Consider the following 72,089-nt stretch of genomic DNA (forward strand, 5'->3'; position numbering starts at 1 on the left):
CGTGACCGCCCTTGTCTGATCTGTTGGGATTTATAGCCTTGCCTGTGGAGGGTTAAAGATTGTAGAAAAACACATCATTGGTGTCGACCATTATCGGTACATTACCAATGAAAAAAATGCAACCCGTATGTGTGTAAATTAATCAGTCTCGGTCGTATCTATAACACGATTATTTCGAGTTAAAATATTAAAATACCACATCTTACTATGTACAAAACAAAAATATTTCTATGAAAAATAATTATTTGATTACAACAAAATCCAAAATTTAAATAAAACGTTCAGTTATTTGAAATACAGGACTTTTTCTTAGAACCAATAAGAACTTTAAAAGAACCGGAAAACTTATTGTACATTAAATTGTGGTTCCGGTTCTAATTCCGGTTCTAAGCATTGTAAAATATGGATTCCGGTTCCGTTTCAGGTTCTTAGATTTTATCCAAGAACCGGTTCCAGTCCCTGCTGTCTTGTGTATAATCTATGTAAGATCATAATATTATAAGTTTTCTAATATTTCTTATACTATTAATTAAACCAGCATTCCAGATTGGTATTTAAAATTATTATACTTTTTGGTACTGAAATTATTTGCTACCGGTGTCTTTATTTTTTTTCATCAAAGAACCAGAACAGAACTGGAATCATTATTATATTTTTGGAGAATTGGTACTGGAACTGATATCGATAAATCCAAAAGGTTCCAGTCCCTGAACCAAATATTTAAAAAAAATTAAATGATTTGGATACAATTTAGCCCACAAAAACAAGGATGATGAAAAATAACGTGAATAATAATATAAACCATGGTTCCTTAATTACTACGATACAGAATATTTATATATTTGATAGTATCATGCAGTTTTTAAAATATCTAAAACTAAATAATATAATGTTATAACTAGTAAACAAATCTGGTGAATATGAATAGAAAATATTAAAGAACAAGATATCATATTATTTGGATACAATTTAGCCCACAAAAACAAGGATGATGAAAAATAACGTGAATAATAATATAAACCATGGTTCCTTAATTACTACGATACAGAATATTTATATATTTGATAGTATCATGCAGTTTTTAAAATATCTAAAACTAAATAATATAATGTTATAACTAGTAAACAAATCTGGTGAATATGAATAGAAAATATTAAAGAACAAGATATCATATTATTATGGAAAATAAATTTGCTTGGTATATAATATACATTACTTGTTTTTTTTTTATTTATTCTAATTCATCATTGTCTTGGAGTATAAATAGCTCAAAATCAATCAAAATATTTTAAGATTGCATCATGTATGAAAAATAGTCATATGAATATTTGGTGAGAATTTGAAGTTTTTACGGTAAGTAATTACTTTTTGAGTTACACTAAATATGTATAAAAAATCAATTTTTGTCAATTTTTGTTTTTTTAAATTTTTTTTTAACTTAACCACATTAGGCGAAAAATTACTAAAGTATAACTTTAAAGATACGTCGAAAAATTTGATAGCTATGGCCTATCACTCAGATAAGAGTAAATTATATTGTTTTAAATAACATTGTACAATAAATTCACTATCCAAGTATAATATTTCTAGTTGGTGCGCCGTGATTATCTGTAGTACTCGTCCTCTGTAATTATTTGTATAATATTATTTTTAATTGTATTTTTCGTCAGCCTACTTAAATGGAACAAACTTGACAATTATAAATGTCTAAAATAAACTATATTTTAATGATTATGACGTTATATTAAAAATTAAACAATGGAAAATTGATTCTTAAGAAGAACTTTAAAAAAGTAACATAAAAAGAAAAAAAAATTATTCTGACAATAATTGTAATGTACTACTCGAATTATTACTATTTTAAACGTTGAGAAACATGATATCTAGAGAAAAAATCGTTTAAACATAATCATGCATCAGAGGTGGGCAGATAATGACCAAATGGTTGTTGCAATAGCCACAGTTATATATTTATATAAGAAGATAAAGCTTGATTAATTTGAGTAAAACAATCTCAAATTATTTAAGGGATAGGTACAAGGTACTTGGTAGGTACACTGTAAAATTCCAAATCATCGACCAAACGGCAAACACTACCAATTTCATGTAGAATTAGTAACGGGAAATATAATTTCGAGAGCAAGAAAAAAAAATTACTTCCAGAGCTAAGTAGTTTAGAAGAAAAACACTTCTGATAGTTAAAATTAAATAACAGTTAAAAAAATATTGGTATTTTCTGCAAAAAATTAAATTAATGGATTGATTGAAGATACATAAATTTGATGAAACATTAATTAAACAGTTTAAAATATTTTTTTACAACACTATAGATTAAACAACACGCTCACAAATTAAAATATGCTATAAGTAAAAAAAAGTTGTTTTTTGTTTAATTGACATCTAACAGAGAAATATCAAATATTTAATGATCGATTTTTTGAAGATCTAAATTGTATTCTGATAATAATGGCTAAAAATTATAACATAAAATACAAAATGGCGTCAGTTCTTTGGTACTATTAATCGTCAGTTTTTATCTATAGTTGTATTTAGTCGTCCAAGTCATGTAAATTAAACTTATAACATACAAATATCACTATGCTTATTTACATTGATGAATTTAAGTGCACCATGCCGATGAGATATCGTAAAAATGGCTTCTCGACATAACTGTACCTAAATGGCCTACTCAAGACGCCGTGTTATAACTAATACGTATTTTTTAATTAACTATTATTGAAATACCGCAACAAAATAATTAACTATATTTCACATAATATTTTTATCTATAGCAAAATTATTTTTAGATTTAAAAAATTCTAAATTAATGGGAAGTTATTAGAAAAACGTATTATATTATTATAATTTTTTTCCTGTAAGCTTCTATCTATTTTTCAAGATTTATTGTTACCTAATATTTTATAATTACTAACAAGTATAAAAAAACATGACCTACTTATTTCAGCCACCGTGAGTCAATATGAACAGTTTTTTTTGAATTCAATTTAAGTTTTAAAAATATAAAATAAATATGTTTTATATACAGCTGCCAGTTGGTTATCAATTTTTTAATGGCGTGATGTTGTATCCTACGTAATGTAAATTAAAAAAGAAACCTGTTACCTATTTAAATACTCAATTGAAAAAATAAAAAATTGGTATATCAATGAATCGTTATGTCCTTATAACAGTTTAACTAGGTATCAGTTTAAAAAAATATTGAATGTATAACTAAATATTAATTATATCAATACATGGCATATAAATTATGAATACCATAAATACAATGAATATACTATAAATATTAGATACGTAGTTATCGTAAATAAATCGAAAAGCTTTATCTTAGTCAGAATATTTGTCAATAAACACCAGTCATGTTATATAATACAGGGTGTTTCACGGTGAACTGACAATTGCAATAACATTTAATCGAATCTAGGTATAGTGTTAGAAAGTCATGTGTTATAAGGTCAGATATTATAATATTAAGTGTCATAAAAATCAAATGTTATAAAATATATTTCTCATAAAAATCATATGTCATAAAAGTTATGTACCTATTATAAAATTACAGTAGATATAAAAATTGAATTAACTATATATTATGTGTGAATTAAAATGTTAATGTTAAACAATTTAAAAAAAAGGAATAATTATTGTAAAAATGTTTAAAATTTAAAATTTGAAACAATTGCTTTAAGAAATTCTTTTATATCATACTCAGGGTTCTGTTCTAATCGTTTACATATATTTTGTATTCGGATATTTTGGTCGTTTGTATTTTTGGAAATAGACGTTGAGTTTGTTATTAAGCGTTCTATGGTTACTTCTGTTTCTTTTTGCTCTTTTTGTATTCCTCGGATAACAAATAAAGAAAACATTTAGCTAAAATGATTAAACGATAAGGAACATGTATGTATGTAGGTACTCTAATAATATTATATTATAACACATGATTTTTATGAGAAATCCGTTTTATAACTCATGACTCTTATGAGACTTAAATTTATAACACATGACTTTCGAACACTTGACATAGAACCCATTTAATCTATTTAAAATGTTTGACTTTTCATTTTTTTGAATTGTCAATTGTCTTTTACGCTACATGTAAAATATTTTTTGATTTTTTTTTTAACTTGTGTATGTTTTTGTAAAGTTTTTAATTTTTTATTTGGTATTTGAGATATTCAATAAATCAATAAATTTTAATATATTCTAAAAAGTATTTTATTTAATTTAGGTTGTGTATTGATTAATTAACATATCTGATATCTAGGGTGGTAGTAAGTAATTTAATTTGTAATTTAAATAGTGTTATTTTGAGGTATTCTTTTTTATTTTAATTTATATTGTTTTGTTTTTTTGCGAGTATTTGACTATATTTATTCAAAAAACTAAACAAAGATTAGTATTTACTTAACGGATTGCATAAGCCGAGTATTAGTGTAAATGTAAAATTCACTTTGAAATCAAATAAATAAAGCCATAACTCACAAAGTATAAAGTATATATATTACTTAAACTAAAATAGAAAACATATATTTTTATTGTACCTCAAAAATAACAGGGATAAATGAGGTATTTTTACAGCATTGTCATCACTGTTAAACATTAATGTATAAACACTCATTGCTTGGCATACAATACATTAAAAATGGTTTCATGTTCTCTCGAATTGTCTGTAAGGTTTTTTATTAAGAATACTTGAGTAGGTAATATAATTTACTTGCTGGATGAGTAACTGTCATAATTACATTAATATTGTAATATTGAAGTCCAGGTGTGGTGGTGATTACCGGTGGGTGGTCAGTCATTTTTGAATAATATTCAATGATTATGTTGTATTCTTATAATTGACATAGATACTATATGCATCACTTTTACCACACACTTAACATTTAACACCAAACATTGAAAAATGAATCACGTACATACGTTATATTGTGTTAATTGTATAATTTATTTATTATCATAATAGTACAATACAACTACAACTGTATCAGGCTTGTATTTACTTGATATTTGTTGATTATTCGTGATAACAAATTTCATTATTTCTTGGAAAAAAATAATTCAAAATCGATAATCGATCAATTGCTGTAACACTGATAAACAAGAAATAAATTTGAATTTAAACAAACTTTAAAAATTGTTTAAAAATTATTTACTTAACCTTAGTAAAAGTAGTTGACACCAACATTTTTCTAAAAATCGGATTTACAAAATAGCTATCTTATTTTTTTTTAAATATCAAATAGAAAATTTTAAAATTTTGAAATTTTACATACAAAATGTTTAAAAAAAATCAAAAAATATTTAAATTGTACCGCAGACGAAAATTGACAATTAAAAAAAAAAAAAGGTGGGCAAGTGGATGTCACTCTGCTGTACTGTAGGTTACAAGTGGGTCACTGTATAATGGATGGTATTAAATTTGAATTCAATGATATATCATTGTATAAGAAAAACGATTCTGAGTGGAGACGATATGTCAGTCTAGGTATAAGACATATTATACACTTATCTATGGTATTAAAAAAAAAATTGACCTATAATAAATTCCAAATTAATCATATCACAATATCCATTAGGTACATATAACGCGTTATACATCAACAACAAACCGTGATACTATCATCATAATATATCGATGAAAATATTACAAATTAGAAGTTTCAAGTGCCCACGAATAATATTATACAATCACAACAAAATAACTAAAATAGTTATTCTAGGTTTTTATGTAATTTCGTCCAAATTTGAACTTAAAATGACTATACAAATAAACTGTGCTTGTGTATTTTTTAGATTTTTTGGTAACCGAATTATCTATTTACATGGAATCTTGTTTTAAATTTTCAATCCTTAGCTATAAAAACTGAACATTTTATAATTTATTAATTACAATGGTTGATAATTTTCGAGATTTTGATAAATGTTGTCAAAATTTGAACTTTAAATGCTTATAAAAAAAAATTGTCCTATGTATTTTTAATATTTTTCAACTGCTATTAGAACGATATATCAGGAGCCTTATATTAAATTTTCACGCTTTTTTACCCAACAAATAAAAATTAATTGATATTTATAGAAAAAAAAACTAAAAAAATTGAAAACTGACAATGTCCGTAAACAGCTCAAAAAGAGTCAAAATATTTTCAACATTTTATGGTGTATAGAAAATGCTAATATAAACATTCAGTGAAATTTTCAAGTATCTACAGTCATTCGTTTTTTAATTACAATAAAATAAGAAAATTGTTACATGAGAAATCGAGTAAATATCAAATGTTGTAAAAATATAAATTTCAGACGCTCATAAAAATTTAATTTAAGTTTCTTCTAGACATTTTTTTTTTGATAAAGGTAGACAAACTTATAAGTAATCTTATATTACATTTTCAAATCTTAGATTTAAAAAGAAAAATGTTTATTACGATTAGTTTTCAAAAACGACGTGAAAAACAAAAGAAAAATTAAGAAAAAACAAGAATTTTTACGCAAAATCTATTTTCTTAATTTTCTTTAAAAAAAATGACCGTAGGGAAATGAAATTTTGACTGAATGTTCATAATTGTATTTCCTATACACCATAACATTTTCCAAATATTTTGACTTATTTTTAGCGGTTTACGGACATTTCATAAACATTTTTCTTTTTAAATCTAAGATTTGAAAATGTAATATAAGATTACTTATAAGTTTGTCTACCTTTATCAAAAAAAAAATGTCTAGAAGAAACTTAAATTAAATTTTTATGAGCGTCTGAAATTTATATTTTTACAACATTTGATATTTACTCGATTTCTCATGTAACAATTTTCTTATTTTATTGTAATTAAAAAACGAATGACTGTAGATACTTGAAAATTTCACTGAATGTTTATATTAGCATTTTCTATACACCATAAAATGTTGAAAATATTTTGACTCTTTTTGAGCTGTTTACGGACATTGTCAGTTTTCAATTTTTTTAGTTTTTTTTTCTATAAATATCAATTAATTTTTATTTGTTGGGTAAAAAAGCGTGAAAATTTAATATAAGGCTCCTGATATATCGTTCTAATAGCAGTTGAAAAATATTAAAAATACATAGGACAATTTTTTTTTATAAGCATTTAAAGTTCAAATTTTGACAACATTTATCAAATTTATAATTTATTAATTATTTTGTGGTTAAAAATGTATAAAATGTTTAACTTTTATGGCTAAAGATTGAAAATTTAAAACAAGGCTCCACGTAAATAGGTTATATATAAATTACTTTATTCACAATAATATCATCAAATATACTTGGTAAAATCATAGGCTGACTGACCGTTTTCGCTCAGAATCTTTTTAAAACTTTTTTTTCTTAATTTGTATAGGTTTATTTTGAGTTTAATTTTTGTTACAGCATTTACTGTTGTTAAATAGTAGTTTTAATAAATAGCCATAAAGTTATCTAAATACCAAGTACCAGGGATGAGTTACTATTGATACTAGATATTTGATGCTTAAAATTTCTCTATACATTAAAAAAAAATTCAATCATTTCGATGATGATTATTTATGAAATGTATTTCTTTTTTATTATTATACAAGTGAATATAAAGGAACTTTATTTAAACAGTGCAAATAAAATGTAAATTAGTTCTTTTTCCGGGATATTTCAATGAAGTCCCGACAATATTTTGGTGTTAAAGTTTATTATTAACTTTAAAACATTGCAGAAACTAGTTAATATGAATAAAAAAAAAATGATGATCATACTATGAAAGAATGAAAAATAAGAGTTGGGAAAGTCGGTGTCTATCTGTTGTTTAGTAGGATACAAGTTGGTCACTGTAATGGATGGTGTTAAATTTGAATTTAATGATATAATATTATTGTATACGAAAAACTACAAAACCATTATTTTTATTAACTCTGATAAACGTTGCAAATTTCGAACTTATTTATACGATTATAAAAAAATGTGTGCCTATGTATTTTTAATAGTTTTCAACTGCTATTGTAATAATATATCAGGAGGCTTGTATTAATTTTTCACGCTTTTTTACCCATCAAATAAAATTTTATTGACATTTAAAGAAAAAAAAAACGAAAAAAATTGAAAATTGAAAACACATGTAAACAGCTCAAAACGAGTCAAAATATTTTCGAGTGTAGGAATTGATAAAATAAACATAATATGGTGTTTCATTTCAAGTATTTACAGTTATTCGTTTTCGAAATATAGCAAAACAGAAAATCGCTAGATACATGATAAATCGAGTGAATATTATAATATTATAATATTATGTTATTATAGATGTCGACAATTGAATGAAAAATATAAAGAAGAGTATCGAGATAAAGGATATACAAGATAATATATAATATTGTATCTAAGATACATCTAAAAGAAGAAGACTTTATCTTCGATTGCCCTTCTTTGTGTATGCAGCTTTGTTGGATAAAATCTCTTTTGGAAATCCCATGTATGAAATATTAGGTAGGTAGGTAGGTACCTATAATGTTACATAATAAACTCGAACACTGTCTCAGACCGTTCATAATAATATTATACTATGGTATTATATTGTGTTATTAATGTATCTACCTACGGTGTAACAACGCAGTGACATACAATTTTCGCATAGATAATTTATTAGATATTCGTACTGCACCTCACCTGACATAAACAATTACCTACATACTGCTACATTACTTTTGAACTTCGTGAAAACAATATAGGTGTATTATTAAATTTGTTATGCTTCAAGTTTAAGTAGACAAAAAAAAAAAAAAACTGAAAAAAAACTGAAAAAAAAACTATAAGAATTTGTATACATAGTTATATTACTGCTTATCTTTATATCCAGTACCTAACAATACAACGGTTAATACTAAATAGAAAAGTAGTCATTTTCTAAAATCTTATTTTTAAATTTCGAAAACATCAATCGGACGAAAATTATTGACTGATACAACTACTGTGGTGTTTATACATTATGGTTGACTATCAAAGTGTTATAATTCAGTAATGAGAAGCAGAATATTTTTCTTAGAAACCTATCTTATATAGTGTTATAGGTTAATGAATTAATATCACGTTTATTGTAAGTTGGGCCTGGATGATAATGCCCTAAAAATCCTATACAAATTCCTTAAAAATGGATTTATGATATAAAAAACACAAAAAAATGCCCTATCAAATAAAATATTACCTAACAAATTGTATATGTTAATGACATAAATACTTAAAAAAACTCTCTTAAAACTGGTTAATAAAATTATTTATTGATTTTCAAATTACAATTTACAATTTATAAACTTACGCGGTACTGATTTAAATTAGAATTTCAAAACTGGTTTTAACCTAGATAACAATTAAAATAATGTTTATGTTATTTTTCGTAATTAAGTATAGATAAATTTAAATTAAGTTTAATGGTAAGACTATTCATACCTGTAAACTTCTAAAAATATATTAAACATTTAAAAAATGCAAAAGTCATCAACATCCGGCCCTAATTATAAGCTTGTTTTTGTATTTAACTAAATAATTTAACTAATAACTAAATAAGCATTAAATGCTGATCTTTAAATTTCTAGTTTTAGACAAATGGCGTAAACAATTACAATTTGCAATACATAACAATTTTCGGTCGCCTATCCCCGCCATCAAATATCTAAATTAAATGCCTAAACAAAAACCAACTCACCCTGTAGTTATCCCCATAGTATAATAATATGAATATAGGTACTATATAGACACACTCAGAGGCCGGAGCCTACCCTTTTCGCAATAATTTGGTGTTCGGTGCCATATTTTTATGACGGTTTTATTTACAGGCAAAACTTATAACGATTGTACGCGAAATCCGGAAATACGTGTTATTTTCATTTTGGCGTTACCGTCATAATGAACGAAGCAATTTACTGACCGTGATCATATTGGATCACGAAAACACGTTATTACACTCAGTATTATGTGTAATGTAACGTGTGTAGCTGCTTGTAAGGATACAAAATGCGCACATTTTGACATGATAATAAAGTAGTAGGAAGATTGTATTTTCTTTCAAACTATAATATGTAAGTACCTATACAATAGTATGTAAGTAATACAATTAAGTATTTTTTTTTAAAACTCAGTTTCACAAATTTCAAATACAGCACGATACACATAAAAACCCGTTATATTTTTAATAGGTACGTAAACGGTTATCGCATTTTTTACTAATTAAAGGAAACATAGAGTCAAAACATCAAACATGAATAAACATATTTCATTAAAATATTAATTACAAAATTGTTTATGAATTATTTTTTTAAACATTTTTTTATTTTATATAAATACATTTTCAAACACAAACACAAACGTAATTAATTAACAACGCGTACTTCAAAAACTAATTACGTAGAAAATACCGTAGTTTAAATTAAAAATAAACATTACCCTTTTCTTCATATTTTTCTTTTTAAAGACATCTGTAGATTATTTTTCTTGGAAGAATGTTAAGTGCATTCATCAGTGTTTAAACAACAGTTTAATTTTGAGCATAATTTTTCATATTTTTATCATTGCTTAAATAAATACGAATTATATAGTACTGAAATCAACAATTGTTGAACTAGAAATGTGGTAAAAAATTATTTGTTTTTTAATGAGGATGCATTCATGGATTAAAAAAATAACTACATAATGTTGTACCCACTGAGCTGTAATTGGGTGTCATGCTGTTTTTCGTAAGAATATGTCATACTCGTACTATGTCTTACTAATATTACTAGTATTTGAAAGCAAATAATCAATAATAAATTAATGCATTCAACAAATATTTATGAACAGAATTCATTTTTATATGCTTGATTGTTATTTTTAAATTTTAAATTTTAGGATGAATCAAATTTAAATTTGTTGGTACTAGGTCTCAATTTTTTTCTCAACTTATAAAATTATATATATATATACAAAATTATAAATATAATAGCGGAACTTAGTTGTGTAAATTAACAGCGTTTAAATTAATCTGCACAGTTTCCATAAACACAATAACTAAAGTGCCAAAAAAATATCCGCTGGCTTGCGAAAACACATACACATCGAACACGAAAAATGTTGCCTACAGAGAAAATATATCAACATACCAATGCAACTAATTGGAGTCCCTGAAAATGGACAAATTAGTCCAATCAAAAGTCTAGAGCCAATAATATTAGAATTGAATATTAGAAACTTAATATAAACATTTAAATCGTCTTAGCTTTGCTGTGTATTAGGTAAGTTTCGAGTATACTTTATTAATTAGATTACTGTAAATTAGAGGTCAATGGCATACTATTCAAAATTTAAACACTCATCAAAAATACAATTTGAGGAGTATTTTGATATTTGTATACTGTTTAAAGAACAACTTATAAACTAGTACCCTTTCAGGTCTTAATACCGATAGTTAAAAATCTTATCAAACAAAGAACGAACATCTAAAACAAATGAAAATGTAATATGTTTAGAAATAGCTTATATTAATAAAAGTGAAAATATTTTTAAAAATATATAAAGTCTGTAGCAAATGATTTAATATACTAGTATTTAGTAAAAGTAGTTTCAAGTTTCTATTTTTATTTTTATATATGTCGTAAGCAAATAGTCAAATCAGGCATTTTATTAAATGCCTAGGTATATAGTCAAAGAATTTAATGTTTATGCAATTTCACTATCGGCCTAGACTTAGTTAAAACATTAAACATTAAATTATTTGACTATATGCCTAGGCACTTAATAAAATGCCTGATTTGACTATATCCTTCGACATAATATACAACATCAAAGTACCTACATACAACGTATTTGTTGAATGCTGGTGTAGTACTTGTGTAAATATTTTCGTTTCCTATGTTTTTATTGTTAGTTTTTCGCTATTATTAAGAAATGTACTGGGAATTTTACTTCCCCTAAACGAACCAACTAGATTGCAAATGCAGTCAGGGACGATCCTCAATGTTTAAGATCGGCAATTCCTTTGATCCAAAACGTGATGAGGAAAACAAACAAAAAACCTTTACATCATTGTAAAGCTAATACATTCTTTGCTAGACTCAGAATCCATAGTTTAAACGATTTACTCATTTACCGCAATATTAGAAAAAATGGGTACCTACCTACCAGTTAAAAAAAGCTCATCAATTATAATATGCTATTAAAAATAAAAATTAACAGCCGTTGAATTAGCACAAAAATGTTTTTTTTTTTTTATCAACGTGTGTTCAAATACGTAATCAATGATTCTTCAGTATAAGAATGGAGATGAAGTAAAAACATTTAATAATATTGAGTCTATGTAACAATTTATTATAGTCGTCAATAAGGATGTCATAGCTGCATGTGATTCCGTCTTACAAATGCACAACATGGTCAATTTTACTCAGTTAATTTTAATATTATAATGAATTGGATTTACCATCAATTTTAAAACTTAACTGCATATTATTCAAGGTTCCACGTAAGGTATTTTATATTCTTATTTTAAAAGAAATATGATGAGCATTTTGATTTATTTTTAGGGATTCTTCGTGTTGTATCTATATGTAAGAGGGTCCTGGGCCCGTTTTTGTAGAATAATCAGATTGTTGCATAGATCCCTACATAGTGAATTACCTTTGCCTTGATTACATTTTTTATTCTTATTTTATTTTAATATAACAATTATTATTTATATTAAAATCTATACCACGGTCCTTACAAACATGAACATTTGGTTACATCTTATATTCATATAATAACCTCCATGCTTTACGCATAAAATAAATAAAATAAAAACGTTTCTTTCATGAAATATTATTTTCGTAGAATTATAATCAGGTTGTTGCATATATCCCTGCATCATCTTTTCCATGACCGATAAACGCAGAGGCGTGACAAAAAATAGTATGTGTGGCTTGTGCGGGAAGGCAATTTCAGTCTTGAGCAAAATGCGGCACTCATCCACTACAGAAATAGCTCACATCTCGTCCCTGTCACACAATATACTATTTGAGTTGGACATTTATAAAAATGATTGTTTTCATACCTAAAATTTGAAAATTGAATAGAAGATTCCACATCATAGTTTTTCTACTTTTAAAGAAAAAAAAAGTTTAATGGAAACAATAATTAATTTTTCATGAGCATTTAAAATGTTAACGATATTGGATATAATTCACCTGTTAATAAACAATTAGATTAGTTATTCTGTTACCATTCATAAATTAATAACTGTAGATACTTTAAATTTTCACCAAACGTTATTAGCATTTCCTAAATATAATTAGATTTTCAAAATATTTTGACTCTTTTTGAGTTATTTATCTCAAAATAAAAAAATCTCTTAGATTTTTTCTATTTTTTTTATTTTAATTATCGACGATACTTATTATGTTTGACAAAACCCAAATGGAAAACACAAAATTTAAAAATCATTTATTAATACAAATATGGATGATATTTTACTAAATATTAAACAAAATAAAAGCGATACATGTAACAAGTGGATCTAAAATTCCAAATTGAAACCAGACAATTAAAAACACTGATCTCAAAACCAAAACCGTTTAAATTTGAAACTTTTTCGATCTCTGAGACAGCTATATTACGAGTTATGACTATCATTGATTACCAGCATAAACTAAAAAAACAACTTTCATCTGTAACTTTCAATAATAATAGCAGTAAAAATCATAAATATAAAAATACAAATATAAATGTGAAGAAAATAATTATCAGTACAAATTCTAAATAAATAAGTAGTTTTATACTTATAATAAATGCAAAATAATTTATTATTAGTTTGCCATCACCATTCTGAAGAAAGTCACTATCACTCTTGTTGTGGTACAGTTGCCGCATAATATAATATAATGATATATTAATACATTATACGGTACTTACCTCATGTTTTGATTATTGTATAGCTGCAGCCTGCAAGGGTAAAATAAATGTAATAATTAATATTATTACCTATCAAAAGGCAAAAACCAAATTGTTGAATAAAATAATATTATATATTAAAAATGATTTATAAATAATATATTGTTTCATATTTCGTTAATGTTACTAAAAATATCGATATATGATACAATAAGGCAATTAGGCATGGTCACTGTTGAAAAGTTTAGTTAATTTGCGTGTGCACCCCTATCGTCACCACCGAAATCACACGTCTTCGTCAGTGGCATCCGTCCCTGCCATCAGCTGCACCTTAATCTACAACACCATAACCGCGGTTACAGGTCAATGGTCATGGACCAAATTCGGTGATATTCTTATATTATTGAAACAAAATTATACTTATTATTTTTTGTAATATTGTGAATTATCAATTAGTTTTAATTGAATCTCTGTTTCTGACGTTAATCACTATAATTGTCACTGTTGATATAGTACAGGGGTAGAATAATCATTTCAATCATACTGTACCTATCTATCCTTTACTATACTTTTGTTTATTTCATACCTTCAAGAATTTAAAATTGACTAATTAATATTAGGTACCTATCAAAACATGTTAAATAAATAATATTGAATATAATTATTTATAAATTATATTTTTTTAATATATTATTGTTAAAGCTACTAAAAAAATGTAATATTAGATATAAAATGCTATAAATTGGCTATAATCTAGGTGATTAAATGCAGGTGCCAAATTTCTCAGCAGCACATCAAGTTTTTTAACTCAATAATCGTAAAAGTTGAACAATAATTACACTGTGTTAGTAAATTGTAGGTACTTAAATATTACAAAGTTAAATATTTTAATGTCATTATCAACTACCTACGTGTTAGGTTACAAACGTAACGTCAATATACATAAGTTTAATCACATTTTGTGTGCATAAAAAATATTTAATGCTTATAATAAAATTGAAACTCTAGACACTTTAAAAAAAAAGTATTTAAAGAGTGCTAGATAGTTGAAACTATCATAATATTATTGTCATTAGCTAGTTCCATCACATATCCAAGCAACGAAATCAGGTTATCAGGTAATATCAGAAATATTAGGTTTGTACTTATAATATATTATTTTAATTAACTTAATATTATTATTTTTAAATTAAAAGAACAATTATAAATATTGTAAGCATTAACATTAGATCATAAGTTGTACCAAATTAATATCATATTTCGTGATATGTAAAAAAATGGGTATCTATAATCTATATTATAGACCAGATAAATATCATAATATAAATAATTTCTGTATACATATTATATTCGTTTCACGAAAATAACGATTTCTCCGTAAATATACCTAGTGATGTATATTTTCATAATTTTAAATTTTAAATTTTATAATTTGTCATGTTAATTTCTTATCAAATAAATCTTTTGATATTTTATTGTTATAGTATATTCAACCTTCATAAATATATTTAAAACTATGTACTTTCCTTACCTTATACCCATTTTAATATTATTTTGGTATTCTATTGAACATAATATAGTAAATACAAAATACAAATCATTAAATATATATAATATACATTATACACCTATATCAATATATAATATTTATCTCCGTAATAAATGTTCAAGTTTAGTTATAATAAAAGGTAAAAAGAATACATTAAAAATAAAATTTTCAAAGAAAGTTGTAAATGTTCAGAAATTTCAATCAAAAAAAAATTTTTTAATCAAAAATTTTCAAGTTTACATCTTTAGGTATACTGATAGATGCAATACCTTCATAAAAGTTTTTTTTTTCTAAAGTACGCATATACTTTTTAAGCTAAAATTAAAAAATTACACTGTTCTTTGTTTTTAAATATAAGTATGTTTAAACTTTGATAATATTGTCAACATTTAATTAAGATTAAAAAATATTTCAGAAAGGTAAAATTAAAAATTACACAAAAAAATGTACAACTATAATTACATAGGTATGCTGTGCATTTGTAATGCTACAAATTATATAATCCTAATTATTTATATAATAAAATACATAAAAATATAATATGATAATAACTGTATTGTTTCAATGCGTGTACTATAGGCCCTATAGTAAGCTATATTTTAGAGTTTAACTTTTTAAAAATTTGCAATTTTTATTCTGGCGCAATACAGAAATATATATTATGATTCTTTAATGTGATATTGTTAATGATTTACGGGCTTGGCTGTAACCAAAAAGGTCCTTTAAATTTATTCTTATAAGAATTTCATCTCCAATGATAGTATTCAGAATTATCCAGTAGAATATGAATGTCGTTATAATTTGAATTGTTATTTCTGTGCATAATTTTTATTTTAAGTTATGTTTTATTTTATGTTTGTGTTTTTCACGTAGTGTGACGGTATTTATAGTGTTTGCTCTTTACAGAATACTGAATGTTGAAACGAAGTATCTTAAAAGATTTGATAAACTTATTTGTGAAAGATAAACGTATTTGACTGTAACAATAAAGGTCTATAATTGTGGTAAGAATAGCATCAGTAATTAATAATGATAGTATTCAGAGTTATTCAATTCCAACATAATTTAATATTGTTTATTTTTTTTAATAATAAGCATTGAAAGTTTTGTCGTATGGTTTCTAAACGACCGAACGATTCGCGGAGAATCCCGATGCAATTTTAATAATAATTTGCATATTATATTTTCAAACAGTTATAAATAAAAATAATTTTATTGGTACTTCAACGTTGTAATAAATATATTTTGCTATTTGATTATGAAATAAAAATATAGGTTATCTTTTATAGATCGTGATGAATGTCTATACATTAGTTTGACCAACAAACATTTTGGGTGAAAGTACCTAATATAGTCTTTATACAATGCTTTAAATGTTCTAATACTAACAAATTAAATTCAACTATTTTGTCGAACGTTATTTTTAGAACAAATATTGAAATATCCGTATTAATATTTTTAATAGTTTAATTTTAATTCAATGATACATTGATAACCGTATTGGCAAATGTGAAATGACAACGACAGGTTTCCTTATTTTTTTTTTCGAAATTGTTTTTTTTTACTTATTAATTTTTAATTATTTTAAGTTTAAAGCATAAATACAATTTTTTAATTTTCTAAAAATTTGGTTTTTTTTTTATTTTCCCAAACCTATATTCGGAAATGTATTATTTTAATATTCTCCAATTTATAACCCGATGGTCGGGTTTTCGTAAACACCGGGCTTCGTTCGGTCGCTAGTATTTTTACTGGATCGATGTGTCGTCGGAGTCTTATGTTCCTTCAATCTATCGGTTATGGCTGGTGGGTTCTTGTTGTAGGTTTGAATGTGGAAAGTAGACTGACTAATATTGCTTTTTATTATTGGAACGGCTTGGGGCCTATCATTCTATACCAAGCTCGTTGCCTTTTTTTTTGGTTGGAGTTGATTTCTTTCGTTACAGCCTAATCATTGGATGTGTTTGTAGATACATTGTTGGTTTGTGTGACATTGGTTATGAGTAACACTATTTCTGGATTGCATGAACAATCACTAAATATTTAACGAACCAATAGTGAGCTAATAGTTCGTTAAACATCATTTAGTCCAATAATAATATTGGTCCATTAGATTTTATTGAATTATTAAATTAATAAATTGACGTATGTATTTTATTCTATTAATTATGATAATATATATTTACATTGTTTTATAGACAAAATGTTTACGGTGCAATTATTGGTAGTTATATCAACGATGATTATTGTTAATCAGGCAGCAACATTGAACTACGAGAATCTAAAATCAGCCACACCAAGTTATATGGATTATAAAGAGGCGTATAAAATGTTAAACAACAAGACGTATTATAATTCAAATGATAACTCTGAAATTGAAGCTTCATATGATTTTAATACAACAGATGCATATGGAAGTATCATCAATTCAAATGAAACTGCTATACCCATGTTAAAAAGCTTCCCTTGGTTTATGGTTGCAGAAATTATTAGTGTTGTAGCGGATAAGATCATAAATAAAAAAGATTGAATTTATTATTACAATTTTATAATATATTATACATAATATATGCATTAAGTTGAATTGTTATTTTTGTCAAATTCATATATATAATCCTTTTCATATTTCTATTCCACAAATTAAAATATGATTCTCACCTGTAATATATACCTAGTTAATATATGATAATCATTACATTTTATACGCACATAGAAGTATTTGTATAAGGAATTAATCGGCATTTCAGCTCTGTTTTAGCAGGATATTGTCATAGGTTGAAATGTTAATAAATAAACAAACAGTCAGTATAGTTTGTATAAATGACTGCGCTATTTAAAATAATATACCTATATTATAATTAATACAATGAAAATAATAAGCAATTGAGACGTTTGGTTAATATTAATTACTAAAAATTTATTGTTACCGACGTAACGAAATAAAACTGGTAATGCTTGCATTTATCTACTCAACCCGGACCAGATACGTCGGTTATAAATAAGTTCCTATAGACAACAACTACCTATATTATATTGAACACATGGGTCATCTTGAAGTACAGTAATCAAAACTACTAATTCATAATTATAAATAAAATTGAGGTCAAGGTAACCAAATCAGGGACTGGAACCCAACCTAAAAGAACCGGTTCTGGAATCGAAACCTATAAAACTTTAAGAACCAGAACAGGATCCGAAACCTTTATTTTAATATATTAAGTACCGTTATCGAACAGGAATTTTTAATTTAAAAGGTACTTGTAGGTTTAAAAATAAAATAATTTTATTTATCATAATTTAAAGGTATTACTGTCTTGCAGGGACTGGAACCTTTAGGATTTTTCCGGTTCGGTTCTTATAAAAAAAATTATAATAGGTTCCGGTTCCGATTCCGGTTCTTAAAAGTACAAAATATGGGTTCCAGTTCCGGTTAATTCTGGTTCGTACCGGTTCTTAAAAATGATTTTTTTCAAAAATTACCTATTGCTTATTGGGTAGATTTTTTACTCATAAATGGCCCAGTCTTATAAAAGATACTTTTAAAATTTTATTTAAATACAAATACAAATACATCCATTCTAAAAGTATTTAAAATACATTCCAAATACTTTTTTAATTTTACTCAATTTATTTCAGCTTGCAATAGTGTAATCTTAGTTTGTTACATTCATCCAGATAATATTAGAACTTTTTGAACCTCCTTCTTAAATTTATACTGGAAAATTAAAACTAATAAAACTGGCTGTATAATAATTTTAAAATCATTTATTATTAAGTGGGTAGTTAAAGAATTAAACAGTTATTAATAAAATCAGAAATTAATTTAATAATTTTACTAGGTAAGAAATAATTAATTTAAGAAGTGTATTCAATTTTTCAAAATGATTTTAATTTATTAACAAGTGTACAGTACACTTAACCCTCTACAGGCAAGGCCCGGTCACGGGTGACCGGACTGAGATAAAACACTAATAACTAGATTATATCATTAACTACTATGCACCGGTTTATCCCATACTATTTTATAGATAAGCCCACCGCTCGCCTGATATATTTTTGATTATCTGCTATACCTCAGTGCGCTTCTAGCTTTCGAAGAAGTTAAGTCGTTCATGTCGTCGGTCACGGACGACCACTCTTGTCTATCACGTAAGTTTTTTTTAACCTATTCTGTTTGGTATTTTTGTAATATTTGTATTTTTTTTTTTGTATTCAGCATGGACATACTTCTTAAAAGCGTCGATGACATTACAGCAGAGCTTTACCGACAGTTGGATGAAGATGATATGTCCGATGTTTTTTTTTTTTGTAACAAGATACAAGTTGTTTTATGTTTTTGTTAGTTGTAGTTTTTTCAGTTAATTATGATAAGTAAAAATAAAGAGAATATATAAAAAAGTTTGATTATTTCTAATATAAAATTACATTGGTCACCCGTGACCGCCCTTGTCTGATCTGTTGGGATTTATAGCCTTGCCTGTGGAGGGTTAAAGATTGTAGAAAAACACATCATTGGTGTCGACCATTATCGGTACATTACCAATGAAAAAAATGCAACCCGTATGTGTGTAAATTAATCAGTCTCGGTCGTATCTATAACACGATTATTTCGAGTTAAAATATTAAAATACCACATCTTACTATGTACAAAACAAAAATATTTCTATGAAAAATAATTATTTGATTACAACAAAATCCAAAATTTAAATAAAACGTTCAGTTATTTGAAATACAGGACTTTTTCTTAGAACCAATAAGAACTTTAAAAGAACCGGAAAACTTATTGTACATTAAATTGTGGTTCCGGTTCTAATTCCGGTTCTAAGCATTGTAAAATATGGATTCCGGTTCCGTTTCAGGTTCTTAGATTTTATCCAAGAACCGGTTCCAGTCCCTGCTGTCTTGTGTATAATCTATGTAAGATCATAATATTATAAGTTTTCTAATATTTCTTATACTATTAATTAAACCAGCATTCCAGATTGGTATTTAAAATTATTATACTTTTTGGTACTGAAATTATTTGCTACCGGTGTCTTTATTTTTTTTCATCAAAGAACCAGAACAGAACTGGAATCATTATTATATTTTTGGAGAATTGGTACTGGAACTGATATCGATAAATCCAAAAGGTTCCAGTCCCTGAACCAAATATTTAAAAAAAATTAAATGATTTGGATACAATTTAGCCCACAAAAACAAGGATGATGAAAAATAACGTGAATAATAATATAAACCATGGTTCCTTAATTACTACGATACAGAATATTTATATATTTGATAGTATCATGCAGTTTTTAAAATATCTAAAACTAAATAATATAATGTTATAACTAGTAAACAAATCTGGTGAATATGAATAGAAAATATTAAAGAACAAGATATCATATTATTTGGATACAATTTAGCCCACAAAAACAAGGATGATGAAAAATAACGTGAATAATAATATAAACCATGGTTCCTTAATTACTACGATACAGAATATTTATATATTTGATAGTATCATGCAGTTTTTAAAATATCTAAAACTAAATAATATAATGTTATAACTAGTAAACAAATCTGGTGAATATGAATAGAAAATATTAAAGAACAAGATATCATATTATTATGGAAAATAAATTTGCTTGGTATATAATATACATTACTTGTTTTTTTTTTATTTATTCTAATTCATCATTGTCTTGGAGTATAAATAGCTCAAAATCAATCAAAATATTTTAAGATTGCATCATGTATGAAAAATAGTCATATGAATATTTGGTGAGAATTTGAAGTTTTTACGGTAAGTAATTACTTTTTGAGTTACACTAAATATGTATAAAAAATCAATTTTTGTCAATTTTTGTTTTTTTAAATTTTTTTTTAACTTAACCACATTAGGCGAAAAATTACTAAAGTATAACTTTAAAGATACGTCGAAAAATTTGATAGCTATGGCCTATCACTCAGATAAGAGTAAATTATATTGTTTTAAATAACATTGTACAATAAATTCACTATCCAAGTATAATATTTCTAGTTGGTGCGCCGTGATTATCTGTAGTACTCGTCCTCTGTAATTATTTGTATAATATTATTTTTAATTGTATTTTTCGTCAGCCTACTTAAATGGAACAAACTTGACAATTATAAATGTCTAAAATAAACTATATTTTAATGATTATGACGTTATATTAAAAATTAAACAATGGAAAATTGATTCTTAAGAAGAACTTTAAAAAAGTAACATAAAAAGAAAAAAAAATTATTCTGACAATAATTGTAATGTACTACTCGAATTATTACTATTTTAAACGTTGAGAAACATGATATCTAGAGAAAAAATCGTTTAAACATAATCATGCATCAGAGGTGGGCAGATAATGACCAAATGGTTGTTGCAATAGCCACAGTTATATATTTATATAAGAAGATAAAGCTTGATTAATTTGAGTAAAACAATCTCAAATTATTTAAGGGATAGGTACAAGGTACTTGGTAGGTACACTGTAAAATTCCAAATCATCGACCAAACGGCAAACACTACCAATTTCATGTAGAATTAGTAACGGGAAATATAATTTCGAGAGCAAGAAAAAAAAATTACTTCCAGAGCTAAGTAGTTTAGAAGAAAAACACTTCTGATAGTTAAAATTAAATAACAGTTAAAAAAATATTGGTATTTTCTGCAAAAAATTAAATTAATGGATTGATTGAAGATACATAAATTTGATGAAACATTAATTAAACAGTTTAAAATATTTTTTTACAACACTATAGATTAAACAACACGCTCACAAATTAAAATATGCTATAAGTAAAAAAAAGTTGTTTTTTGTTTAATTGACATCTAACAGAGAAATATCAAATATTTAATGATCGATTTTTTGAAGATCTAAATTGTATTCTGATAATAATGGCTAAAAATTATAACATAAAATACAAAATGGCGTCAGTTCTTTGGTACTATTAATCGTCAGTTTTTATCTATAGTTGTATTTAGTCGTCCAAGTCATGTAAATTAAACTTATAACATACAAATATCACTATGCTTATTTACATTGATGAATTTAAGTGCACCATGCCGATGAGATATCGTAAAAATGGCTTCTCGACATAACTGTACCTAAATGGCCTACTCAAGACGCCGTGTTATAACTAATACGTATTTTTTAATTAACTATTATTGAAATACCGCAACAAAATAATTAACTATATTTCACATAATATTTTTATCTATAGCAAAATTATTTTTAGATTTAAAAAATTCTAAATTAATGGGAAGTTATTAGAAAAACGTATTATATTATTATAATTTTTTTCCTGTAAGCTTCTATCTATTTTTCAAGATTTATTGTTACCTAATATTTTATAATTACTAACAAGTATAAAAAAACATGACCTACTTATTTCAGCCACCGTGAGTCAATATGAACAGTTTTTTTTGAATTCAATTTAAGTTTTAAAAATATAAAATAAATATGTTTTATATACAGCTGCCAGTTGGTTATCAATTTTTTAATGGCGTGATGTTGTATCCTACGTAATGTAAATTAAAAAAGAAACCTGTTACCTATTTAAATACTCAATTGAAAAAATAAAAAATTGGTATATCAATGAATCGTTATGTCCTTATAACAGTTTAACTAGGTATCAGTTTAAAAAAATATTGAATGTATAACTAAATATTAATTATATCAATACATGGCATATAAATTATGAATACCATAAATACAATGAATATACTATAAATATTAGATACGTAGTTATCGTAAATAAATCGAAAAGCTTTATCTTAGTCAGAATATTTGTCAATAAACACCAGTCATGTTATATAATACAGGGTGTTTCACGGTGAACTGACAATTGCAATAACATTTAATCGAATCTAGGTATAGTGTTAGAAAGTCATGTGTTATAAGGTCAGATATTATAATATTAAGTGTCATAAAAATCAAATGTTATAAAATATATTTCTCATAAAAATCATATGTCATAAAAGTTATGTACCTATTATAAAATTACAGTAGATATAAAAATTGAATTAACTATATATTATGTGTGAATTAAAATGTTAATGTTAAACAATTTAAAAAAAAGGAATAATTATTGTAAAAATGTTTAAAATTTAAAATTTGAAACAATTGCTTTAAGAAATTCTTTTATATCATACTCAGGGTTCTGTTCTAATCGTTTACATATATTTTGTATTCGGATATTTTGGTCGTTTGTATTTTTGGAAATAGACGTTGAGTTTGTTATTAAGCGTTCTATGGTTACTTCTGTTTCTTTTTGCTCTTTTTGTATTCCTCGGATAACAAATAAAGAAAACATTTAGCTAAAATGATTAAACGATAAGGAACATGTATGTATGTAGGTACTCTAATAATATTATATTATAACACATGATTTTTATGAGAAATCCGTTTTATAACTCATGACTCTTATGAGACTTAAATTTATAACACATGACTTTCGAACACTTGACATAGAACCCATTTAATCTATTTAAAATGTTTGACTTTTCATTTTTTTGAATTGTCAATTGTCTTTTACGCTACATGTAAAATATTTTTTGATTTTTTTTTTAACTTGTGTATGTTTTTGTAAAGTTTTTAATTTTTTATTTGGTATTTGAGATATTCAATAAATCAATAAATTTTAATATATTCTAAAAAGTATTTTATTTAATTTAGGTTGTGTATTGATTAATTAACATATCTGATATCTAGGGTGGTAGTAAGTAATTTAATTTGTAATTTAAATAGTGTTATTTTGAGGTATTCTTTTTTATTTTAATTTATATTGTTTTGTTTTTTTGCGAGTATTTGACTATATTTATTCAAAAAACTAAACAAAGATTAGTATTTACTTAACGGATTGCATAAGCCGAGTATTAGTGTAAATGTAAAATTCACTTTGAAATCAAATAAATAAAGCCATAACTCACAAAGTATAAAGTATATATATTACTTAAACTAAAATAGAAAACATATATTTTTATTGTACCTCAAAAATAACAGGGATAAATGAGGTATTTTTACAGCATTGTCATCACTGTTAAACATTAATGTATAAACACTCATTGCTTGGCATACAATACATTAAAAATGGTTTCATGTTCTCTCGAATTGTCTGTAAGGTTTTTTATTAAGAATACTTGAGTAGGTAATATAATTTACTTGCTGGATGAGTAACTGTCATAATTACATTAATATTGTAATATTGAAGTCCAGGTGTGGTGGTGATTACCGGTGGGTGGTCAGTCATTTTTGAATAATATTCAATGATTATGTTGTATTCTTATAATTGACATAGATACTATATGCATCACTTTTACCACACACTTAACATTTAACACCAAACATTGAAAAATGAATCACGTACATACGTTATATTGTGTTAATTGTATAATTTATTTATTATCATAATAGTACAATACAACTACAACTGTATCAGGCTTGTATTTACTTGATATTTGTTGATTATTCGTGATAACAAATTTCATTATTTCTTGGAAAAAAATAATTCAAAATCGATAATCGATCAATTGCTGTAACACTGATAAACAAGAAATAAATTTGAATTTAAACAAACTTTAAAAATTGTTTAAAAATTATTTACTTAACCTTAGTAAAAGTAGTTGACACCAACATTTTTCTAAAAATCGGATTTACAAAATAGCTATCTTATTTTTTTTTAAATATCAAATAGAAAATTTTAAAATTTTGAAATTTTACATACAAAATGTTTAAAAAAAATCAAAAAATATTTAAATTGTACCGCAGACGAAAATTGACAATTAAAAAAAAAAAAAGGTGGGCAAGTGGATGTCACTCTGCTGTACTGTAGGTTACAAGTGGGTCACTGTATAATGGATGGTATTAAATTTGAATTCAATGATATATCATTGTATAAGAAAAACGATTCTGAGTGGAGACGATATGTCAGTCTAGGTATAAGACATATTATACACTTATCTATGGTATTAAAAAAAAAATTGACCTATAATAAATTCCAAATTAATCATATCACAATATCCATTAGGTACATATAACGCGTTATACATCAACAACAAACCGTGATACTATCATCATAATATATCGATGAAAATATTACAAATTAGAAGTTTCAAGTGCCCACGAATAATATTATACAATCACAACAAAATAACTAAAATAGTTATTCTAGGTTTTTATGTAATTTCGTCCAAATTTGAACTTAAAATGACTATACAAATAAACTGTGCTTGTGTATTTTTTAGATTTTTTGGTAACCGAATTATCTATTTACATGGAATCTTGTTTTAAATTTTCAATCCTTAGCTATAAAAACTGAACATTTTATAATTTATTAATTACAATGGTTGATAATTTTCGAGATTTTGATAAATTCTGTCCAAATTTGATCTTTAAATGCTTATAAAAAAAAACTGTGCCTATGTATTTTCAATATTTTTCAACTGCTATTGTAAAAATATATCAGGAGTCTTGTATTAAATTTTTACACTTTTTGGCCCAACAGATAAAACTTTATTGATATTTATAGAAAAAAAAACTAAAAATATTGAAAACTGAAAATGCCCGTAAACAGCTCAAAAAGTGTCAAAATATTTTCAAAATTGTATGGTGTATAGGAAATGCTAATATAAACATTCAGTGAAATTTTCATGTATCTACAGTTATTCGTTTTTGAATTACAAGAAAATAAGGAAATCGGTACATGAGAAATCGAGTGAATATCTAATGTTGTAAAAATATGAATTTAAAACGCTCATAAAAATTTAATTTGACTTTCTTGTAGAAATTTTTTTTTTGATAAAGTTAGACAAACTTATGAGGAATCTTGTATTAGATTTTAAAATCTTAGATTTAAAAAGAAAATTTTTTATGAATTTCTAACTCAAAATAATTTGCAAATTTTCGTGATTTTTCCGTATTTTTTCAAGATTTGAACTTTAAACGTGTATAAAAAAAAACTGTGACTAAGGATTTTTAATTTTTTTCATCTGCCTTTGAAACAATAACCTAGGAGCCTTCTATTAAATTTTCAAGCTTTTTTACCCAACAAATAAAATTTTATTGATATTTATAGAAAAAAAATTTAAAAAAACTGAAAACTGACAATGTCCGTAAACAGTTCAAAAAAAGTCAAATTATTTTCAAAATTGTATTGTGTATAGAAAATGCAAATATAAACAACCAGTGAAAATTTCATGCATCTACGGTCATTTGTTTTAGAGTTACACCAATAACCAAAATCGATTTTGTTAAAAATCGATTTTGCGTAAAAATTCCCGTTTTTCCTTAATTTTTCTTTTGTTTTTCACATCGCTTTTGAAAACTACTGGGAAATTAAAATTTTGACCTCCCCAATGCACCAACGATATTCACTTTCCCATCGAACAAGATACTGAAGTCGAAAATCGAAGCATTATTTCGACTACTTATCGTGTACACAGACACAAAAATAAAAAAATAAAAAAAAAAACACACATCATTGTAAAATCAATACATTCATCGTTTCACTCAGAATCTAAAATATGTTGAACATTTTCAATGGAACAAAAGTAATTGCAAATGTCAGTTCATCGTGAAACACTGTAAATCTGTAAATAAAATCATATTATTATCTCAATCGTTAGTATTGATAGTATAAATATAATAATATGTGTGACATCGTTACATAATATACTGTAAAGTATAAGTTTAATCTTAAATAGTAATAAATAAGGAAGAAAGCTCATATACATAGCGTAGTTATACGGGTACACATATACACATACAATTGTTAGCATATTATATAAACTACACACCATGTTAAGTTCGTTAGTTCCGGGACAAGCAGCCCGCCACTCAGGAACTCCGGATGACCATACTGTTTGAAAGTCTTTCGTTTTACTAGAGGTAACTAATATTGTTGTAATTTATTGTGTAATAATAAAACATATCAACTAGAACTAAATATTTGATCCATCTTTCCTAATATAATTCAAAGGGCTCTGAAGACCCTCACTTAGTTATCTAAATATAACAGGTTCCCCAACTCCGTTACACAACAATACACCTAAATCTAACAAGGTAAGCTGAATTTAGTCACAGCTGGGACACTGTACGCGCAATCGTATTCATCATAATATGTTTGGAAAACCCTTCCAGCTTCTGAAAAAGTTAATTATTTGACGATATCTGTAGAATTTTATTGAAAACTATAACCTGGCTGTATACGATATGCAATTTTCGGTGACCATCGATACCGTCTTCGCTATTGAATTAATAACAGTTAAAAGATTTAACGCTTACCTAAGTACTTATCCAGCGTTGATACATCTATACGCGTAAACTAATCGACAGTTTTTACGTTTTCAACTCGTAAATTCGTTCAAATTTAACTATTATTTCACTACATATTACTTAAATTAATGTGTATATTTAGGAGTATTCAATATGAACTGATGTGTTCATGCACGAATATACATGAACATTGTTTGTAATTTTGTGTAATCAACACAAATAATTATTAATTGTATACTGTTTAGTAAGTAATTTATGATATATATTTAAATATATTATAAATTCTTTATATTTAAATAGTATAATATAATTTATTGTTATAAGGTAGATATTTCTACCAGATTCAAAAATCCTAACTTAATAAACCAAAATATGTATTATAGTACCTATAGGGTTAAAAGGTATTCATTTTATTACTACACATTACTATTACTTATTGTTCTAGCTCAATAAATACAATCATAATTATATAATATTAATATGTTTCTCATATAATATAATTTAATAGGTATTTAGATAACGTATAATTTAAAATACCTGCATAATGTGGATGGTTGTTCAATCATTGAAAGATAATTCTATTAAATATGTGCCTAAAACATGGTACAATAAAAAAAAAAAAATGTGTGCATGGCCAATTGCAAAAAATTATTCAAAAAGATTAATTGAGAAAATGATACCTCTACATTTGTTTGAATATTATTGGTTACCAGTAAGGAAAATAGGACGATTGTATGGTAAGATTCAAATAATTTGTAACACGTAGACAAACAATTAACATATATTTATAAATTCAGATATTTATATTGATATAATATAGTTAGTTATCATTTATCAATAAATATTGGTTTTAGGAAGTTTAGAAGAAGCTCGCACGAAGATGTATTATGCTAGAATTCTAACAACTTTATCAGTAAACCGTGAACATACAAGTACCAATATAACAAAAAAAACATCAGAAAATAAAATAATACAAAGTCTTCCCACTGTAAAATCTAGTAAGGCAATTTTATTATTTTTAAATATAATTGTCTATTGATATCAGTTCTAAATAATAAAAATTTGAATATAGATATGCAGAGTGTCCCGTGAGGATATTAGCCATAGAGAGGATCTCGTCACCCGGTAAAAACCGGTTTTTTGCCAATTTACCTATAAACTAAAAAACTTATTAAAAGTCATGAAATTAATGAAAATAAAATGTTGAAAAATCAAAATTTTATAAAAATAAACTCTATTAAATGTCCATCTTCGATTGCTTTAAAAAAACAAAAAAATATTTTTTTGAACTTCTTTACCAAAGAATTTATATAAATTAAAAATAAATTATGTGTAGTCCTTATCTCTGTGGGTCTAATAAAAAACAGGTTTATGATAAATTTAGTATCTCAGGAGATATCACGATGGGTAAATCCTTGCGAGACATCCTGTATATATTAAAATATTTAATTTAGGTACTTACCAATATTAATTATTTAAGTATTATTAATACTAATATTTCATTATAAAAAGTATATACATAGTTTTGATTAACTATTGATTTTAGGAAGTTTAGAAGAAACTCATTCTAAGATGTATTATGCTAATATCCTATCAAATTTATCAGTAAACCGTGAACATATAAGTACCAAAGTAACAAGAAAAACATTAGAAAATAAAATGATACAAACTCCTCCTATTGTAAAGTCTAGTAAGGCAATTTTATTATTTTTAAATAAAATGTTCTCTTGGTTTCATGTTTGAATCAGGGACTGGAACCTTACCGAAAAGAACCAGTCTTAGAACCGAAACCCTTTGAATATTGGGAACTGAAAATTCACCGGAACCCTTATTTAAATTAATTTAAACACCGAAACCGTACCGGACCGATACTTTTACTTTAATTTTTTTTACAAAAGTACAAACTCAAAACAGATAACAATTTTTATTTTTTAAAAACCAAAAAGTAACAGAAACCTAAATTTTAGTTTTTCTGGGAACCAAACAGGAACCGGAACCGTAAAAATAATCGTATGTTCTAGTCCCTGGTCTAAATAATAAAAAGTTAAAGTTCAAAAATTAAAATAATATACGTATATGTACATTTAGGTGCATATAACATTAGTACATAGTTTTTAATAAAGCTAATACTAAAGTAGTTATAAAAATAATACTTTTTCTGTTTTTTTACTACCACTACTTTTTTTGATTTTTAGTAGTGGTTCAGCACTGGTTGGTAGGCACCCCACTGTTTATTCCGTGATTTTATTTTGCCCTAAGTACTCTTAATGGTATTAGTGTGAGCCAAAGTGTCAGTACAAATACCACGTTAGTGATGCCCGCGCTGCCACTCGCTGCGGCCTGTGCTGCGCTTGGACAAAAAATTCGAAAATATCCCTCGACTTCCTATGCAACAACACCACAAGTTGGTCACAGGGTAACATTCGTATATCCACTCTTAATACGTATTATACGTGTTATACGTATACGACTATTTAAATTGAATTGTCGGTATAAAATTAAGGTCGTTATTAGGAGTGGATATACGGCGGTTATCCTGTGACTAACTAGAGGTGGTGTTCCATAACAATTCGAGAAATATTTTCGATTTTTTTGTTCGAGTGTAGCTTGGCAATCGAGTGATAACGCGGAAATCACTGACGTGTTATATACGTATAACAGAAAAACCAAAAAAAGTAATTGTAGTGAAAAAAAACGTACTTATTCATTACAGTGACTCTCTAGACATCTAATGTACACCAGAGTGTTACCCACTAACTGCTTTTTATATTTTAAAATGTGGATGATAGATTATATTTTCATGTGATAATTGGGTTATCAAAGTACCTGTTTATTTCCAACCCATTATGTTTAAAATGCTAACATATAACGTATTTGATTAATCTACAGGTATACCAAAACAGAATAAACAAATAGTACACGATTATAAGTCTACATCGACTGTCATACCTGTTAAAGACAAAAAAAAGGCTAATTGTGGTGGGTATTTATTATAAATATTTAGGAACATTCTACTTATAATTTATTTTAGATAAGTAGGTATGTTCAAGTCACATTGGGCCGGTGTTATATAATGTCATCCGGGCTGGTACAAATTAATCCATCTGGTAAAATATTATTATTTTAGATAATTTTTTTATAACGTTGGATATTCACTAGACTTCCTGGAGAACGATTTATTATTTATTGACTAATGTTGTATTTCAAAAACTAATAACCATAGATACTTAAAATCTACACCAAATATGTAGTCTATCGTTTTCTAAACATGAACAATATTGATATAACCATTTAAAGTTAAAATTTTGAAAAATTTATAAATTAAAATGTACTAATCATTTTGTAGTTACAAATGTATTAAATGTTAAATTTTTATAGCTAAAGATTGAACATTTAAAATAAGGTTTTACACGAGTAGTGAAATCTTTAACCAGATAATCTAAAAAACATATAAACAGAGCTTATAGTTATTTTCAGTTCAACTTTGGAAAAATTACACACCTATTAAAACCAAGAATAACGATTTTAGTTATAATTTTTTAATTTAAAAAATCATTTGTGGGTACTTCAAACTTTTAGAGTAGATATATTATTATATTTTTTACACACAATAACATTTTCAAATCCAATGTTTTCGACAAAAAGACATTTAGCCTACTTATGCCTAATAGTGAAATAAATTACTTTAATCACAATAATATCATAAAATATAGGCATCAAGCTATTTGGTAATATCGTAGACTCCCAGACAGTCTTCACTCAGAATCTTTTTTCATATACATTGATTTTAAATCATTGAATTCAAATAATTTGAAATTTGTTAAATTATTTAACACATCATTACAGTGACTCTCTGGACACCTAAATACCTAATGTACATCAAAGTATTACCCACTCACCCGTTTTTTTATATTTTCAAATGTAGATGATAATAGTATTTTCATGTTATAATCAGGCTATCAAAGTATCTATTTATTTCCAACACATTATGTTTCATATTTTAACATTACATTTTTAATTAATTTTCAGGTTTACCAAAACAGGATCAACAACTTGAACACAATAATAATTCTACATCTACTACCATGCGTACTAAAGATAATACTAAGGATAATTCCGGTAGGTATTTATAATAAATATTTAAGAACATTCTCCTTATAATACATTTTAGAGTAGGTATTTTGTGCCACTGTACTATTGTGCAATTGCACATTGGGCCGCTGTTATATAATGTCATCCGAGCTGGTACAAAATAATCTACCTGATGTAATATTCTCCTTTTTGACAACTTTTTTAGGACATCTTCTATTTAGAACACCCTCCACTCAATTAAACTTTAAATACATATAACTAGGGAGGATTTTAATGCAAAGTTCATTATTTTTAAGAAGTCCTAAACAATATTTTTCAAGTAAAAATCCGTTTCATTCATCAAAAATAAGAAAACTAAAACAAATGTTTTAAATTTTTAGACTGTTTTTGAGCATTAATAATAATTTTTTAGCAATTTTGTTAGTTAAAGTGCTTTTCATACATTATAACATTTTTAGATTAAAAATTCAAAACATTTGGTGCCGACCATTTATCATTAGTTTTCGATCGTACTGTTTATAATTTCGATACGTCGGTAACATCTAACTTTACAGTGCGTTTAACGGCTATTATGCGTTTGAGACTCAAACCAGTAACAACTAATTGATCAATTGGTGTTACATCGTAATCATGTTTATTTGGTTAAATTCGTATTTTTGTTTGCTCAAGAATTGTTTTTTGGTAATTTTGATACGTCGGTAACATCTAACTTTACAGTGCGTTTAACGGCTATTATGCGTTTGAGACTCAAACCAGTAACAACTAATTGATCAATTGGTGTTACATCGTAATCACGTTTATTTGGTTAAGTTCGTATTTTTGTTTGCTCAAGAATAGTTTTTCGGTAATTTTTTATAGTCAAGTCAAATTAGGAAAACGATCTAAAAAAATTCCCCGAAAGCTAAATTTTGGTACCCTCTACGGATGGTGTACTATCCTACTTAACGTACTAAACGTCCTGACCCCTATGCGTATCCATTCCCAAATAGGGTTAAAATCTACCTTCACTGTTTTCTTATAAATTGTTAACCGTTGGACTTACAAAAAAAAATTAAGACAGCAATTATAGGCAATCAAATTAGCTATCAAAATATACCGTTGAGTATCAAACATCTCAAATTTTAACAAGATAGCTTTATGTAAATTTTTTTTTTAAATTTTTTTTCAGGCACGCCAAAAATAAATAATTGCCTATTGGAGAAATTTTAGTCTGAAATTGTTTATTTATTATACCATTATTTTTTTTTTTATATAATGCATTAGCCATACCTAACCTAACCATGTAACTATACACTTGATAATAATTAATAATTTCAAACACATAATAGAAGATAATTTTACTTGTTATTTGCTGGAAGTAACTGTTTTCCGGAAAACGTGATACGTGAGTTAGTTCAATGGTTTTACGTTTGCTGGTACTTCATATAATTTCAACAATTACTCATCTCTCACATGAACAATGTCCTCAGATGTAGATGATTCATTATAAAACACCAATAATGAATTATTAATTATGTCTGAATATTTTTTAACTGTTTTCAAGTGTTTCATGTTGAAATATATCTGACGTAGTATTACACCCGTCAACAGCATGGATACATAAGAAATACGGAAGTTTATTATTAAATACTTGTTGAAAATGTTGGATAGCATACAACTTAGTATGCATACGTCCTTTCTCCGGTTTCTAAGACTATTTGAAAATCATCTGGAGTTAACATGATCAAAAATATAATTAAATCAACGTCTTCTCCCATGACCACAACTTTCTTGTTGTCATTAGATCTTTGTATGGCTGTACGAAAAATCTGTGTATCAGCGTCACCATCTGTCTGTAACTTATTAATGCCTGACTCTACTAATTTATCGGTTAAAATTTATATTAGCCTCATATTATTACTGTAGTAATTATTAATTCTTGTAGTGATACAAGTATGTCCATCGTTTCTTCTATAAAAATATCAGTGCTCTTAAATTTATTTTGTCGTCGATGCCTTTCATAGGTTTTTATACCCAAATATCCAAAGGTGGAGTTAAAGTTAAATTACATTTTAGTTGTAAGTTAAACGCTTAACGAGTTGCTTATAGGCAAAACGGCGGAAATCCCTTTATTAAAGGGTGGCGGTTTCGCACGAGGGGGCCTTAGAACTTTTAGTATGTTCATTGGTAAAGTATAATATAGTAAGTAAGTACTAATAATAAACAGCTTTCGTCAAATTTGTTAAGTTATTTTTATTAATGTTTTAAATTAGTACGTAATATTAATTGTACTATTATTATGTCACTGAAGATATCAACTACTCTACAGATCACGGTACTTAATGCATGTAATATAATAATAATGGTATAATATGTAAAAATATCAGTCTAAAATTTTTCTCATAGGTCATTTTGACGTGTGACTACTGATTTTGACTCGAAAAAAAATTTTATTTACAGCTACACGTTAAAATTTGACTATCTAACATGTTATATTTCGTTACCTAATTTTATGGCCTATAATTTTTGCTTTCAAATTTTTTTTGTAGGTCTTACGGTTAACAATTTATTAGGAAAACAGTGTGTGACAGTAGATTTAACCACTTTTTGTTAATAGAGGTGTTACGCGTCAGGACTTTCAGTATGTTATAGTACACTCTAAATGTGTACCTACCAAAATTCTGCTTTTAGGGATTTTTTTTCCGATATTTGCTAATATTTATCTTCTTTGACTGGACTATTAAGGCCATTATTATGCGGTTAATATACATTTTTTGAGGGAATTTTCCCTATTTTTTAGACTACTCAAAGATAGATCCATATGCAAAGCTGTGAACAAAAGAAGAAAATAAAGTATATAAGTTGGCTAAGATTCCAGAAAAAAAGTTGTGGGAATGACATAAATTAAAGATAAAATAAGGGAAAATATGTTGAGATAATTTTATTATGATGTGACAAGAGAGGTGACTAATAGGTAATGAGCGTGGCTATGGAAATAAATGTATAAGGAGAGAGGAAGATAGTTGAAGAGTTGGATATACAAAATAGAGAATGCCATGATAATAGATAGTGTAAGAAGTGATAGGGGATGGAACAATACCTCTTGTAAGTGTAGGCTAACCCCATGTAGATAAAAATGTAGGGTGAAGTAAAAGAAAAAGAATGCGATACTCAATAATGTTATTTTTTAAATTGTTTTTAATATTTTTAAATATGTTTTTGGGCTAGGTACACATATCTGATATGTATTATATATTATTATTATTTTATTATATTATATTCATAATTAGTGATTTTTGTCAATAAAGCTAAACTAATAAAGTAAAGTTCAATTAATTTCTAGATTTTTTAACTAGTTACTTATAAAGAACTCATTTATGTTATTTTAGTTTTTCAAAATCAGGTCCTTAGTTTATTAACGAAAATGAATGAAGAGATATTAAATTTGAAATCATCATTAAATATTCAACATGATACAATTAACGGATTTGATACATTTCTTAAGAATACAATTGGCTCTCAAATGTCCAATAAATCATCAATAACATTCGATGACATATTCCCATTAAAATCTCAAACGGAACTCGAAACATTCGAAGAAAAAATTAAAGGCGATAAAATATTTAGAAATGATGTGGTAATTTTACATTTATCATACGTTTCTTAATACCTATAGCTATTTAATGAAAGTTAGTCAATATATATAATTTATTTATAATTATTAAAATATCTAATATACGTATACAGTCGAGGCGCGATAACTCGAAGTTGAAGGGGGATAAAAATACACTTCGAGATACGTATTATTCGAGAAATATAACTCGAATTTATCAAAATTAAATCAAAACTTCAAGTTATGTAATGAAATATAATAAAATATAAAAATTATAAAAATGTATGATAAATATATGTAAATAAATGTTTATAACATAACTAAAATAGAATATAAGTATATGTACATATGTATTATTTATTAGATACAGTAGAAAAATAATTTGTAATTAATTTTTGGGTTTTCAGCTGTTTATTGACAAAATCTTCTAATTTTCCTATGGCTTCGAATATAGAAGTATCCACACCTACAACGGATTTAATAAACTGCCTAACAGTGTGTAGTGATGATATTGCTTGGTTCGCCGTTATCATATCTAAAGTTCTTTCAGGCTCATCATTTTCATCATTTTCGGAATCACTGTTTGATATATTGATACCCATGATTTCGTTATCAGTTAATAGTCCAGTGACTTCAAAATTTTCATCGATTGTAGCATACAATTGAAATGTAGTCTGTTGATCGATATTGAGCTTATCTGCTACAACTTACCAATCATATCCACTATCATCATCATCATTGTTTTCTAAACATATATCACCATCACACTGCTCTTCATTAAAATAAAATCCAGCTTTTTTGAAACAATTGATAATTGTATTCGGTTGTACATTACGCCATGCTTTTTCACACATGCGCATAGATTGTAATAAATTTATTGAGCATGGTCTGCCTTCATCAATATCGTAAACAATTTTTCGAATAATTTCTTTGCGGTATAATGTTTTGAAATTTTGTATTAAAATTAGAATAACCAAATTGAGTTGCAAAATATTCTGCTTTTTCTTTTAGTATTGGTCCACTTATAGGTATATTTTTATCTCTACATTGAGTAAACCATTTGAATAAACATACCTCTACATTTGGATATTCGGCTGGTTTTGACCTTTTATTATCACCTTTATTGTCTTCAAATTGTTTTAAAATATCCGCCTCGCCTTATTTTTTAAAAATGTTGACAGCGTATTTGGTGGAATATTAAATTCTTTCGCGATGTCTTTTTTTTTCCGGTTACCTTTTTCCACTAATTGTATCTGTTGAAGTATACAGATATACAGAAGCTAAAGGTAAATAAAAATAAGATCGGATATATGTAATAATATAATAATTTGTATATTGATATGAATAACTATATAGTGCTCCGAGGCGTAATATAAAGCAACGACTAATCGTCCTACAGGCTACTACATAGAACGAATATGCTATAGAAATATAAAATGCCTATTCAGCGTCTGCTGTACTACAGTATGAATAATTTGCTTATAATCTACATAATACAGGGTGTGTTGTTTTCCCCTTAAACAATATACCCTAACTTAGAATTAATATATCTAATTCCCAACATCTCCCTGAATTCTTCGAATCTTGGTCGTGGAGTTGGCTTAGTCAATATGTCAGCTAACTGCTCCTTGCTTGGCACATACTCCAGAGAAAACATCCCTTCACTGAACTTCTCACGAATGTAGTGATAGCGAACATCAATGTGTTTTGTTCGCTTATAGTATTCTGGATTTTTCACTAGTTTGATGGTGCTTTGGTTGTCTGCATACAGAACCGGTATATCTCCCTGTGTCTCCAGAAGATCACTGATAAGTAGCGTCAACCAAGTAAGTTCCTGTATCCATTGGCTCAGCGCTATGTATTCTGCCTCAGTAGTCGAAAGTGCTACCGATTTTTGCCTTTGTGAACACCATGCCACGATTCCGTCTCCCATCATGAAAATGAATCCTGATGTTGATCGTCTCGTTGTTGTGTCACCGGCATAGTCTGCGTCACTATATTCACGCAACTTTGGTGTTACACTATAATCATAAATTAAACCATAATTAAATATCCCCTTTAAATATTTAAATATACGTTTAACCGCATTCCAATGAATTGTCAGAGGCTTTTCTAAATAACGACTGACGAGATTTACTGCAAAAGTTATATCAGGCCTTGTTATTTGGCTTATATACAACGAACTTCCAACTGATTCTCTGTATGGAACTTCCCCTGCTTCCAATGATCCTGACAAATTTGGATCTAATGAGTGTTGTGAATCTGTGGGAATATGCAGGACGTTGGCTTCTTCCATATTGAACCTCTCTAGAATTCGCTTGCAATATGAAGATTGGTGTATGAAAATTGAACCATCAGATCTCTGATCAATTTCAATACCCAAGAAATGATCAAGTTCACCTTCCTTCTTCTCGAAGTTGTCCTTTAGGTAGTTCACCATTATGTCCACCAGCTCGTTGTTTGTTGCTGTGATTAGCCCATCGTCTACAAAAATAGCGACACTTAATAATTGATTATTTTTATTACTTACGAATACACAAGGGTCTGCTTTTGTTTCCTTTAGGTCAAAGTTCATCAGCATATTTTTGAACTTTTTGTTCCAGCACCTGGGTGCCTGTTTCAGCCCATATAGGCTCCGTTGAAGTTTGCATACTAATTGTGTTCCATCTTCGTAACCTTTTGGCTGCTTCATATAAATGTCTTCTTCAATATCTCCATATAAGAACGCTGTTTTAATGTCAAATTATCTGAGCATTAATTTTCTGGCTGCTGCTATCGCAAGTATTACTCGAATTGAATCGTATTTTACTACTGGACTGAACGTTTCTTGAAAATCAATCCCATGAACTTGCGCACAGCCTTTTACAACTAGCCTAGCTTTATATCGATCTACTTCTCCATTTGTTTTGTACTTAGTTTTATATATCCACCCATTATTTATTGGATTTTTATTTATTGGTAAATCTACTAATTGCCAAGTTTCATTTTTCTGCAATGATAACATTTCGTTGTCCATTGCTGCCTTCCAATTGTCTACATTGTTACCTGTCATAGCTTCTTTATATGTAAGTGGGTCATTACATGCTGAGAAAAATGCATCTCTATACCTAATAGGTTTATTGAGTTTTCCTCTGTCTCTGAGTATCATCTGTTGTTGATCCTCTACTGCTACTGGCATCTGATTATCATCGTCCAGTTTTTCTTCGTCGTCGCTGTTGACTTCCTCATCTTCAGCTTCACCTTCCGAATTTACTTTTTCCTCTTCTTCTTCATTTCTGATTTTTACTTCTGTAGCTGTTGATGGGTTTACTGACTCTACTTTGATATGACATCTCTACTTAATGAAACTTCTTTTCCATCAAAGCATATACGATATCCTTTCGTCTCCTCTGAGTATCCAACGAAAATACCTTTTCTTCCCTTCTGATCCCATTTTCTTCGTTTTTCTTTTGGTATATGTGCATAGACTTCACTACCAAATATTTTTAAATTATTTATGTCTGGTGTTTTATTGAACCATAATTCATAAGGCGTTTTTCCTTCTTGACCTGTGTTTCCTGTACGATTTATTGTATATACGGCTGTATTCACTGCTTCTGCCCAAAGTGTCTTAGACAATTTTTTGCTGTATACCATAGTTCTGGCTGCTTCTACAATTGTTCGCATTGATCTTTCCGCCTTCCCATTTTTCTGAGGTGTATATGGTACACTCGTCTCATGTTTTATTCCAAATTTATCCAATAAGGCTTTTACTTCAGTATTTTTATATTCCAGACCACAATCACTCCTTAAAGTAATTACTGAGATATTTAACTGATTTTTGACTGTATTTAAAAATAGTTCAAATTTATTTTTAACTTCTGATTTTTGGCTCATAAAATACACATATGTATAATTGGAATAATCATCCTTGAATATAACAAAATACCGTTTACCTCCAAGTGAGTTTACCTCCATGGGTCCACATAGTAAGGAATTATCTGTACACTGCTGTACACTATGTAAATGTAATAATAACAAACACAGTTTCTGCGCTTCACACGATCGATGCACTTACACTACACTGCACTATACTTCGCGAATTATTATTGCTGTACACTGTCTGTACACAAACACGCGATTCGTATCAATAATTAATGTATTATACATACACGACTTTATTATAAATACCTTACTACTGGGCCCATAACCTGTTGAAGTATACAGATATACAGAAGCTAAAGGTAAATAAAAATAAGATCGGATATATGTAATAATATAATAACTTGTATATTGATATGAATAACTATATAGTGCTCCGAGGCGTAATATAAAGCAACGACTAATCGTCCTACAGGCTACTACATAGAACGAATATGCTATAGAAATATAAAATGCCTATTCAGCGTCTGCTGTACTACAGTATAAATAATTTGCTTATAATCTACATAATACAGGGTGTGTTGTTTACATTCAACAGTGTCACATGCACTTTGTCAGCTATAGTTATAATGATATAATTTTCGTTTTTGAGACATGTTTAAAAACATACAAAAATACGCACAATTGACACGACACGATCGACACAACACTGTCGACACGACAGGTAGACACATATTAACATTATTAACCATACATACATACTTACAGTTATTGTGAATGTGCTAATAATCAGTTTCTATATCTACTCATTTTATCTTAGAGTAGATAAAACAAAATATTACGAAATACCCAGATACCCATATATCACAGATATAAATCATATACTTCGACTAAGCTATTCATTACAATTTTATATTCGAGTTAACAAGACTTATAATACATCGAGTGTTATGAGAATTTCTAGGGGAATAAAAAAAAAAAATAGAGTTGTCAAGTTTTTCCAGTTATCGAGGTTCGAGTTATCGCGACTCGACTGTATAATGTATAGGTAATGTATAATAGTCACAGTAGTAACACAATATGTTTTAACTTTAATACAAATTTAGATGATATTTTCTGCCTCAAATAAGAGTACCTACCTTTGATGGCAATGGGTACCGAGTTCCACACTCTGGGGGGCTTCACTTTATAGTTCTAAGAACCACCTAGTTTGCATTTTGCTAAGATCAATACCATAAAGCAATTTTTCAACCGCGCCAATTGTCGGGCATGAAAGCTGACGACAAAAGTCAATGAAAGCTGATTTAATACCTAACGTTTATTTGAAACTGAGTATAATATTTATTTTTTGATTTATTACACTGCTACGAAAGTTATCATCCAGAATTGATTAAATGAATTAAACTAATTAAAACTAAAAAACTAAATTAATTTGTATTTGTTATTGTCTTATAGTAGTTATAGATAAAACTACAATACAATATTTACTCAGTATCTAGGTATATTGTAGAAATTAATTAAATAATTAGGATTTATAACATATCAGATATGTATTAGATTCTAATGTAATAACTTTGAGAATTTAATTTTATATATTTAGATATATAATGGTTTTAGCCTTTTAGGTAAATATTAAAATAGTAAAATACTTATACCTACCTATACTTAGTGTACTTACTAATTAATAATAATAAATCTATTGAAATTCACTAATTTGTTCAACAGATATCAAATTTATCAATGCTGAATAATATGAATAATATCAGTAATAGTGTTAAATGTATGATGTCCAGAATGTTTTCCGATGAATTAGTTTCTCAATATTCATTATCTGGAGTCAAGCAAAAAAAGAACTTTTCAAATCTATCTACATACTGTTTATTGATTGGTAAATCGAATTGTATAAATAATCGATATAATATAATATATTATATTCATATAAAAATATAACTCTCATGGCCAAAAATTTTAATATTATATAACGGAGTCATTATGCCTAGGTAATAACTAACGTCTGACATATTCAAAACAAGACAAAAAAATTAAAGTGATAACTGGAATTCACATTATTATAGAAAACAATATCACGTATTTATATTTTTATGTTTTTATTGTTTTTATTTTGTGATAATCACATCAGACTTGTTTATCACAATTCAAAATATGTTAGATTATCGTGACTACGAATATAGCTGACAGATAATATTAGAATCGTTTTGTCTTGTAACACTTGTTCCAAGATGTACCCAATACTTATTAACTCACCTTGTCATGTACAAATAATAATGATCACCGTATACATGACAAAGCACCTTAATATTATATACATTTTATAATAAGAATTGTTTTTATCTTAGACTACAATAGTACTAATAGTTGTAAATTGTAAACTATACGTTTCAGATGCCATACGATGTAAGCATAGTAAATTAGATAACGAAAAAATAGATGCACCATTGGCGATTTGGTTGTCACTTGCGAAGTTTCGTATTGAAAAGATCAAGAGAAAATTAATTTCAAGTTAATATTATGTCGTAATTGAAATTATAATAAAAAGATTATACAGTTATTTTATTATTTAAAGTCATAACAGGTTGTTGAATAAATCCTATGTAATAACAATGAGAAAACATTGGATTTGACTCACGTGATGATTTTACTTTTTATAGACTCGTTCTAACTATTATTTAATAATTATTAGCATATAACATTAGATATTCATCGGACACAAAGAGGACGGTTAGTATGTCCGTTGCATCGTTTCTATATTATATAGGTACTATATAGGTTATTGAGTCTATTCTTATCTAGTGATATTATTACGCTTATCGAAGCTTATCAAACATACCGTGCCAACTTGAAATATGTAATAAAATGTTTATACACGAAGAACAAAAATATAATAATAATAATAATAATAATAATAATAGTAATAATAGTAATAAATGAAGGCATATTATAACCTGTGTTATCACGGAATACCGCAATGGTCTAATTATTTATGACTTATACCACGGTTAATTCACATACCGCACCAAGGGCTTACGAATTTCAACCTTTTCGACGTTTCAAATGTCGTTTGTATTGCGAAACTTTTCTGCTATAGAATCCTAATCCAGCGCCTCAGAGCTAAGTAAAAAAAAAAGAGCTCGTGACACGACGGCAGGATATTACACGAGGCGGCCAACTCGTATTTAACCTGTGTAATGTTACGAAAAATCGTCCGACCTCTTGGTAGCCTAAACTAATAGACTGATTGACTTGAAATGTACACGGGTTGATCTGTATGCTATTTAGATGATACTTTTATAGTTTAAAGTCGATCGGAGGATTGAATCCAAAGTAATACGCAAAAGTATTAGCATAGCTCTTACCTAATCGAAACGCTATATTTTTTTTTTTAACAATTCAACAATGTATAATAATATGTTGTAATTGATAATTAAACAATGCGTGTTAGTTGGGGTGACGCGACCTATTCGTTTCGTATACATCTATGCATTTATTTTATCGTCGTCGCACAGTATTAAAGTTCTGCTTTGATAGCCACACGTTGCTATATATTTTGTTTATTTATTTTATCGCTGTATACTATGTTGCAGGTCCACTTTATGTCTTATTTAATAAAGTGGTTTATATTATCTATACCTGTTATTAATAGTTTTATGTAATACCTAGTCTTTTCAACCAATGTTTAAAAAAATTGAATTATTTATGTCGTCATTATAAGTTTAGTTGCAGTCGTACATATCAGTAGCCCCACCAAGCTAAACTAATTTATTTGTATCAAATTATTGCACTTCATGAACAACTATAAACAATTTCTATACTAATGAATTTAAGAAATTACACAGCCCCTTTTTATATTACAACTTTTCTAACTTGAGTTTTTTTTCTTAGCGAGGTTTTTTATAGCGTTATTTTAAACCGATTTTTATTCTCGGTTATCGGTTACTGACGATTTATCAGTTCAGTTACCTTAAAACGTTATAATAACATAGATAATATTTCTTAATTGGGTAAGAAGTAAGAACTGATTACTGATTATTATAAATACCAAGTATCGACTACCATTACTTATGAACTATAATATTTTTAATTTATTTTAGCTACATAAATAATAATAAGCTCGTTGTTACTATAATAGTTAAATGTTTAAAAAAATCTTGAAACTATTATTAAATCATACTACATAGATGTACAATATTGTTTTTAGAAAACCAATATTAAATTGATTAACGGTAACCGAAATCGTTTTGAAGATATTACCCCTATTAATCGATAACTTGTAATATTGAATTTAGACGTAATCCCATAGAGGAAAAAGTTTTGCAATACGATTGCTGACATTTGAAACGTTGAAAAGGTTGAAATTTATAAGCACTTGTGCGGTATGTAAATTAACCGTGGTAACCTCCACTAATTGTCGATATTCGAAGGTAAGCACCATCCCATTGCATCAAATGTAAATATGATAATTTATCTCCTATGTTTAATAGTCCAATCTCATCACTTTTAATTGGGCATTTTCTGGTAAATACGGAAATTAAAATTCCAAAATGTTTAATTGACTTATCAAATTTAAAATATAAGTGCTTGTTTTTCCATACATCAGAAAATCGAGCTATAGCCTTAAACTTATTGCATACAGAATAAAACATATTAATTACTCTAAGTGTTATAATTCTTTTAAATATTGTATAAGTCATTTTTCATAATAAATATTTTATACTATATTCTTTATATTAACGTTAACTCATATTTAATTAGATATTATTATCAATTTTCAAAGCATTTAATACTCAATATAGCTTTGAAATGATTGTATATACAGATTAAAATGCATGTAATGTTTTGTTATACATTTTGTAAATATTATGTAGGTAACTTTTTTAAATAAATATTTTGTACTATATGACCTGTGTTAAATCATTTAATTATTATTTCCAATTTTTCAAAGCTTATGAAAGTCCAACATAAAATGCTAAAACAGTTCGGTACATGGATGTTACACATTGGACATCCCATGCATAAAAAAATGTGATATCCTAGGTAAGTCTTTTGAGATGTTAATGGGATATTGCATTATGAACATCTTTAAGTAGACTACTAAGATACGTTTAATGTGAGATGTTCTATAGATGTTCAGTTTTAACTTCTCGGATGTGATATCCTTCAACGTGGCGTTTGGCATATCTAGAACATCACATGAATGTATATGGGTAGTAAAAAGAAACATCACATATCGCAATAGAACATCAATTTTACTTCTCCGATACCAGATATTGCACACAGGGTCGTAGACGCTATTTTGGATAAAACAACACGTTTCGATTATACGAGTTACGTAACTATTTTCGTCATAGTCGACGACTAATTGATTGATAGACATAAATATTTTGGTTACAGTACAAATCTAATATTTTCTCCGTCGTTTAACATGTTATTGCGAGCGTCGTTCATAACCGCACACTTTTCTTTCTTAACCACGCATATTTTCCCCAAATCAAACAGTTCAATACCACACACATTGATATATATCAATAACGTATATATTTATCTAAAATAACATTATCGTTTAGTACCACACACCAGTTAATCATTTAATCAAGATCACAAAATCATAAAAATAAAACTTTCGGGATTATACGCAGATTGCTATAACTACGCGTTTCTTATTTCATCAGATAAGATACGATTATGGTTTTTATTTCCCAAATATTAGTAGGTTAACCTAATAAGTTAACAACATTTAGTGTGATCGCGTCACTTTTCGAGATATTTATGTTTAAATTATGCCAATATAGTGTATTCCATCCTTCTCTCTTACTATTAGATTTTGAACTTGGAGCTCACATTGCTGCTAAAGAAGTATATCCTTTAATTATTATTAAAGCCTGTCATTTTCATCTCGGTCAAGCATGGTACAGAAAAATCAGTTCTATTCCTATATTAAAAAAAAATTACGTAGATAAAAACTCACAATCTGAATTATGGTTAAAACTTTTTTTTGGTTTGCCTTATTTACCATCACATTTGATTCCTGAGGCGTTTGTTGAGATAATGGCTACTTGTCCAGATGAAAAACAATTTTATGATTTTGCTGATTACATATTGGATAATTATTATAATGAGACCCATCATTTTTCCCCAATATTGTGGGCAGAAGAGCCCAATAAAAGTACAAGAACGACGAACGGCGCAGAAAGTTACCATAGTCAACTTAGGCATGCATTTTATGTTCCACATCCTAAAATATTTCATTCGGTAAGAAAATGAATTTAAAATAATAAATAAACTTTTAGTTATCATTGATTTATTTTTGTTTATTTAAATTTTTTTAGATAGATGTGTTAAAACAACAACAGATAATTACTAAAACCGAATTTCGACTCATACGAAACGGCAACGTGAACCGTACACGCAAAGTATGTAGGGAGAAAGAAAAATCAATTTTAAAAGTATATTATCGTTTCGTTAACAACAAAATTAGTTTAATTGATTATTTAAAAACATTAAGATGTAAGTTTATTTCAATTTAATTATATATTGAATTATTTTTAATTAATATTAAATTATTTTTGATAACAATAAAATATGTTTAATTTTTACTTGTCAATCAAATGTGTGCGGTTTTAAACTATCGACCTTTCAAATTTCCCTTTTTAACAATAGAATAAATGTGTGCGGTATCGAACGGTGTAAAATGTGTGGTTATGAACGGTAAGTGTGCGGTTATGACGACCGCCGGTTATTGTTACATACGTACATTTGTTACCTAAACTGTATTAACAGCCTTCAATATTCTAGGGCCATTACTGACAGTGACCAGGTGTTTATCGGAGGGGGTACCCATATTGTATGTGGCCCAGTAAAAGTATAGTTTTGTATAATCAGTTTGGGACCTATGAAGAATAAATCAAAACAAAATTGGACCAAGTACAAATTTATCAGCAGTAGATAAAATCATAATAATATTTTATTTAAAATCAAACCGATTGGCCCGGTCACTCGATACGACTAATGGATCTAACTCAAGTTATTGGCACCCGCAGTATTCCTGGTAGTTAAGTCACTGATTTACTATACCATTTACATAATTCCACATTGGATTTACGTAAAACTGTATAATCAAATCGTCACGTAGTTTTACCGCTTCCAACACTGATGCTGCGTCACCAATGAAGTCGTTGGCATAAAAGTCTTAATTCAAGGCACGATAAAAGCTTTGTGATATGTTTAACATATCCTCAAGGATTTTCACCACCAACATTAATATGTACAAACACATGACGTTGTCGAACGAGCAGTAGGAAGCGGTCATCACATGCGCATAAGTACACACACGCATGTACTATGGTATTATGTATATTATGTATACATTATACACAATAAATATTTAAGTAGAATACATTTGCATTTTAACAATAACGGTTAGGAGTAGTGACCGATAAATAAGAAAACCATCCCGCCGTGCAGCTATCTTCAAAGTGCATGAATGACTGGTTCATTGTCATTACGTATAAAAGAAATGCATTTCTATCATTGTGGTCGTCTCCTTCTTTTATTTCGTACCCCCTTTGTACCTCTTTCCACTTTATTTTCATTGATTCCATATTTTTATTCCACAACAAATATTTAAACAGTACAGTAGTCTGGTTATTTCATCAGCAAACAACATTTTGACACTACTACATAAAGATACTATTACAATATACAGAATCGTTTTTCGTATACAATGATTCTATGTCATTGAATTCAAATTTAACACATCTAATACAGTAAATCTCTAGACACCTAAAGTACAGTAGAGCGTTACCCACTTACCCGTCTTTTTGTATATTCAAATGCATAATTTGGATTTTTTTATAAATCAAATTAAGTTTGAAGATGTTGAATTGATTCCATTTATTTACAAATTATTATCATTTTTTTTTTGTATTATAAGTTTAAATTTTACGAAATTGGATAAGAAAATATGAGTAAATATAATAGTATGCATTGCATGTTACAACGAATGACATATTACCTTATATCTTATTATTTAAGTAGTAGATAAACATATTTGTATCTATATTCAAAGTCTATTTGTTATTTTCACCGCGGTAATCACACCATATCCAAGCGGAAATGTATTTCTCAAAATACATTTATTTTACCGCATTGCACAGTCGTTGTTTATCAATTTGTTACTTACATACAAATATTTACCGTATTTCATTATGCAGGGAGATTTCAAAATCTTTCTCCACTAATTTGCCCCATTACAGAAAATATTTACCATATTTTAAAATTACAGGAAAATTACACCCTCGAAACTGATTTAAAAATATTTACTTGATATACAACTTTGTTTTTATCTTGTGTTAACTACTGATCTTTTAGATAACCCTTTCTATAAAAACTAAAATAATTATTTCAAGTAATAGAACAAAACATTTTTTGAATAATTTTTTTTATTGATATTTATGATTTTTCTTAGTTAACTCTAAATTATATGCACAAGATAAAAAAAAAATGTGCATACGATAAATAATTTTGAGTGAGTGGCAAAACCAATTGAGTGCGCAATCTTCCAATAAAGTGTAACGCGGTAAAATCAATGTTCTTTGAGAGAAACATTCCAGCTTGGACATGGTGTAATTACCGTGAGGGGATAAAATAATTAGACTTCTAATATACAATTATGTACGGTATATTATCTACTACGTATTTAGAGTAAATAATCAATAATTAAGAACTTTACAAGGTACTCCTGTTTGTGATATAAACGCTGATCCTATGTTAAAAAAGTTCAAAAATTATATCGCGAAATAAAAATATAGTTGAAAATATTTAATTATTTAATCTTTGAGTAAAACACAATATCAAGTAGTTTTACAACGATATTATGGTATAAAATATATATATATATTAATTGTACTGTAAAAGAACAAAATCACTGTAAGTTATACTTGATACAGATTGTATTTAGTTTTCATTATTCACCATTTATAAATTATTTATATTAAAATTGTTAGTACCTATCTAATGATTATAATGATTCCATGTTAAAATCACAAAAAAATAACCGTCTAAGTCAAAATTGCTAAAGATAAACAGCAAAAATAAAAATAGTGAAATTTTTTTTATTTGCTCTACATTTTATCTTGTAAGTTAGAAAAATAAATATCTAATAAAAATGTTTACATTACAATTTTCGCAATTACTATTTTCACTGTTAAAGCATTTCACGATTTAAACTGGCACCCAATATTTAATACGATACCTGCTTGATAATTATTTTAAGCATACGTTATATGGTTGTTATTCTCATATGATAAGATGAACATAATATCTGTATGTATTTGAATATGTGTTATTACATGAGACTTTTGATTAAAAATATTTCTTTCAAACTTCGCATGAAAATTACTTTTGTCCTGTGTTTGCATATGTGTTATTACTTTTTGTCTAAAACATTTCTTGAAAACTTTGTGATAACATAATAAAATAACGTCTGTCCGGTATGAGTTCAATTTCATATTTCTAAGAAAGACCTTTGATTAAAACTTTTTTTGCGACCACCACACAAAAATTACTTATTTCCTGGTATGTTTTGTGTGTAGGTAATGTTAAAAGAATAATATTTAAACATGCAATTTATTTTATTATTAGACATACTTATTATAATATAGCATCAAAACTATTTCAATATCACCGTATAGTGACAAATTAAATATTTTTTCAACACAATATATTATTATACAATAATACTTCACGTTTTATAATATTATAAATATTGATAGGTATTATAAAACTACGAGTATAGTATTCAGTTCATAGTGTTCTTGATGCAAATATTCACATCACTAATTGAGCACACTCTGCGAAATACCAAAAATATTTAAAGTAAACTATCATTGTATAGATTTGAGTACATACGGCTTATTCGTGATATTATAGAAATCGCCTTACATTTTGTACAGAAGCACTGTCTAGCGCTGGTGCGCTTTGATCGTAGGAATGACATTTATTCTGAAAAAAATTACGTAAAAAATTAGTTTCTGTAACTGATACTTTCAATTACAAATACGACTTAAGGATAAAATTCAGTACAATTAATGATTCAATATCCATACTGAGTACTATTATACTTGACTATAACTTATAAATAACAATTAGTATAGTCTAAACCACAAGTAAAATTAAATTATTGCAATCTTACCATCCAAAAACAAAAACTTTTAGTATTTATTTATTTATTTATTTATTCTAACATTTACTTTATAATACATTCTTAAAAATATAATAATAAGTACTGTGATTTTACATTTATTGGTAATTATATATTTTACTCGGTAACAATATCATATTTTGATGTAATTGAACAAACCATACGAAAGTAGTGTACCCAAAATGCCTATCCATAACGCCGTGTGATCATAATATTATGTTACTATTGAAATGCATTCAAAAAAAAATATGTAAGCATAATACTATTACGAAATGTTAGGAAAATAAACCTACAATTAGGATACCAATGTCAAGATGAAATAAGGGAAAGCCACTTTTAAAACATGCACCGAGAATAACTTAAGTACAGCATCAAAGTTACTTGTTAATACCTATTATTATAATAGTATATAATGTTTTTCTTTGAACAAGAAAATGAAATAATATGACAATGGTTGTTGCATTTAATACCACCTATTTCTTTAAAAGCACTTCGTTTGGTTTGACATTTTGTCTTACAAAAGCCGCTTATAGTTAGAAAACACTGAACCCCTTTTATAGAGTAACATTAAATGCTTGTAAACTTGATCGACAGAAAAAAAAATATTATTTCATCGTTCCTCCTATGTCAGAATAATGGACACAATGATTTTATTATTGTTCGTTTTTAATTCTTTTTGTTTAAAATTAAAAAAAGTTCCGATATTTACGTACATTGTTTTATGCTAATGAAAACCTACGTTGATTGTATAACCAGAATGTTTTTCGACGTAGTTACGAAGTTAGAATAAATATCAATTGTTTTTTTGAGATTGTTTTTAAAAATAATATAAAAGAGCAACGTCTAAAGAGTTGCATCGATTCTTTTATTATTAATTATATATTATTAAACAATTTCTAATGTATACTTTCTGTAGCATTTATTTTACCAAATATGTACATAAATAACCTAACCATTGAATGACTGTATTGAAGTTGTATTATATTATATTGAAAGGACAACAATCAATAGCTAAAATATGAATGTCCATCGTATAGTGAAAAATTTTAAAAAGTCGCTGCTATTTGATTTTTGTTTTATTTTGGCAGAAGTCTTTTCATAATTTATTATATACATATAATATTGGTATATTACTAATACTTGTTTAATGTTTATATTTTTTTCGCAAATGTTATGGAGCAGCTGCAGTTGGTCGTGTTTTAGGAAATTAGCTTAGGAAATTTAACATGATGCCATCAAAGGGACTTGTAAGTTTGCGCAAAGTAAATGCACAATTTCCTAGAAATGTCCTGAATTATAACAGAAGGCTCGCATAATACTGCCCGTTATTTTAATATATTCGCCGTCAATTAACGTACACGCATTCATCAACTATCATATTAAATTAGATAAACTTTTTTCGATTTAAAAAAGTGACTGTTTGATCAAAAAGCCAGACAAAACTGAACAAGACAAATTTGGTTTGGCGGAATTAAATGTTTAAAACTGATTAAAATTGATTATCAAGTTTATTAAGTTATTATAGAGACGATTTTAAATATATATTAACAGCTATGATATCTATGAATCAAATATGATATTTTTCAATAAATATTGTTCAACATGACACTAGCAATATTTGGAATATTAAAAATCGCCAAATTCAAAAATAGTAAACTTGTTAACTAATCATAATCCGTTTTCAAAATTAAAATACATCAAACCAAATTCCTTCATTTTTATTTTTCATCGACTGCAGTCCTCTTATAAATTATAATAAGTGCGTAAATAGTTGAATACTATCACATTATATGTATGACATTGAAATGTTAAAAAAAAAATTCTATAAAAAAAAATTTGAATCAACAGCCATTCAATTTAAATTATTTTTTTTATTTAATTATTTATTAATTTAAAATATCAACCTAGGTACATTAAAACATAATGCAAATTGATTACGTCATTAATAAATTATTTACCAGAGTTTGTGATGAGTTTATAGAATAATAAAATGGTCCATTAAACAATATATAAAAGCATTGTTTCTTGATTTTATTTTTTGAAATAAAAAATTTTTGTTGATAAAGAGTAGTAAAATTATTTGGAAATATTGACAGCTGGATTGACCATAAATCAAAATTGAATGCCAACAGTAGCCTACAAAAAAAAAATACTTCCTGTAACAGAATAAGTAATTATAAAACTAATGTGAAATAGTCATTTAATACTGCTACGAAACAAATAAAATTTAAAAAGGAGTTTTAGTATTTATTTGAATATTTTATAGTTATGGACGTGCAGGTTTAAATATTTGGAAAAAAACTGGACGATTTACTAGGCATAGAAATAAAATTGAAATTCTGACAAAATGTATTGGGTAGGAATAGCTATGGAATAGCGAAGAACATTTGAAATATAATACCTATTTGGTGAAGGCTTGACGTCCAATGCTAGAACATAATAATCGTATCATATTATAATTTATTCTAGGGGCCTATGGCACACACGGGAATACGGTAGCACAGCTTCAGATTTCTACGGTCCGTGCGATCATTTTTCGGACATTTATGTTGTCCCCATGGTAATAAATGGAATTATCGTCCGATCACGATAATTTACGAAAGGGAATAGTCTATGTTGAGTACGTAAACATGTACCTATATACGCAATATTATATAATATTAATATGTGTCAAGTGTGCTAAATCTTCCACAAGAATCGTCTCTAGTTTCTTCCAAGATATCAATCCTCTGCTACTATATACATATATAATTATAGCATACATATTAAGTAGAATATTATATCACGACAGTAGCAAGACGTTTTATATTGTAAATAATGTATAGCTGCAGAGATAACACGATAAAAATAGTTTTCTAGAGAATTGATGAATTAACAGTATGAAACATTTATGAGAATCCTTGTCTTAAATTTTCAATCTTTGGCTATAAAAATTTAACATTTAATGCATTTTTATTTACAAAATAATTTGAAAATGGTCGAGATTTTGATAAATGTTGTCAACATTTTAACTATAAGTACTTATAAAAAAAAAATCGTGTCTGTGGATCTTTAATATTTCCCAACTGCTATTGTTACCTCTAGTAATTGTAATGCAATAGCCTCAACGATTAATCGCAATGGATATATTATTATGACCTAGCCATAATGTCTATTAATAAAAATAAATATTACATTTTGTAAATCCATTTTTTAAACAAATAAAAACGTCTAACAATTGAGATAATAATATAATTTTATTTACAGATATATTATATGACATGACTGGTGTATATTGACGAATATTCTGACTATGATAAAGCTTTTCGATTTATTCACGATAACTACGTATCTAATATTTATAGTATATTCATTGTATTTATGATATTTATAATTTATATGCCATGTATTGATATAATTAATATTTTGTTACACGTTTAATATTTTTTTAAACTGATACCTAGTTAAACTGTTATTAGGACATAACGATTCATTGATATACAAATTTTTTATTTTTTCAATTGAGTATTTAAATAGGTAACAGGTTTCTTTTTTAATTTACATTACGTAAGATACAACATCACGCCATTAAAAAATTGATAACCAACTTGCAGCTGTATATAAAACATATTTATTTTATATTTTTAAAACTTAAATTGAATTAAAAAAAACTGTTCATATTGACTCACGGTGGCTGAAATAAGTAGGTCATGTTTTTTTATACTTGTTAGTAATTATAAAATATTATATTATATTTATAACAATAAATCTTGAAAAATAGATAGAAGCTTACAGTAAAAAAATTATAATAATATAATACATTTTTCTAATAACCTCCCATTAATTTAGAATTTTTTTAAATCTAAAAATAATTTTGCTATAGATAAAAATAGTATGTGAAATATAGTTAATTATTTTGTTGCGGTATTTCAATAATAGTTAATTAAAAATACGCATTAGTTATAACACGGCGTCTTGAGTAGGCCATTTAGGTACAGTTATGTCGAGAAGCCATTTTTACGATACCTATCTCATCGGCATAGTGCACTTAAATTCATCAATGTAAATAAGCATAGTGATATTTGTAAGTTATAAGTTTAATTTACATGACTTTGATGACTAAATACAACTAAAGATAAAAACTGATGATTAATAGTACCAAAGAACTGACACCATTTCCTATTTTATCTTATAATATTTAGACATTATTATCAGAATACAATTTAGATCTTCAAAAAATCGATCATTAAATATTTGATATTTCTCTGTTAGATGTCAATTAAACAAAAAAAACAACTTTTTTTTACTTATAGCATATTTTAATTTGTGAGCGTGTTGTATAATCTATAGTGTTGTAAAAATATATTTTAAACTGTTTAAATGTTTCATCAAATTTATGTACCTTCAATCAATCCATAAATTTTATTTATGCAGAAAATACCAATATTTTTTTGACGGTTATTTATTTTAACTATCAGAAGTGTTTTTCTTCTAAACTACTTAGCTCTGGAAGTAATTTTTTTCTTGCTTTCGAAATTATATTTCCCGTTACTAATTCTGCATGAAGTAGTATTTGCCATTTGGTCGATGATTTGGAATTTTACAGTGTACCTACCAAGTGCCTAGTACTTATCCCTTAAATAATTTGAGAATGTTTTAATCAAATTAAGCAAGCTTTATCTTCTTATATAAATATATAACTGTGGCTATTGCAACAACCATGTGGACATTATCTGCCCACCTCTGATGCATGATTATGTTTAAGCGATTTTTTCTCTAGATATCATGTTTCTCAACGTTTAAAATAGTAATAATTCGAGTAGTACATTACAATTATTGTCAGAATCATTTTTTTTTCTTTTTATGTTACTTTTTTAAAGTTCTTCTTAAGAATCAATTTTCCATAGTTTAATTTTTAATATAACGTCATAATCATTAAAATATAGTTTATTTTAGACATAGTAATTAATATTAACCAAACGTCTCAATTGCTTATTATTTTCATTGTATTAATTATAATATAGGTATATTATTTTAAATAGCGCAGTCATTTATACAAACTATACTGACTGTTTTTTTATTTATTAACATTTCAACCTATGACAATATCCTGCTAAAACAGAGCTGAAATGCCGATTAATTCCTTATACAAATACTTCTATGTGCGTATAAAATGTAATGATTATCATATATTAACTAGGTATATATTACAGGTGAGAATCATATTTTAATTTGTGGAATAGAAATATGAAAAGGATTATATATATGAATTTGACAAAAATAACAATTCAACTTAATGCATATATTATGTATAATATATTATAAAATTGTAATAATAAATTCAATCTTTTTTATTTATGATCTTATCCGCTACAACACTAATAATTTCTGCAACCATAAACCAAGGGAAGCTTTTTAACATGGGTATAGCAGTTTCATTTGAATTGATGATACTTCCATATGCATCTGTTGTATTAAAATCATATGAAGCTTCAATTTCAGAGTTATCATTTGAATTATAATACGTCTTGTTGTTTAACATTTTATACGCCTCTTTATAATCCATATAACTTGGTGTGGCTGATTTTAGATTCTCGTAGTTCAATGTTGCTGCCTGATTAACAATAATCATCGTTGATATAACTACCAATAATTGCACCGTAAACATTTTGTCTATAAAACAATGTAAATATATATTATCATAATTAATAGAATAAAATACATACGTCAATTTATTAATTTAATAATTCAATAAAATCTAATGGCCCAATATTATTATTGGACTAAATGATGTTTAACGAACTATTAGCTCACTATTGGTTCGTTAAATATTTAGTGATTGTTCATGCAATCCAGAAATAGTGTTACTCATAACCAATGTCACACAAACCAACAATGTATCTACAAACACATCCAATGATTAGGCTGTAACGAAAGAAATCAACTCCAACCAAAAAAAAAGGCAACGAGCTTGGTATAGAATGATAGGCCCCAAGCCGTTCCAATAATAAAAAGCAATATTAGTCAGTCTACTTTCCACATTCAAACCTACAACAAGAACCCACCAGCCATAACCGATAGATTGAAGGAACATAAGACTCCGACGACACATCGATCCAGTAAAAATACTAGCGACCGAACGAAGCCCGGTGTTTACGAAAACCCGACCATCGGGTTATAAATTGGAGAATATTAAAATAATACATTTCCGAATATAGTTTTGGGAAAATAAAAAAAAAACCAAATTTTTAGAAAATTAAAAAATTGTATTTATGCTTAAAACTTAAAATAATTAAAAATTAATAAGTAAAAAAAAACAATTTCAAAAAAAAAAATAAGGAAACCTGTCGTTGTCATTTCACATTTGTCAATACGGTTATCAATGTATCATTGAATTAAAATTAAACTATTAAAAATATTAATACGGATATTTTAATATTTGTTCTAAAAATAACGTTTGACAAAAGAGTAATGACATTATTAATTATTAGGAAAATACGTAACAACTTCGCGGGATATGATAATAATTTATAAAAAAAAAACCATTTTTTCATTCAATTTTTCTATTTTCCGGAAAAACCAGCGTTTTTCGTCAAAACAATTTTTTCCGGAAATTTTAAATGAAACCAAATTTTCACTATTTTAAGCCCTACGTGAGAGGTGAATATCAACCCACTAATTTTGTATTTATTTAATTCAATGATAGAAATAAACAAATATCTGATTCCTGACAACATCGAAGGACTTTTTATTATTATGAGAGGGTATCTCACACAGCGATCAGTGTATCACCATATAACAATATTAAAATTATTAATTTAAAATAAACATAGGGTATTTTATGTTTAATCCAAATCAGTGTTAATCGATATTTATACGTTGAATTTAATTTGTTAGTATTAGAACATTTAAAGCATTGTATAAAGACAATATTGGGTACTTTCACCTAAAATGTTTGTTGTTCAAACTACTATACATTCATCATGATCTATAAAAGATAAACTATATTTTTATTTCATAATCAAATAGCAAAATATATTTATTACAACGATGAAGTACCAATATAATTATTTTTATTTATAACTGTTTGAAAATATAATATGCAAATTATTATTAAAATTGCATTGGGATTCTCCGCGAATTGTTTGATCGTTTAGAAACCATACTTGTCGTACTTTCAATGCTTATTATTAAAAAAATTAAACAATATTAAATTATGTTGGAATCGCATAACTCTGAATACTATCGTTATTAATTACAGATGCTATTCTTACCACAATTATAGACCTTTATTGTTACAGTCAAATAAGTTTATCTTTCACAAATAAGTTTATCAAATCTTTTAAGATACTTCGTTTCAGCATTCGTAAAGAGCAAACACTATAAATACCGTCACGCCTCGTGAAAAACACACAAACATAAAATAAAAATTATGCCCCGATATAACAATTCAAATTATAACGACAGTCATATTCTACTGGATAATTCTGAATACTATCATTGGAGATGAAATTCTTATAAGAACAAATTTAAAGGACCTTTTTGGTTACAGCCAAGTCCGTAAACCATTAACAATATCACATTACAAAATCATACATATTTCTGTATTGCGCCAGAATAAAAATTTCAAATTTTTGATATGGTCAACTCTAAAATATAGCTTACTATAGGGCCTATAGTATAGGCATTGAAACAATACAGTTATTATCATATTATATTTTAGATTCTGAGCGAAGCGATGAATGTATTGATTTTATAATGAAGTGTGTTTTTTTTTTTATTTTTTATTTTTTTTTTTGTGTCTGTCATCACCTTTTAGGACAGTAAAAATGCTTGGATTTTCTTCTGGATACTTCTGATAGGAAAGTGAACCTAGTTGGTACTTTAGGTAATCAAAATTAAAAATTTTAAAAGCGCTGTGAATAACAAAAGAAAATTTTCACTGGTTGTTTATATTTGCATTTTCTATACACGATAAACTTTTAAAAGTATTTTGATTTATTTTGAACATTTTCAGTTTCCAATTTTATTAGTATTTTTTTCTATGGATGTCAATAAAACTTTATTTGTTGGGTAAAATAATACAAGACTCTTACTTTATTGTTGCTATGATATTTGAAAAATATTAAAAATCCTTAGTTACAGTTTTTATTTATGAGCATTTAAAGTTCAAATCTTGACAAAATACGGAAGAATCACGAAAATTAGCAAACTATTTTGAGTTGAGGTTTCATAAAAATTTTTCATTTTAAAAGTATGATTTGAAAATGTAATACAAGATTATCCATAAATTTGTCTACATTTATAAAAAACAAAATGTCTACAAGAAAGTCAAATTAAATTTTTATGACCGTTTGAAATTCATATTTTTACAACATTTGATGTTCACTCGATTTCTCGTGTAACGATTTTCTTATTTTGTTGTAAATAAAAAACGTATGACTGTAGATACTTGAAAATTTCACTGAATGTTTGTAATAACATTTTCTATACACGATAACATTTTGAAAATAATTTGACTCTTTTTGATCTGTTTACGGACATTGTCAGTTTTCAATTTTTTTAGTTTTTTTTTTCTTTAATTATCAATTAAATTTTATTTGTTGGGTAAAAAAGCGTGAAAATTGAATGCAAGACTTCTCATATATCGTTCTTATAACAGTTGAAAAATATTAAAAAAAAAGGGCATATTTTTTTTTTTATAAGCATTTAAAGTTTAAATTTTGACAAAATTTATCAAATTTACATTTTGATAATTTTTTTGTTGTTAAAAATTTATAAAATGTTCAAATTTTATGGCTAAGGATTGAACATTTAAAACAAGGCTCCACATAAATAGGTTATATATAAATTACTTTATTCACAATAATATCATCAAATATACTTGGTAATATCATAGGCTGACTGACCGTTTTCGCTCAGAATCGTTTTTCTTATACAATGATATTATATCATTGAATTCAAATTTAACTTCATCCGTTACACTGACCCACTTGTAACCTACTGTACAACAGAGCGATATCCACTTACCCACCTTTTTATGTATTTTATTATATAAATAATTATGATTATATAATTTGTACATACCCACGTAATTATAGTTGTACATTTTTTTTGTGTAATTTTTAATTTTACCTTTCTGAAATATTTTTAAATTTGAATTAAATTTTGACAATACGATTTGACATAAAAAAATTTTAGCTCAAAAAGTATAGGCGTTCTTTAGAAAAAAAAACTTTTATGAAGGTGTTGCCATCCATACGGTATACCTAGAGTTGTAAGCTTGAACATTTTTGATTGAAATTTTCTGAACATTTACAACTTTCTTTGAAAATTTTATTTTTAATGTATTTGTATTACCTTAATTAATTTTTGAGGTATTCAGAAGTAAAAAGGTGGGTAAGTGGATGTCACTCTGCTGTACAGTAGGTTACAAGTGGGTCACTGTAATGGATGGTGTTAAATTTGAATTCAATGATATAATATCATTGTATTAGAAAAACGGTTCTGAGCTAAAACGGTCCGCCAGCCTATGATATTACCAAGTATATTTGATGATATTATTGTGAATAAAGTAATTTATATATATACTATTTACGTGGAGCCTTGTTTTAAATTTTCAATCCTTAGCCATAAAAGTTAAACATTTTATACATTTTTAACTACAATATAATTAATAAATTATAAATTTGATAAATTTTGTCAACATTTGAACTTTAAATGTTTATAAAAAAAGAATTGTGCATATGTATTTTTAATATTTTTTGACTGCTATTAGAACGATATATCACGAACCTTATATTACATTTTCACTCATTTTTACCCAACAAATAAACTTTTATTGATATTTAAAAAAAAAAAAAAAAAAATTGAAAACAGCTGAACAAGAGTCAAAATATTTTATACATTTTATGGTATATAGAAAATGCTAATATAAGCATTTAGTGAAATTTTCAAGTATCTACAGTCATTGAAGTCATTCGTTTTTTAATTACAATAAAATAAGAAAATTGTTACATGAGAAATTGAGTGAATATCAAATGTTGTAAAAATATAAATTTCAGACGCTCATAAAAATTTAATTTAAGTTGCTTGTAGACATTTTTTTTTTTGATAAAGGTAGACAAACTTATAAGTAATCTTATATTACATTTTCAAATCTTAGATTTAAAAAGAAAAATTTTTATGAATTCTCAACTCAAAATAATTTGCTATTTTTCGTGATTTTTCCGTATTTTGTCAAAATTTGAACTTTAAATGCTTATAAATAAAAACTGTGACTAAGGATTTTAAATTTTTTTCATCTGCCTTTGAAACAATAACCTAGGAGCCTTCTATTAAATTTTCAAGCTTTTTTACTCAACAGATAAAATTTTATTGATATTTATAGAAAAAAAAACTAAAAAAATTGAAAACTGACAATGGCCTTAAACAGCTCAAAATAAGTCAAAATATTTGGAAAATGTTATGGTGCATAGGAAATGCAATTATAAACATTCAGTCAAAATTGCATGTCCCTACGGTCATTTGTTTTAGAGTTACACCAAAAACCGAAATCGATTTTCTCGAAAACAGATTTTGCGTAAAAATTCCCGTTTTTCCTTAATTTTTCTTTTGTTTTTCATGTCGCTTTTGAAAACTACTGAAAAATTTTACTTTAATTTTTCACTTTTGACCCCCCAAAGTACTAACTAGATTCACTTTCCTATCAGAAAAGTTACTGTTGAAGAAAATCCAACCACTTTTACTGTCCTAAATGGTGATGACAGACACAAAAATAAAAAAGAAATAAAAGAAATAAAAAAAAAATTTAAAAAAAAACACACATCATTGTAAAATCAATACATTCATCGCTTTGCTCAGAATCTAAAATAGAAAATTTTTAATAAAAGATAAAATTGCACATTTATTACGGAGATAAATATTATATATTTATATAGGTGTATATTATACATATTTAATGATTTGTATTTTGTATTTACTATATTATGTTCAATAGAATACCAAAATAATATTAAAATGAGTATAAGGTAAGAAAAGTACATGGTTTTAAATATATTTATGAAGGTTAAATATACTATAACAATAAAATATCAAAAGATTTATTTGAGAAGAAATTAACATGATAAATTATAAAATTTAAAATATACATCACTAGGTATACTTACGGAAAAATCGTTATTTTCGTGAAACGAATATAATATGTATACAGAAATTATTTATATTATGATATTTAACTGGTCTATAATATAGATACACATTTTTTTCCACATCATGAAATATGATATTAATTTGGGACAACTTATGATCTAATGTTGATTCTTACAATATTTATGATTGTTCTTTTAATTTAAAAATAATAATATTAAGTTAATTAAAATAATATATTATAAGTACAAACCGAATATTTCTGATATTACCTGATAACCTGATTTCGTCGCTTGGATATGTGATGGAACTAGCTAATGACAATAATATTATGATAGTTTCAACTACCTAGCACTCTTTAAATACTTTTTTTTTTAATGTGTCTAGAGTTTTAATTTTACTATAAGCATTAAATATTTTTTATGCACACAAAATGTGATTAAACTATGTATATTGACGTTACGTTTGTAACCTAACGCGTAGGTAGTTGATAATGACATTAAAATATTTAACTTTGTAATATTTAAGTGCCTACAATTCATTAACACAGTGTAATTATTTTTCAACTTTTACGATTATTGAAAACTTGATGTGCTGCTGAGAAATGTTGCACCTGCATTTAGTCACCTAGATTATAGCCAATTTATAGCTTTTCATAATTATGTGTTTAATAATATATTTAAAGATCGATTTTTTTAGTAGCATTAACAATTATATATGAAAAAATATAATTTATAGATAATTAAATTTAATATTATTTATCTAATATTTTTTGATAGGTAGGTACCTAATATTAATTAGTCTGTTATAAATTCTTGGAGGTATGAAATAAGCAAATGTTTAGTAAAAGATAGGTACCCCTGTACCACATCAACAGTGACAATTATAGTGATTAACGTCAGAAATAATGTTGGTTAATAGGTAATGAATTATTTAATTTTATATTGTTAATTATTTATTTAGAATTTGGAATGATAATAATTTATTCATAAATTAAGCATTTTTTACTTGTTATTTTCAAGGTTTCGCCACCTTTTGGTACAGTAAAAATGCTTTAATTTTCTACTTAAATTCCAGTTATTTTGTCTATAGGATACGTGTAACTTTTAGTTTTTATTAATTTTGACATGTACCTACATACTTGAGAAACAATATAATAGCAGACTCGTTAGTGATTAACAATGCATTAACAAAGCGCAGACATGTTCGTATATGTTGTATAATTTCAATAATAAGTCTCGGCAACTATTTATGTTTAATTTATAAATTCAGAATTTAATTTAAAATTCTTTAAGAACTTTCCACATGAAAAAATATCCAGTTTTACATTTATGATTTTACCACTGATGCCTATAATTACTTATTGCAGAATATTGCAAATTTAAGTTGAGCAAAACCATCCCTATGTTATAACAATATATAATATTAGAGTGAGTTCACCTATTATCAAACATTAAATTAAGAACATAACATGTGTCCCTAGGTTGACTTTTTTATGATATTTTAATTTGTATGTAAGTTATGAGCGTGTAAATTATTACACTTTAAAAATGCTTATAAATTATTTAAAATTAAAGTGTTTTAAAGAAACCAACGTAGGGTATACACTGCAGGTAATTTTCTTTGCCTAAAGTTTGATAATAAGTGATTCACTCTAATATTAAAAGTAATAACACAGGCACAGAGTTGGTACTTGTTTATGATAAACATAAATTTGCTATGTTTCACGTGGATCAGAAAGGGAGGAAACAATTAAAGATGCTCTGACATCCTCTTAATTATTATAATTTGTCAATTGTTTATCACAAAAATTACATTAGCTAAAGGTACACGGACGAACATTGTGACGTTATAATATTATATTTTGTTATTTTTACACTTTATGTATATTATATTATGTAATATACAAGCAGCTCGATGATATTTAGGATAATATATGATTATTTTTTTCTTTTCTTCAGATGTTGTATAATATAAATGATTAGGTAACGTTGCTTTGAAACATTTCAGAAAATAAAAATGTTGCTGCAAGTTGCCACTATCAATTTAATGCTTACTCAATTTTTCACTGCAGACAAGAACATGACAGAATATAAACAGTTTTTCTCTTCAGCGGCACGCTAGTCGAACAGAAAATTGAATAGAGCACAAAACAAACATGAATAAATAATGTAATTTCAGGGGTAAGTATATAGATTCAGCTTTCGGGACACATCACATACGTACCTATATAGCTTATACCTACATAATATAATATATTACGTGCCACAAGTCTGTATCAGTTTGTACACCTTCAAAATATTAAGATACATCGTAGCACCGTAGGTACTTACATTGTAAACGAACAGCATGGATTTTAATATTCTGATTTGGTTTCTAAGAAAGTACGAAAAAAAAAAAATAAACCAATTAATAATATTATTTTAATGACCTCATTTACCAAAAATTCATATTGCGTTCTATTGGAATATCATACCTACTATACCGTATCACAAAAACTACTTATATTTTATTCACGATCAATTTGATTTCGTGCTTAAAAGGCAATGCCATTAACGAATACAAATGTATAATATACATGAAGCGAGCAGTATTTAAATATTTATTAATTCCTCTACTATCAAACAAACCTACATAAATAAATTATTTTCATAATATGGATGTTTGATGTTTGTATCTAAAATATCAAATAGTTATTGAAGTCCTTTTATAAATAATTAAAGTGTATTTTATATTTATTGTATCTTTTAAAAATGTATGAGTTTTCAATATCATATCAACATACATTAAATAGTGTCTAAATTATAAATGAATGACCTAACTTTATGATATTATAATTATGGGTTCAAAACAAAATCTGAAAAAATATTATTTTCACTATTTACTCATAAGTAATTAAGTCGTATGTAACGTTTATAATTCAATGATACCTAATAATTAATAATATTACCAAAAAATTTTAACAAACAGACAGTAATAAAGCCCTGTTAAGTATAGTTCTTAAAGTACCTACTTTTATCCTTTTACATTTTCAGGTTTTATAGTGTGGTATTAGCCGTAATATAAAATAGGTAATTATAAATTATTCGTTAACATTATATTATGGTAATTTTACAAGATGCCTGAAGCGAATTTGGTAAAGGCACTAATAATTATGTAAATAATAACAATAATAATAAACAAATAAGAAGTGTCCCGAATGGCTTCTTCTATCAACAAATGTACTGTAAAATTAAAATATATTCATGTCTCATTATAAATTTTTACTCTGCCGTAGTGTAACACATTTTAAAATTTATAAACTACAAAATTCAAAATAAATATCATATTTCATATTATTAGTACTAATCAATGTTTAATATAATTATATTTTACGCACTTGTATAATATCATATAATTATTTTATTTTATGCGTATATTACACACAATGATGTTGCTTATAAAATATATGTTTAGCTTAACATAAAAAGGTTTACGCAATCGTTTAGTAAAGTTATACTTACTTAATATTTTTTATTTTCTATATATAATAAGACATATTTTGATGGATTTATATACGTCCACGGTTTAACAAGACTTAATAACGTAAGCACATGTCCACAACACACAAATGTATTAAAACCTTTTCCACAGAAAGTACTTTGTATGTTACTCAAAGGTAATCCAAATAAACATGTTCAGTAACCATTAGGATGTTTTATTATTTCATATATTCACTCAAATACGTGTAAGTAGCAAGTACCTTACTATATAATATATTAATATATATATATATATAATACTGACGTTTAATGTATATAATAATAGAGATATATGCTTATAGGGATGAGACATTTCCGAGAACACCGCAAATTCTCGGGAATCATATCTACAGAAATTGTTTGAACGAATTATAATTTACGCACCATAAGGCAAAATAATGGTGTACACCTACATAATTTAGATATTCAAGTTTTTTGCTACATTTCAATTTAAAAAGGCACTTATATTGCTTAAAAATATAAAAACCAAAATTAGGTTTCAATTATTGAGATATATTTAAGTACTATGTAGGTATCTGTCCTGGTAAAATTGATTGACAATTCTTTGATTTTTTTATTTGAATTATTAAATTATATAAATTATTATAGTTAGTGCTGACACTATATTATAATGTTCTCGTAATAATAATAGTAGTACCCCAAGTGATGATATGGGCACAGATTTGTTTATGAGGAAAACAATGTTGTTACGAAAATGTTAGCTCGTCATAAAACACTAGTGTTTTCAAACGGATATTTCACGTTGGTTATTTTTCATTTTTGTGGTATAATATTATAAATTATAATAAAATTATTTTTAAAAAATGTCTGAAATATTTTAATGAAAATATTTTTATGAAATTTATTAAGATACCCAGTATCTGAATATATCATGCACAAACACACGTGGGGGTCATTATTTAGTATGGTTTGTCACAAAATAAACCGTGAACAAAGTGAAGAACATCGTAAGTATCTAAATAATTTTTTGGATATTCTCAGTTGCGTTTTGTAATAGTTTTATTACTGTAAACATTGTATAGGTGCCTTTCGTTCCTTTAATTTTTACGCATACAACAAAATATGTTCATAATAATATTACTATGTGCACAGTTATTGTAAATATTAAATAAACACGTAAAGAAAATCTTTAGGAAATATGCATCATGTATGGATATGGATTTTTGAAATATAATATTGACAAAGAAAAACAAAATATGAATGAAACTTTTAGGTACCCCCCCCCCCCCTTAGGGGTTTCATAAAAAATGAAATGATTGAGTTCCGTCAGTATTTTCGACCCATTTACCGCGTAAATAAACCAGCATGGATTGCCCTTTTGAGTTACAAAGCAACAAACCATTGCAATTTGCAGTACCTATTATATTATAATCATTGACTCACTAATCACTATATGCTTCTAAAAATGCTTCTGATTAATGTCCAGAAATACAAACTTATTTTGTGTTTGATTGTACCAAATATGAACAATAATGTATAATTGTATAAGTTACCTATATCTGTATACAAAATTAAGTTCCATGCAATAGTTTATATTTTTTTCACGATTTTATTCACTATGCCAAAAATATTTCCAGGGTATAATAAGTGTGATTGTTAGGACCGATGATTTAAAATAAATCAATAAAAACATAAAGTCATATTGAATCCGGTGGATTGAGTCTCTAAGCTATTTTTAGTATGAACACTTGAATTTCAAATTTTTAATTTTCTCTAATAATAAATCATGCTTTCAGAAATAATTAATATTAAATAATCTAACCTAAAGACATTAAGCAGGGTCTTAAAACATCTGTGTAACATAAGAGTCAACTTGTATTTAGGTAGGTATATAATATAATATAATATATTATTGTATATTTGGTTATATATTATTTGGCTATTGACTATTCATTTTTCTGTAGAACTCAAATATAAAGTTAACGAAACTTTACTGTGAGTTAAAATCGGTTACCCAATCTGTTTTACATCATAAGATTCCTCGAAAACATATTATTATGTCATATAAGTTTGGTTACAAGAGTTACAAGCTAACCAATGAATAATGATCGTCTTGCCTTCGTACTTTCCAAGGGTAAGCATTGTTAACTTTAGTGAGGTACGATGGCATACGATTGTCTGTTGTAAAGTTCGTTCCATCTAAACAAATTGACTCGATATTTCGTATACCGCTATACGCAATTCGGTTTAGTAAAAACTTCATCGACTCAAAGTACGTAGGTAAATATCCCAGCTAGCACTATTCATTTTAAAAAGCAAAAGAACGTCAAAGGAATAGGTACAATAAATTTCAACACGGTGTTTTGGTCAAAAAAAACAAACGTATAAAAATCACTTGGTTTACGCTCGCTCGCATACAACCGTCACACTTATACGCTTTTCCTCAGTTTCACGACAATAACAGCAGGGCCACTCGCTACCTGCGTGGTGTAAGGTACATTTTAAATAATACAAATATAGTGTCACCTCAACACATTTTGCTTCGCTCATCCGACCCATTTTATTAACTTGCTAAAATATATTTCCACAATGTGCAATTCACATAGTATATCTTCCTATACTTTACATGTATCATATATATATATATAAATTATAAAATAATATTGAAGATTGACTACAATATTATGATACGTCTCACATATGCAACGAAGTTCCATATTACGTGTCTTCAAACCCCCATACAAGTATGATGTATTTAAATTTAAAAGTTTATCTTAATGTATAATTGTCTAACTGATTATAACGATAATACAAAAATATAAAAATAATAATATAGAATAGTATAATATCTTATTTTTATTTTGTTTTTAATAATATATATAATATATATTTGTATGTATTTTATATTATTTAGAAATTATACAATCTATACAATATGAAAATAGTATAATAAGCATAAGTGATGTTATTTCTATATAATATGGTAGCTCAAAGGAAGAACCAACCAGTAAAGGCACATCGGCATGAATTATAATTATATTTATATTTATTATTATTATTTGTCTCTACTATCAATTGTTAAATTGGAGTAAGGTTTTGATACATTTATTAAAATGTGCACCTTTTAGCCATGGCTCATAGTTGTATTTTGATTTCCCATTAAATTATTTTCTTTTAAATTGACCGTAGTTTTTTTTTTTTTGAATGGTCCTCGTTTAAACTTTAAAGTAATGGTTTTTTTAACTTTGTGGTAACAATGTGCCCCGTAATGAAAAATGTCTTATTTTTTCCAGCCAGTATCATTCTGGTAACCCTGGTGAAATTTAATAAAACATTATAACGATTCTTGAAAAAAAATTGTTGGTGCGTATAAAATATTTCAACATTAAAATATAATTTGAATGCATATTTATGTTTTATATTTAATTTATCGTTTTTTGATGAGATAAAATTCCACATGTGGTTACTTGTGTTAGTCAATTAATATTCGTTAAACTACATAATATGATTATTACATATTATTATAATGATATTAATGCAGTTTTGAACCATACATTTTCGATATGATTTAATATTGGACAAAAATGAATATAATCGTGTTGCCGGGTTGGGCTTTGTATAAATTGAAAATTTGAACTATAAAATAAATATATAGTTACCTAAAAACACATCATTTATACCTACACTGAATAGGTATGAATTTTCCAATAACCAGAAAACAATAAAAGCAAACCATCGTGAGATACCCCAAAAGCCATAATTTATATATCATCGAATCGGCCCCATAAATTCATTAATTTTAATGTTTTATAACATATATGCGATGAATGTTTTGATTTTACAATGTTGTGTATTTTTTAATTTATGCTCCAATTTTCAACTTCATTGCCTTGTTCGATGGGAAAGTGAATCTAGGTGGTGATTCGGGAGGTCAACATTTCCAGTAGCTTTCAAAAGCACCAGGAAAAAATAATTACAATTAAGAAAAACTGGGAATTTTCACGCAAAATAGGTTTTTGACCAAATCGATTTTGGTTTTGGTGTAACTCTCAAATAAATTAAAATAGATACACGAAATTCTCATTAAAGATTCATACAGTGTACTCTCGGTAACTCGAGGGTCATGGGTAAAAAAAAAATTTGACTTACTAATAATGTGCAATTATTAAAATCTTAAAGTGTTATTCTTAATGAATGGAAATTTTATTTGTTTGAAATGTCGAGAATTTTGTGTTATCAAAGTTCGAGTTACCGAGAGTAGGTACACTGTATTATCATTTTCAATAAACTATTACATTTTCGAAAGGCTCCTAATATATTGTTCAGTGATTACTGAAATAAAAATTAACAATAAATAAAAATCACGAAAATGTGCAAATTATTTGATTTAGAAGTTTATAAAACTTTTACTTTTTAAATCTAAAAATTTAAAATTTCGTACGAAATTCCCCATAAGTTTTCTACGTTTATCAAAAAAATATGTCTACCAGTTAAATTAAATTTTGATGAGTGTTTGAAGTACAACATTGGATATTCACTCGCTTTCTCTTATTGCGATTTTCTTATTTGTTGTAATTCAAATACGAATAACTATAGATACTTGCAGTTTGTATCATATATTTATTTTATCAATTCCTATACTTGATAAAATTTTCAAAATATTGAAAAATATGAAAGTATACTCATTTTGAGCTGTCTACGGACATTTTCAATTTTCAATTTATTTAGTTTTTTTTCTATAAATGTCAATAAATTTGTATTTGTAGGGTCAAAATTGGGTCTTGAAATATAATACAAACCTCCCAACATATTGTTAAAATATTAAAACTGCATAACCACAATTTTTTTTTGTATAGGCATTTAAAGTTACAATTTTGACAACATTTTCAAATTTCAAATTTTCAAATTATTCAAATGTTCCACTTTAATTATAGCTAAGGATTGAAAATTTGCAACAAGGTTCCACGTAAATAGGTAGATAAATTACTTTATTCACAATAATATCATCAAATATACTTAGTGATATATCATAGGCCGACTGACCGTCTTTGCTCAGAATCGTTTTTCGTATTGGTACAATTATATTATATCATTGAATCCAAAATGTAACACTATTCAGTACAGTGACCTACGGTACGACAAAGTATCTAGCGAAACCACAGCCAAGCGCTTGTGAGTTTCGCTGGGTGTCGCGGAGTTGATAGACCGCGGTGCTCGCCGAAGGCCGAGGCGTCCTCGTCGCGGTGGATGGATACTGACTTTGAAAGTTTGCTAACACCGAGCCATTGTCCCATTAACAGCTGGCTAAGTGAACCAGCCGGTGACACGAGACTCCAGACCACGAGCCCCGCGAGGTCGGTCCGCATAGCGGACCTCCTCCGGGGACCAGGGGACCGAGTTCAGTCAAAAACCACTCGCGGCGGCCCTCGCTTGCGGCCGGGCCGGCCGGTGTGTAAGAACTGAGGTTCGAGCAGCCGTATCGCTGCCCTCTGGGGTGCCGAGGCGGGCTCTTATTCTTTAAAAAATGAGCCACCTTCCCGCTACGCACGGACTTAGCGCGAGAAGGAAAGGCGTGCCAAACAAGTCCCGCGGAGTGGTGCCCGCGAAGGATATATCCGACCGTACATGGCGGTGGATTGAACCATCGAGCCCGACCGGTGGACCGGCCTGCGGGTCGACGGGCTGACACGAGTGCGCCGCCGAGGGGTGGCCGGCCGGCACCGTCGACTCAGACTCGCCAGGACTCGATCAAGTCGAGCCCGGGCGATCACCGGTCAGGTCCCTGGGGTCCCCTCGTGGGATCCAGGAGACAACGGCTATCGTAGCAAATACTTGTATGCCCCAGACCTCTCGCGGCAGGTTGGGGAGACCCGATGAAAATCCGGCGCGAGGGAAGTACGCAGCGCGCTGGGCTGCTCGGAGTCGTGAACTGGTCCGCCACCCATGAGTTGACGTCGAGCGACCACGCACTAATCTGCTTCGACATCATCGCGCAGAAGGACGCCCGCGTGACATCTGGGGAGAGCGCACGAGGCTATAACTTCAGCGGGAGAAGGGACCTCGAGTATCCGGACGTCGAAAGTTGTACGATATCGATTTCAGACGTACTGAAGAAAGCGTGCTAAAAGCACATGGCAAAGAAAAAGGAAATAAAGCATAGACCTCCTCCATGGTGGAACGGAACGCTGGGCCGAGAATTGAGCACCCTCGGCCGCTGGAAGGCTAGACTCAGAAACGCCAGAAACGCATTCGTACGACGGGCACCAAGTTCAAGCAGCTGAAGGCGGCCCACAAAAGAAACTGTTTCGAGGCCAGGCGTAGCGCCTAGCGCGACTTCGTAACGGAAACGGGGAACTGCGTAAGAAGTCCCATAATGTTCTGTGGGTACGCTCTAGAGGTCCATTACTTTGTGGATGGTATAGTGTGGTTGAAGTTTGTTTGATCTTAAGGAGTTGACATACTTCTTTGAATACGTGACTCAGGAATTTAGTGCCACAGCCTGTGACAAGACTCTTCGGAAGTCCATGTAAGCACACAAATTGGGTTACAAAATGGTATAATACAGTGTTTGCTTCATGGTTTATCATAGAGACTGCCCATGTGAATTTAGAAAGATCATCTTGAAGAATTAAGATGAATATATTCCCTTTATGAGATTTAGGAAATGGTCCTACAATATCCATGAAGATTTTCTCAAAGGGTCTGGAAGAGGTTTTGGTTATTACCATTGGTTATTTTACTAATCAATTTGGTATTTTCTGTGGTTGGCAAGTTTCACAGGAAAGGATATATGTTTTGATCATCTGTCTCATTCCTTTCCAATGATGTTGCTGTAATATTCTTTGATATGTCCGATTTATTCCTTGATGTCCCCCCAAAGGAGTCTCGTGGAATTCTTGAATGATTCGTAACTGGTCTTCTTTCGATAACTGTTTTTGTGTTACGATTTTTATTTCTATTTCCTAATTTCGGAACGTGTAGTAGAGCATACTCCGGAGGGTTTCCCATTTGATACTGTCCCAATCTATCGCTAAACGAGGACAAGCAAGTAGCGTGACTTTCCACTCTTGGCAAATTTTCTTGAGATTCTGAAGACTTTGAAAAATATCTTCGCAGGTCGGCTTTTGCCAGAACTTTTCTTTAGTAATGAGGTAGAATATGTTTCTATTTCTAGTGATTCTACCTTGGTAACCTTTTTCTGTAGTCTGTGTAGCTGTGCCAGGTTTCCAAATTTTCTTCTCATTTGTACAGCTAATCCGTGTGTCATCTCGAAATCTGCCGAAACGCAACATGCCAGGGAAATGTTAGGATCCATTTCAAATATATTCCCTGATACTTCGCTAATTTTTTTAGTTGATTTCTTAAGACTGGAATCTGCTTGCAGAAATTCATGATAATTTTCGGTAATTTGTATTTCTCTAGAAGGACTTGCTTGATGAGAGTTTTTATCGTTCAGCCGTTCGGAAGTTTTTGATGATACTGCATTGTCTGGATTTTTTGAGTTCTCTGCAGCTTTTGATGATCTGTTGACGACTTGGTTTATCTGACTTAAAGCATCTGCATTTGTGTTATTAGTAACAGGTTTATAATGAATGGTGTATTGGTGTTCTTCCAATTTTAAACGCCACCGCGTTAGCCGTGAACCGGGGTCCTTTAGGTTGAACAGCCACACCAATGCCCGATGATCTGTTATAATATTGAACTGTTGTCCAAAAAGGTACGGCCAAAAAGTTTTTACTCCCCATACTATGCTTGCTAGTTCTTTTTCGGTAGTATTATAGTTTATTTCGGCTTTATTCAATGTTCTGGATGCATAAGCAATTGGTAGGTCCTTCTCAATGGATCCTTGAGAAAGTACACAAGCAATTGCGTAGTTGCTGGCATCACAAGTGAGATTGAAGGGTCTGGCGAAGTCTGGGTACTGAAGGATTGGATAATTTATTAGAAGGTTTTTCATTTTTTTGAATGACTTTTGACATATATCGCTCCACTTGAATGGCACATCCCTCT

The 72,089-nt window shown here is 27.5% G+C and overlaps 1 protein-coding gene and 1 pseudogene across 1 annotated transcript; both read left to right on the forward strand.

The window, feature by feature from the left end:
* Nucleotides 1-28,253: 28,253 nt before the first annotated feature.
* LOC132934213 (uncharacterized) lies at nt 28,254-41,779 on the forward strand. Its single transcript, XM_061000489.1, has 8 exons — nt 28,254-28,446; nt 28,564-28,707; nt 29,265-29,399; nt 30,599-30,688; nt 31,739-31,828; nt 35,170-35,417; nt 40,980-41,142; nt 41,658-41,779. The coding sequence occupies exons 1-8, from the start codon at nt 28,254-28,256 to the stop codon at nt 41,777-41,779; spliced, it is 1,185 nt and encodes a 394-aa protein (XP_060856472.1).
* A 3,259-nt stretch (nt 41,780-45,038) lies between these two features.
* Nucleotides 45,039-45,740, forward strand: LOC132949417 (uncharacterized; annotated as a pseudogene).
* Nucleotides 45,741-72,089: the final 26,349 nt, after the last annotated feature.

This window comes from Metopolophium dirhodum, chromosome 1 (assembly GCF_019925205.1).
Source record: "Metopolophium dirhodum isolate CAU chromosome 1, ASM1992520v1, whole genome shotgun sequence".
NCBI classification, from domain to species: domain Eukaryota; kingdom Metazoa; phylum Arthropoda; class Insecta; order Hemiptera; family Aphididae; genus Metopolophium; species Metopolophium dirhodum.

Bases quoted from the DNA above. Each gene is read 5' to 3' on its own strand.
- LOC132934213 (XM_061000489.1), top strand. From the start codon at position 28,254: ATGTGGATGGTTGTTCAATCATTGAAAGATAATTCTATTAAATATGTG. The intron at 28,708-29,264 runs GTAAGGCAATTT...TAGGAAGTTTAG, and splicing joins TCTTCCCACTGTAAAATCTA to AAGAAACTCATTCTAAGATG. The intron at 31,829-35,169 runs GTAGGTATTTAT...ATGTTATTTTAG, and splicing joins TAATACTAAGGATAATTCCG to TTTTTCAAAATCAGGTCCTT.